This window comes from Panthera pardus, unplaced genomic scaffold (genome assembly GCF_024362965.1).
Source record: "Panthera pardus isolate Hobbes unplaced genomic scaffold, ASM2436296v1 HiC_scaffold_24, whole genome shotgun sequence".
Taxonomy (NCBI): Eukaryota; Metazoa; Chordata; class Mammalia; order Carnivora; family Felidae; genus Panthera; species Panthera pardus.
The window spans coordinates 96,286,516-96,358,604 of record NW_026526810.1 but is presented as its reverse complement, the minus strand read 5'-3'; positions in this window follow the sequence as shown (position 1 = coordinate 96,358,604).

Here is a 72,089-nt window from a genome sequence, read left to right as displayed (position 1 = left end):
CCTAAACCATCGAGATGGGGAGGGCCCTAGATAAAGCAGGTTTGGGGAGGAAGATCCTGGTGTAGATTTTGGACATGTGGACTCTTAGAAGTCTCTCAACACCCAGGTGAAGAAGTTGAGTAGGCAGAGGGATCTGAGTCTACCTTTGGGAGAGAAGTCTAGACTGGCAAGATACATTTCAGACGTGTTGGTGTACAGATAATATTTAAAGCCTTCCAACGGGATGTAAGGATCTTTGTACCAGTCCCTACGACCAATGAAAATAGCGTCCATTTTTGAGCTAATCGCCCGAAGGGGTCTGGGAGTGGGTTATACTTGTGAAGACTCAGCCCTGGAGCCAAAGTGGGGATAATCCTTATAATCCCACCCAAAGGAAAAATTAAATATTTGGAAGCAGGCAATAAAGTGAGTCTATGACCTTTCTACACATCCTCTAGGAGGAATTGATCATTTGCTCTCACATACTCTGGGAGCCTTTTCCATAGTGATAATTTTATAGTTATTATGTTGCGACACAGTTGGGTATCTTATTTACTGATTTCTTCTCAGATTGTTAGGTCCTTGAAGAGGAACCATGTGGTATTCATGTTTGAACCCCAGGGCCTAGCCCAAGCGATCACATGTTGAAGTGAGTTAACTATGAACGTGTGAAAGTATGTAGATTTTTGGTCTTTCTATGAAGCCTCCAGGGTGATCAAAAGCCTTAAAAGGGAAAAATTTTAAACTTAGAAGAGCCTGACCCATCTGTTACATAAGCACAGGGACCCTCACCTGGTTAAATTGCTTTTATGAAGCTATTTCTTAGTGAGTATGGCTGCCAGCACCATTCATTCTTTAGATAGCTCTGAGACAGAGAAATCTGAAAGAGATTTTTGGTAATTGAATACACACACATAGCTAATGGCTGAGAGTTCATGAAAAGTACCTAGTATCTAAAGGACCTATAATCATTGGAGAGAGAGAGAGAGAGAGAGAGAGAGAGAGAGAGAGAGATTGCTCGTGAGTACTGATTAAAACTTAAATGATAGGGGCACGTGGGTGGTTCAGTCGGTTGAGCATCTGACTTCGGCTCAGGTCATGATCTCACAGTTTGTGAGTTCGAGCCCCGTGTCGGGCTCTGTGCTGAGAGCTCAGAGCCTGGAGCCTGCTTCAAGTTCTGTGTCTCCCTCTCTCCCTGCCCCTCCCCGCCCCTACTCATACTCTGCTTTCTCTCTCTCTCAAAAATAAATAAATATTACAAAAAAAATTTTTTTTAAAAGAAAAAACTTAAATGATAATGTAGTTGGCCAAAGACAGTGCACAAAGAAAGTAAACTCTTTAGAAGGAAATCAAATAGATAGGCATATGCTCATATAAGCTTTTTCTCTTTTTGCAGCTCTGATTTTTTTGTTGGTTATGATTTGTGCCACGGAATATCTGAATCTATACAGTGAATTGTATGATTATGGAATTCTAGTTAACTCTGTGCTTGGTCACATGTAAAGCAACTTAGACTTTCTTAGAATAAATGAGCCAAAATATTTTTCTGTCCAGTATTTAAGTGGGAAAAAAAATGACAAAATGTAAACATCCAAAATATTATAAAGTATATTATATCCATTCAATCTATCACTGACTTCACACTTTTTGGAAAGGGTTTCCATTGTTATCTCCTCCCGCAGACATATTAGGATATGTTTGTCTACATGGGCATTTTCAGAAATTTAAGCGCTGCTATAACTTCTTTAAATTACAAAAGACCCCAAAGGTTTACTTGTTTGCTTGTTTGTTTTTAGAAGATAATGGGAGGACACTGAAGCGGTCCCTTTGAATACGGAAGGCATTTGATGCAACGAAATATTTGATCCTTATCGAATAAATTGTCAGTATTTAAAATTTCTCTTTGAAGGCAAATTCTTTGGTCCTTATAAAAAGCATTGATCATAAGGACTAAGACAAATGCCAGTCACCGCTATGGAATCTGTCAGCTCAACCTGTACACAGTGCTTCACAGTTCTTGCATTACTAAGCAAGTTACCAATTTTGTCAGGCTAGACTCTCTTCACAGTGAAATAAAAAGGAGGGCGCATCTGAAAGGTCAGATAGTGTAATGAGTAAGACATTTGGTAAATGAGAGCAATTAAAAATCAAAAACAGCTCACATCTGAAAAAAACAGATAATAGAGCAGGTAAGACACTCAGTAAATAGAACCCAATAATGATGTTGTAAACCTCACCCTGAGGCTACCCAGGGTGCAACTCTACTCAAATGATTCTTTTTCCCCCTTTACTAGGTCTATTCCAGATTTTTGAAAAATCGAAGTAAACTCCAAAGGTCACAAAGATGTTGCCTTGTAGTGTTCTCCTGACTGGGGTACAACTGGAAGTGCAGTGAGATGGGCACTTTGGGGTTCGTGTTAGAGGGAAGGGGACCTTCCCTTAGCAGCTTTGAGGCGGGGACCCGGGAAAGTGGAACTGTGCCGGCCAGGAGTTTAGACGGAGAGAGTGCAAGGGAGGTGCAATGGGAGGGCTCATGTTCTCCCACGCAGTGCTCTTTCTCGCTGTTTGGTGGTGGCGATGGGGGTTCCCTCATTCTCTGTTCACTGGCCGTGCTAGCACATCTCCTTCCTTTTGCCCTTGAAACTGGCATTAAATGATTCCAGGCGTGTGCGTTTGAGAAAGCCAGCGCAATATCCTAGTAATCCCCTGAGCCACTTCAACAACTTGAAACTGATCAGAGCATGGCTGATGACCGCGTTGGTCAGTTGGCGAGAGCTTTACGCGAAGGCCGTGGGAGTCAATCCATTTAAGGGATCTTCCCTTCTGTGGTCACCCAGACCACCTCTGCCCAACAGCTCGGCGGCCTCCGCGTGGCCCATTGTCGCCATCCTTCCGGGACGCGGGGGCAGTTTGGGGGCGAGGGAGATCGTTGTCTTCTTCTCCCTCCAGGGAGCAACGTCCCTTCATAAGGATTCTTTTTCCCAGCAAGCAAAGATGACCTGGAAATTTGATAGTGAGAGAGTTACAAACTATACTTTCTCAAGGGAGAAATATTACCTTATAGAAACCAGCTTTTATCCTGCTGAGAACCTGTACTGTGCTGCGGGGATTGTCTCTTATTACAGCTGTGAGAGCCGGGGGAAGCACGTACAGCTCTCTTCCGCACACCGAAAAGACTGCTGGAATCGCAGATGACTCTGAAAAGAAACTGCGGTGTCACTTACGGGGGGGAGGTGGGGAAAGACAAAAATGCCAACGTAAGCCAGTACATTCCGCGTGCAGATTGAGCCTGAATACTCTTAGGCACACCAGGAGGAAACTTCTCAAGGTTTCGAAACTTCTAGGTGACGGTGGAGTTCTTGCATTATTTGGTATTATAAATGTCCTTCGAGTCCATGCAGTCCCGTAAGAACAACAAATGGTTACGGGGATTTTCGTATGTAATCTGCAGAGGAGCTAAAGCCCTTTGTATGCCATTTCTCAATGAAAACAATCTCTTATCGTATAAAATTCATTAGAGAAGATTGAGAAATAATTTTATAACAAAAGGGTATTCAATCAGTCTGTTAAATAATACTCAGCGAGCACTTACCATGCTCGGGCACTGTAGAAGGGATGGGATTATGTACTGTAGACATGGTCCCTGCCCTCATGACGCTTACACTTTAGTGGGCAGGATGGGTACAGAGCAAGTGACCTGAGTGAGCCATACCTAACAAATGTCTGGTTAGACTTTACTTTTTTAAAGCTTTATTTATTCATTGAGAGAGAGAGAGACAGCACGAATAGGGGAGGGGCAGAGAGACAGGGAGAGAGGGAGAAACCCAAGCAGGCTCCACCATTCACTGCAGAGCCAGGCATGGGACTCCAACCCACGAACCATGAGATCATGACCTGAGCCGAAACCAAGAGTCAGATGCTCAACCCCCTGAGCCACCCTGGTGCTCCCGTCCGGTTAGACTTTACAGTCTCCTAGCTCAGAGGTAACTAAGGACATCTCTTTGTAAGATTTAGACATGGAGTATACTAGAAAGAATGCAATCTTAAAAATACTCATGTTACCTCCTTTCCTACTAAGCTGCCCTTTGCTCGGGTAGGAAGTTGGATGATATTTATTTCTTCGTAGGGAATCTCAAGTTCTCATTCTTACACAACACAATACAGTGAACTTGTCCTGTGTCTTCAGAGGCTGTTGCTTTCTTTTTTGGCTTTTCAGACATATTTATTCCCACATCTTCCCCAAATCTGGTTTTTTTTTCCAAAAGTTTTATTTATTTATTAAAGTAATCTCTATCACCCAACATGGGGCTTGAACCCATGACCCTGAGATTAAGAGTTGCATGCTCCACTAGCTGAGCCAGCCAGGTGCCCCTCCACATCCATTTTTACTGTATGATTTTCTTTCTCATTTTTGAAAACTATGTATAACTAACTATACAGGTTAAACTAGGAACCCCCAAGTATCTGTCTGTCTCAGTCAGAGATACAAGACCTAACTTCCTAAATAATGATAAATGTTCACATTGGCAAACTTGGGCAATATCTATTTGTACCAAAACTGTGAGTAGGAACATTTTTTCTTGAATTTTAGAATTTTATTGTTTAAGTTTAATTACAGATCTTTTCAAATATGCACGGAAGTGGCGAGGACAGTCTACGAACTCCTGTGCCCTCATCATTGAGCTTCAATCACTTTGTCAGTTTTATTTCATCAATGTAACTTCCTCCACCACACATAGACGCTTTTTAAAATTTATTTCTGGAGTATTTATTTATTCATTTATTTATTTTTAGGTAATCTCTACACCCAAGGTGGGGCTAGAACTCATGACTCTGAGATCAAGAGTCACATGTTCTACCAGCTGCCAGGCACCCTGCGCTCTGAAGTCTTTAAAATCAAATTTCAGACAGAATGTCACAAATACTTCACTATTCACATCTAATAGGTAAGGAGACTTTAAATATAACAGGCCATTTCTACAACTAACAAAATTAACAAAAATTCTTTGGTATTGGATAACACGACCCCTAACCAAGTTCCCCTGACTAATCTAAAAAATGACTTTTTATTGGTTATTCAAATCAGAAACCAAAAATGGAACGTACAGCATACTTCGCTGTTATATTTCTCAATTTTCTTTTAATCTGTAGTGCATCCCTTCCCCTTTTATTCTTACCATTTAGATTTTTGAAAGGACCAGGTCACTGACCCTGTTGATTTCCCCAAATTCTGGACTTGGCTCTTAGCTTCTTCCTGGCACTGTTCAGCTTATTCTTCTATCCCCCCCTATCTTCTGTAAACGAGTACATCTGTAAGCTCAATTAAATTTACATTTGTCCTTCCCTCCCTCCCTCCCTTTTTCCCTCCCTTTCCTTCCTTCCTCCCTTGGCAAGAATATTTATGGGTGGTGCTAGGTACCTCCTACTGCACTACCTCAAGAGACACTTGGTATGTAGTTTCCCCCTTTTTGTGATGCTGAGGTTAATCTGAGGGCCCAAGTTTTCTCAGACAGATACTTCCATCTCGGTCAGGTTTTAGAATTACATTGTTATGTAATATAATAGCATCATGAAACACATTGGGGGGATTTTTATCTTTTATTATCTAAAATAGTGAAAATGATATCGTTTCAAAGATTAGGTTGAACTCAGCTATAAAATCATATGAATATATTTTTTAAATGATAGAGCTTCAGCTGTAAAGTCACCTGACAGTTTTTTTAAAAAACCAGTAGATCTTCTGGCCACCTGGGTGGCTAAGTCAGTTAAGCGTCTGACTCTTGATTTTGGCTCAGGTCATGATCTCACAGTTCATGAGTTTGAGCCCCAAGTCGGGCTCTGTGCCGACAGCATGGAGCCTGCTTGGGATTCTGTCTCTCCCTCTTTCTGCCCTCCACCCCAAAATAAAGAAATAAACTTAAAAAAATAAAAACAAAAACTAATAAATCTTCAATCACCTTTGTAATCTTTTTTTTTAATTTTTTTTAATGTTTATTTTATTATTTTTGAGACAGAGAGAGACAGAGCATGAACGGGGGAGGGGCAGAGAGAGAGGGAGACACAGAATCGGAAGCAGGCTCCAGGCTCTGAGCCATCAGCCCAGAGCCCGACACGGGGCTCGAACTCAGGGACCGAGAGATTGTGACCTGAGCCGAAGTTGGACGCTTAACCGACTGAGCCACCCAGGCACCCCACCTTTGTAATCTTTTATATGGTGATTATTCTTTTCAAGTTTTTCATTATGTCTTGGGTCAATTTTGTAATTTATTTTGTTATTAAATCATCTGTTTCTTCCAGATTATCAAACTGTTGCCACAGCGTTTCCCAATGTACATCCCTTTAATTATTTTCATCTCTTTTATATTTGTGATTGTGAACTTATTCTTAATCTTGCATATTTCCTATTTTTCTTACTCCAGTAATAATTTACTGATTTTATTGCTCTTGTCATAACATCATTTTTTCTTCTTCTTCTAGTTTTCTGTTTTCTATTTTATCAATTTTATGTTTTGTCTTTTTAAATCCCTACTGCATACTTTCTTTGATTTATTTTATTTCTTTTTACTAATTATTTAGATGAATATATTAATTTGCTAGGGCCTCTATAACAAAATAGAGTGGGTGGCTGAAACAGCAGAAATGTATGCTCTTACTTTCTCAGTTCTGGAGGCCAGGAGTCCAAGATCAAGATGTTGGCAGGTTTGATTTCTTCCAGGACCTCTCTCCTTGGCTTCTCATCATGGCCTCACAAGGTCTTTTGCAGCGTGTATGGCTCCCTTGTGTCTCTTTGTATGTCCAAATTTCTTCTTCTTATAGGGACTCCAGTCATATTGGATTAGAGCCCACCCTTTTGACCTCACTGTACCCCAATGACCTCTTTCTTTTTTAAATAATTTATTGTCATGTTAGCTAACATACAGTGTATAGAGTGTAGTCTTGGCTTCGAGAGTAGATTCCTGTGATTCATCCCCTACATACAACACCCATTGTAAAGTCCCTATCTCCAATACAGTATGGGGGTTAGGACTTCAACATATGAATTTTGGGTGGATGCAATTCAGGCCATAACAGTGAGTTTAAATTATTTTCAATTTTCTTCAAATATGAAAGAATTTGAGGCTGTGTGTTTTTCTCTGAATATAATTAAGCTGTTTTAATATAAAGTATGTAATGTGAATTATGCTTTCCATGCTTTCTAGATAGCACGCAATGTCAGTTTTAAATTTCTTTGATTTGGAGGCTATTTAGGTAAATATTTCTTAACTTCCAAACTTTAAGATGATTTTAGTCATTAGTTTGTTATTTCTTTGTAATTTTCTTGTGGTCTGTGAATACTCTTACCTAAGTTTTAAGGATTTTTTCTTTTGTAGTCAAATGTATCATCATTTTTACACATTTTATAATCATAAAAAATACATACTCTGTATTGGCAGGATACAAATTGTATGCAATTTTAGTAAGTCAACTTTATTGCTTTTATTATTTAATTTCTCTGTGTCTTTACTTATCCTTTTGTGTATCTTTCCCCTTCTAAAAGTGACATTTTTTTAATTGCAACTCTAACAATGAAATATTATTCAACCTTGAAAGAAAGGAAATTCTGACATATGTTACAACGTGGATTAACTTTAAAGACATTATGCTGAGTGAAATAAGCAAGGAGAAAGAGGGGAAAGAGGGGAAAAAGGGGAGAGAGGGAGAGGAAGAGGAAGGCTTATTACTAAGTTTATTATTCCCACAATGGTAAGCTTTTTATTAAAGGGACCATGCCCAAATTTCAGAATTAGTTTATGCTCTGAATAACATTGGTGGTTATTTGCCTTCTTGTTCATTTATGTGTCTGGCTGTGACTTTAGATAAAGAAATGGATCACCCACATGATGAAGTACAATAAAAAGAATGTTATTAAAAAGTCCAAGAGAGCAGTCTAGATTTTGTTTTCTCTTTAAGAGTCACAGATTTTGCCTAAGACCATAAAAGTATACACATTAGCTTTCTACATGGGAACCTAAACAAAATATTGAATTTTTAAAAAATCTTAGAGCTTTAAAATTTCTGTAAAGATCCTGGTTTTCCCATTTCTGGAAAAATTATATTGTTAAAAATTATTTGGAAAGACTGAGACTTTGTGCAATTTTACTGTAATGAATGGAAAATTAAATACAATTTTGCACTGCAATTGACTTTGACAATGAATAAGATATATTTTACCCCATAATATCTGTATTGAGCTTTTTATTTCTATTTCTTATACTGATTGACTACTTTTTCTATTTTGAGGGAGTTTATTATTTAAAGAAATATATGGATATACTCTACTCTTAAGTTTAGATCATATTCCATGAAAAAATATGTACAGTAGAATTTAGAAATCCAGAGGAGATAATGCCAGTAGCCAGGATATTTTTAATTCATATGCTTGCAGATATTATGCAGTTCCTAAGATTTGGGGAAAGCTTAAAGCAAGCCAACATTAAGAAACAAGTGTTGGGGTACCCAGAGTAAGGATTGATTGGATTGTGCTCTACACAGACATATATTGTCTGGCATATTAGGAAATTCTTTGCTACTAGATCATGTTTAAACAAACATTTATTTTAGCAAAAGTTTACATCGGGGTTGTGCAAACTTTTCTATAAAGAGCAAAATGGTATCTATTTTAGGCTTTGTAGGGCCATATGACCTTTGTTGCGACTAATGAACTCTATCATTGTGGTGGAAAAGCAGCCATAGACAATACATAAATAAGTGAACATGGCTGTGTTCCAATAAAACTTTTATTTATAAAAACAGGTAGGAAAAAAAAAAAAAAACAGGTAGCAGACCAGATTTGATCCCCATCCCATAGTCTGCTAATCCCTGACTGAGGTGATCATTTGTCAATTACTAAAACTGAACAAGGCAACTTTGGGGAGTATCTCTTCCTCCTATGAAAATTTCAAGAACCTTTTCAGTCCATCTCTTCATCAGCTTAATGCTTTTAATTTTATACCTATGAATAGTTTAGACTTATTTCAGCTGCCATGTAAAAATGTATTAGCCCTGGCAGTAGAATGTTTGGAAATGCATATAACAGTTTTACTGGGGCTAATTAGAAATCCTCCGAATGCTGGCACAATGGCAGGCAAGCAGTGCTTCTTTCTTTAGAGAAAGTTTTAGGCTGACTTTTATCTCCTGGGGCCCCACTTTTAAGTTTCTGAGTTTTATTAATTCCAGTCCTTTCCTTTTATTTCCGCAGCCCTAGCCGTGGTCACTGCTTCCTGCAGTTGCTATGTCAGTGAGAGCATACAGTTCTCTCAACTCTCTCTTTTTTAGCCTGTTTAGTTACCAAATTGATAATTTTGTATAGCCAACAATTCTTTGGATTAATTTCTCTGCGTTCAAATACTGATGTGGTTTGTCTCCTAAGTGGACCATGGATGACACATCTGAAATGAAACTCAATTCAGTTATTAGAAAATGATTAACTATTTTTGGAACAAATTGGGTATATAAAAAAATCATAAAAATATAATTTATAACATATAAAAATACATAAATCAAATATAAATTTTGTGAAAGCGAAATACAGATCAAATATTTCCAATTAGTGTCCAAGTTTAGATGTACTATAAATGTAAAAAGAATATAAACTATGTCCTCAATAATTTTTATAGTGATAACATGTTAAAATGATAACATTTTGAATATATTAGGTTAAATAAAATATACTGTTAAAATTGCTTTCATCTTTCCTTTTTACTTTTTTAATGTGGCTACTAGAAAATTTTAAATTACGTATTTGGCTCTCTTTTATTTTAACTGGACAGTGCTGTTCTAGGTTTTTTTTTTCCTACATTATTATCATGTTTTACATGAGGATTAGAATCCAAGGGAGGGCAAAAGGACTGCCAGAAGATTGAGAGAGGAAGAAAGGGAAATTTTTTTATCTTCATTTTTAAATACACCTTCAGGTCAAAATGCTTGAGCCTGGTTTTCAAGAATAAATTACATTTCAACATATTACAGGGGGCCATCCAAATTTTCCTTTTGTACAATAATTTAATTCCATTTGATATTGTTTGCAATATCTGAGCCATTGGCTAGAGTTCCCTTAAATATTTTTCAATTAAATAGATTAATTCTGCAACAGGATTAGACTATATAGGCCTTTGGCAAAAGAAAAAAATTTTTTTTTCTGCTCAACATTTTTTAAAAGTATATCCTGGTTTGTAAGAAAAAAAATTCATACTTTCAATGTAACAAACCCAAATATATACATGACATAAGTACTGTGATCAAGCCGGATTCATTACTAATCATTCCACTAAAGAAATGAATTTAAATTTTGAGTAGAATTTCAATAGCTTTTTTGTTAGTTTATTTATTTAGAGAAAGTGGGAGAGGGGCAGAGAGAGAGAGAGAGACAGAGAGAAAACCTCCCAGCAGGCTCTGCACTATCAGCGCAGAGCCCCAAGTTAGGCTCCAGCTCATGCTTGGTGAGATCATGACCTGAGCCAAAACCAAGAGTCAGACACTTATTCAACTGAACCATCCAGGCGCCCCTGAAGAGCTTTCAACACAGAAGTCAGTGGTGTCAAACATAATCAGTTTAGAGCCTCAAGTAGTATGTTACCTCACAAGTCAGGGTGTGACCCTGAAAATGGAGTTTTAACTGGAACTCAGCATTTTCTCCTGGAATTTGGGACTGAGACCTAGCCTTTCCAAACCAGGTGTGAACCAGTAAGACTGAGCTGAATGCTGTCTTCGTCAAGTGTCGTTCTTGTTGGTCCACAATCTTTCTTTCTATTGGGAACTGCTCTTGCTCTTTCCCTTGGTTCTGGAGGTAGAGTTATCAGATAAAATACAGAATGCCTAGATAAATTTGAATTGCAGATAAGCGAAGAATAATAAATAAATGGAGCAATCTTATCTGCCAATCAGAATGTCCACCTGGCTTCATATAGGTGGGTACATGACCCAGAACTGACCAATCACAGCATCCCTAATCCCCCTGTTCACACTGATTGGTCTAATGCATAAGCTTTGTCCCAGGTAGGGCCAATCAGAACCTCTCCATGTGATTTGATACAAAGAGGCTGGGGAAGTGATGGTCTCTTTTCCATGTTGGTTGCATGCTGCAAGGATGTGAGCCTTGTGGGCAACCGCTGTGATTCCTACCATTTGAACACAGCCCGCCTGTAGTAAGAGAATAGAAGGGTAACTAAGAAGAATCAAGAGATAAAGACAGATGGGCGTACTCTGACAACTGTTTGGAGGTATTCTTGGTGTTTTCTGCCAAGGTTTGATAGTGATTAAGTGCTCATTCCCTACCTATATTAAACTAACCCAATTGCAAGTTCTTACCGTATACTATGTGTTAAATTAAGCCGGCAGCTGGGCCACAATGCCATGGTAAACATTTGTCTTCTTATGTGTTTGGCATTCTTTCTCTAGAGTTCATTGGGCAGGATGGTGGCGTCCAGCTGTGATACAGATCAGAGCACCTCTTCTCTGATAGCAAATATACGGCACTGTTGCCACGAACACTTTGAAAGCACGGACCCGGGTTTCTTTTCCTTTTAAAGAGTACTTACAAGAAGGCAGGGTGTTTTTTATTTCCAACTCCAACTCCAGCACCATTCCATTCATTTTCTGAGATGGCTCTGTCCTTAATTAGGCAGCGCTTGCCAACATTAATTTTGTGGGCATCTGTTTCTAGGATCGTCAAGGCACAAGGCTTCTAGTATTGCCTTCAGAGAATAAAGTGGCCCCCTCACTCTGTCCATGGAAGTGCAGTGTGGTGGGAAAAGGTTTGAAGGCAGGACTGGCTGCTTAATCTGTGGGACCCAATACAAATATATATATGTAGTCCCTTCAAAGATGCTTAAGAATTTCAAGATGGCAACAGCAGGGCACTAAACAAGCACTGAGTCCTTCTAAGCACAGGGTTGAAGACCTATGTGGCCAGCCCAACCTGAGGGTCATATTTTTTTTTTTAATTTCTTTTTTAACGTTTATTTATTTTTGACACAGAGAGAGACAGAGCATGAACGGGGGAGGGTCAGAAAGAGAGGGAGACACAGAATCCGAAACAGGCTCCAGGCTCTGAGCTGTCAGCACAGAGCCCAACGCGGGGCTCGAACTCACGAACTGTGAGATCATGACCTGAGCCGAGGTTGGCGCTTAACCGACTGAGCCACCCAGGCGCCCCCTGAGGGTCATATTTAATCTCTTGATGCCTTAATGTCCCCATCTGTAAAATGGAAGGCAAAATTGGCTGTGTGCTATAACAAATATTAAATGAGTTATTTGTTAAACTTGTGAAGCTCCAGGCACACAGTGGTTCTCAGTAAACTAAGTAACTACTGTCCTGACTCCATTGTATGTGGAAGCCAAGAGTGAGGTCTCTGGAGTCAGTCCGACATAGACTCAAAACCTGGCTAGACGGATTCCTGTGGCCAATTACCTAGTGACTCGAAAGCTGGGATTCCTTACTTACAAAGAGGAGATAATACATTCAAGTACTTGTAAACGGTTATTTTGAGGATTAGGTGAAATAATGCATTTAAAGCATTTAGCACAGTTCCTGGCACACAGGGCTCACTAAAATGCTAGCTATTATGGCTCTGTGCCCTGCCCCATGCTGGATATTTTGCATATACTATCTCATTTCATCCTTACAACACCTGGAAACTGACATATTGTTACCTTCAGTAGATTTAGACTGGGGAGGTGGAGTGCATTTCAACTGTTACCATGTGGGAGTCTAGAGTTGAGATTCCGGGTCTCTCTCATTCTGAAAACTAGGCAAACTGCCTTTGGCTCTGTAGTCCTTCTTGCCATTCATTCTCAAATCCTCAATGTGGGTCTGCCTTCCTGGAGCTGCCAGTGATGAGGGACATAGCACACATGAGGGAGTTTTTAAAGATTCATATATTTGAGGGGCGCCTGGGTGGCTCGGTCGGTTAAGCATCTGACTTCGGCTCAGGTCATGATCTCCTGGTTTGTGAGTTTGAGCCCCATGTCGGGTTCTGTGCTGCCAGCTCAGAGCCTGGAACCTTCTTCCGATTCTGTGTCTCCCTCTCTCTCCCTGACCCTCCCCCACTCACACTCTGTCTCTCAAAAATGAATACACGTTAAAAAAAATTAATATATTTGAAAGGCCCTTGTAAGATGCTTCTGTATGCATCTGTCTATCTTAGTCTCCACCTATCTATCTTATGAAAAGCCAAGAAGGGCTGGCCACAAAAGCACTGACAGATGTAACCAGACATGAATACTTGGGGACGGGTTTGAGACTTCGAGATACTCATCAAACTTCAGCCAGAGCTGGGTTTGTTTACTCCCAATTATACGTTCTTCATTTGGGTGTTTCTGAAACAATACTATGAAGGGCCTTTTATGTTGTTTTTCTCCACTGAGCAATTATCGTTTTCCTTTTGAATGCATGCTGCTATTTCCTCTGCAGGGCCGAGGTGGTGCCGGCCACATCCCAGCATACAGCCCCGGCAGAAAAGCAGTTAAAATTGCACTTGAACCTCTGCTTGTTCACTCTGTTTTCTAACTAGCAGGGGTGTTGCAGTTTGATTTTGCTTTCATCCTGGCGTTAGAATTTGACCCTAAATTCAGAGCCTAAAGAAAGTGGGCGGGTGCGGAGATGCATTTGCCTTGGCTTAGCCGGCCCTGCAGCCCCAGAAGTATTTTTGTAGCCCTGAAAACTAACTCGAGGCCTGCTTTGGAATGTCCAGATGATCAATACTTCCAGGGACTTTTAATAGATTGGGGTTTTTCTCTTGCTCTGAAATGGGTTAAAATATAAGGTGGGGGGCAGAAGAGTTCAAATAAATTTGCCATTTGCATTTTTAGTTAATTAAATGGCAAGCTTTTTTGTTAAATGCCTGCTGTAAACCTGGCACTGTACTAGGATTGGAGAAGAGGCTGGACCTAAATGTCTCGTCGCTAAATTACAGAATTATAGAATAAGCAAAGTTACCTTTTGTTTATTTCTCTTTCTCCTTTCAGTGCCTCTTGCTTCCTGCCTCTCAAACAGCTTTTCTTCCTCCTAATTTCCTCCACAGTAGATATTCTGAGAGGTTAGTAAATGACTTGTGTTTAAAAGCACAGTTCAGTGAGTTTAGAAAAAGCTACATAATAATAAAAACAGTTTTTATCAGGGCGCCTGGCTGACTCAGCCAGTAGAGCATGCAACTCTTGATTTTAGGGCTGTAAGTTTGAGCCCCGTGTCGGATATAGAGACTGCCTAAAATAAAATCTTTAAAAAAACACAATCTTTGTGGACTGCTTCTGTGTTGCTGAGGTGCTAGGTGCTTTATATTCATTACTTCATTTAATTCTCCCGCTAAACCTATGAGTTAGGGGCTCCTGTGATCCTCATTTTGTCTAAGTTACACAACCGGTGGGTGACAGAGAGTCATTCCTCTTCACCGGACAGTTTCCTGTTTATTTTTTTTTAATGTTTACTTATTTTTGAGAGAGAGAGAGTGCAACAAGGGAAGGGCAGAGAGAGAGGGGGACAGAGGATCTGAAGCAGGCACCTCGCTCACAGCAGAGAGACCGATGCCAGGCTAGAACTCTCAGACCACAAGATCATGACCTGAACTGAAGTCGGGCACTTAACTGACTGAGCCACCCAGTTGCTCCCCTGCCCCCCAGGCAGTTTCCTTAATGAGTCAGCCATTCTCACCTCCACCAAACCCAACCTAAATAGGTTTCTTCACTGCAGGAGTTCTCAGAGCCTTTAGTATGCTATAGTGCCCGTGAGTCTCCAACATGAGAAGGTAATAGACTGTAGCTCTCTTACTTATTTGTCTCCCTCTCTTATTTTTTTTTTCAGGGAGGATCTTGAGAGATTGGAGTTTGGCAAAACACATTTTGGGAAATATTGGCCAAGATATTTGTATTTTAGTTAACAACTTGGAAGAAGAGAACAACTTCAGGAGTGATTCTAATAGTGTTTCAGAGACCCACAAAATAAAAAAAAAGGGGGGGGAAGAGTAAATATGAGGGCTTGCGGTTGCCTCTAAATCACACTGTGTACCTTCTCAACAGTTCTTCTTGCTTATAAGACAGGTGGGCTTTTTGAACTTTGCTTTTCTGTTATTAAAGAAACTAGACACAACAGTGGTCTTCTAAGGATGAGTTAAGTTGTATGGTAGAACACATTTAAAAGGTTTGAAAGTGAAAAATGGTTAGTCACAGTCATAAAGTTCAACCAAGTTGCTGAGTCCTTACTGTGTCAAACACTGCGTTCTGCTGGGCTACCAATAGAGGCAAATGAAGATACCCAGCCTGTTCTCCAGCACGGGAAGATATGCCGTTCCCAAGGCACTTTTGTTTGCGGGTGACAGACTTAAACTAGTACAAATAAAGAGCAGTTTATTGTAAAGATCTGGTGCTTGCAGAATCCAAGGATAGGATTTAAAGCTGAGTTGGCATTTTGGCTCCTGGTAGGTCCTCAGGAATGACGTCTATGCTGTGTTTCTGGGGCTGCAGGATCTTTGGCCTCTATTCATCTCACATGTCACAAAACATGGCCACCACTCCCACATCCACACATGGCCTTCCAGTGCTGGCAAATACTCTTCATCTCTTGATTCAAATTCACAAGATAAAAAATTTGACCGGCTCTCCTTGGTTAGATGTCTAGCTCTAGTCATTAGCTGTGGCCATGAGGTAGGCTCATGCAATTTATGGCCCCTCCAAGCAAAGACCGTGCCAAAAGAGGCAAAGATAGCTATGTCTGCTATAAGTACTTAAAGAAACAAGGCAGTAAGATTGAGAATTAGCGAAAAATAAGTCTATTTTTTTCTCGTTTGATTCTGTGTTTACGAGTCTTCATAGGAGATAGCATTTCAGTTCATCTAGAAGTATATCATGAATATGGTTAGTCTGTTAAATGAAAGATAAGGCTTCATATCATTTACAATTATTAATCACTCTGGGACCTTTAAGGCATATCCTACACCTGGGATTCAGAGTTTATTTAGTTTTAGGGAGTTTTAAATGATAAATATCTACACTGGTATTGAGTATAATCCCTAACTAGATCGTGGGAGAGTTTCTTTGGATTCTTCCACTAAAGTGCAGAAATCTAGAGTATTGGAAGGAATTTAAGATATCCAAACTAAATTGGTCTTTAAGAATGATCTTGTGGGGTGCCTGGGTGGCTCAGTCGGTTAAGCGTTCAACTTCGGCTCAGGTCATGATCTCGCGGTCTGTGGGTTCAAGCCCCACGTCGGGCTCTGGGCTGACAGCTCAGAGCCTGGAGCCTGCTTCAGATTCTGTGTCTCCCTCTCTCTCTGACCCTCCCCCATTCATGCTCTGTCTCTCTCTGTCTCAAAAATAAATAAACGTTAAAAAAATAAAAAATAAATAAAAAAAAAGAATGATCTTGTGACCAGGTGTTTTCCAGGAGTTGTTGGTCAATGTTCAGAGAAGTCAGGAAGACCAATGGCCCAATATTATCTAAGCCTCCCAGAATGGGAGGTGTGATAGCAGCATCCTCAGCCTAGTTGTAACCAACTGGTCTACCCTATATTCCCATGTGATATGATGGGAGCATTCCACTAATGTAATACAAATCTTTATTAAGAAAAGTCAGTAGAGAAGTAGATACTATTTTACTGCTGGATGACATCTTTGATTCTAGTTCTTTTGTTGTATCCAAGCAGGTCACTCCAAAGTGGAACAGGGAAAAACCACAATAAGGATCTGTTTTAGCTTTCTAGGGAAGAGAGTATTCTAATTAATAGCTCTATTTGAAATAGACTTCAGCGGCTTCCTGTTCAACCTTGGGTGGAGTTGATAAGCTAAGCGAAAGAAGTCTAGCATTGTATGGAATGTGTATATGTATATGGTAAAACAGCGGAAGCAGAAAGAGCAGCAGTAACAGAGGACTTTTTTTTTTTTTTTGATGTTAGGGCAACAAACTTCTTATACTATAACTGGTCATCCAGCAATTCACAGAAGTCAGTAAAGCCCTGTGACTTCTGGACAACTACAGACAGTGCCCCGGCAAAAGATGTTAACTGCTTGCCTGGGACAGCAAGGGACTAAGCAGAGGACAATGCAGGTCAGGACAGAAAAGGACAAAGCAGATGAGAATAGGAGAAACAGCGGGGTGGGACTCAGTTGTATGTGGCTATAGATCCACCTTTTAGAGAAGGAGAATTCGTATTGAAACAAGACCGTTGTCCATCTAACTGAGTAATTCTGTGTATAAATTCCTCTATGGTGTTATTCAGGTATTTTCCAATAGTTTATTTGTAAAGGAACCTCATTCAGATTTCATTACAGCAGCACACGTGTGCTGCGGTGACCTTACTTGTGCAACTCAGGCACAACTTAAATAGGGCATCCTATTAGAAATGAAATTATAGTACAAACCGCTATCCGGTTTAATGGAGGGACTACAGCTCTAGAGCTGAGGCACTGATAGGGAGAATCATCAAACTGACAGCAAAGAAGGTAAGATTGGCCATGTGTGCAACAAAAGAATTCACAGGAGGGGCCACCGGCTGGCTCAGTCGGTAGAGCATGAAAGTCTTGATCTCGGGGTTGTGAGTTTCAGCCCACGTTGGGCATAGAGTTTATTTTTTAAAAATGCATGGCATAAGCGCATTATAATAATTACATCTGATTCTGAGGGTATGCATATAACTTACTTTATAAACATTTAGAGATCATTTATAACATGTCAGGACCTTTTTGTAATGTTTCACATGTATCAGTTTACTTAATTCTTACTACAACCCTATGAACTAGGTGCTACTATTATTCTATTATTTTTTTATATAAATGCTATTTTTTAAAGAATTTTTTCATTTATTTATTTTGACAGAGAGAGAGAGATGGGGTGCATGCAGGGAGGGGCAGAGAGAGAGGGGAAAAGGGAGAGAGAGAGACAGAGAGACAGAGAGAGAGAATCCCAAGCAGGCTGTGCCCTGTCTGCGAGGAGCCCTATGTAGGGCTAAAACTCATAAACCATGAGATCATGAAGTGAGCCGAAATCAAGAGGCAGATGCTTAACTGACTGAGCCACCCAGGCCCCCTATCTTCTTTTCAATTGGACTAAAAAACAGAAACAAGAATGGCTCAGTAATTTGCCTAAGTTTGTACAGCTAGTAAATGGTGGAACCAGGATTCAAGTCTAAGCAGTCTGACTCCAGAGCACAATCTTCTGTGTCTCATTTCAATTGGAAAGTCAGTCTTTATTTTTCTGGAGGTCTTTCTCTAGCTTCTAGGTGTTTGAGGCAATCTACCAGAGCTCATCCTAGACAAGGAAGAAGAGTCATGATGAGGAAAGAAGGTGAGAACCCTTTTCTCATGGAGTTTACATACTAGTGGAGAAATTAGACTGTAAACAAATAAACAAGTACATATATAGTAGGTTGAGTAGTGATAAGTGCTATGAAGAAAAATAAAATATGGCAAGAAACTAAGACTAATGGACAGATGGTACTGCCTTAGACAGAGTGGTTAGGAAAGGCCTGTCAACATTTGAGCAGAACCTTTAATGACACATCCTCTTACCTAATGAATAGTTCCTATAACAGAACTTATCTTTTGTATTCTGGAACAGATGTAAGCACTTGTCAGGTTCATGAAAAATACGTAGAGCTAGTAAGGCACATGATATGATATCTGCTATACAGATATCATATCCTTCTACCAAAAGATAACAAGAACACTACCAAAAAAAGGGGCGGAGGGAATAATGGATCACCATCCTTCATAAACATAAAGCAAATATTCTTAACAAAGTATTCGTAAATAATACTCAAATACATATTTAAAATTTTTAGAGAATGAGTGAGTGCAAGTGGGGGAGAGGGGCAGAGGGAGAGACAGAGAGAGAGAGAGAAAGAGATTGAGAGAGAGAGAATCTTAAGCAGGCTCCACACTCAGCATGCAGGGCTGATCCCACGACCCTGGGATCATGACCTGAGCTGAAATCAAGAGTCAGACACTCAACCAATGAGCCACCCATGTGCCCCAACATGCCCCAACAATATATTTAAAAATTATTACTTTATGACCAAGAGGGGTTTTATCCCAGAACTAACTGCAAGGTATTTTTAAATATAAAATCAAGACTATAAGCAGAATCACCTTATTAATACAATAAAGGAGAAAACCCATATAATAATTTATATAGATTCATAAAAAGCTTTTGACATGATTCAATATCAATTTATGTTTTAAAAAAACTCAGGAAAATAAGAAAAGGGAAATTCTTCAATCTGACAAAGGGTATCCATGGAAAACCTATAGCTAATACACTTAATGGTGAGGAATTGAGTGCTTTCCCCCTAAGACTGGGAACATTACAGAGATGCTTGTTCTCACCACTTCTATTCAACAGTGAACAGGGAATGGCCTTATTAGCCATTGCAATAAGGCAAGACAAATAAATTAAAGTCATAAATATTGAAGAGGAAAAAAAGAAAACTTTCACTTGCTGAAAACATGACTATTTATATAGAAAATCCTAAGGAATCCAAAACACAACTATGAGAACTAATAAGTAAATTTAGTAAGATCATAAGATAAATTGTTAATATAATAAAATCAATTGTATATTTATATACTGGCCACAAGCAATTGGAAAATTAAATTTTAAAAATCAATTCAATTTACAATTGTGTCCAAAACCAAAAACTATTTACAAATAAACTCATCAGTGCTAAAAAGACCTCTGCATTAAAAATTACAGAACATTACTAAGGGAAAAATTTTAAATCCCAAATAAATGAAAACATATACCATGGTCATGAATTGAAAGACTTAGTATTCTTGGGACATCAATTATCCCCAAAGTGATTAATAGACCAAAAATAATACCAATCAAAACCCCAGTAGGCAATCTTATAGAAATCGGCAAACTGATTTTAAAGCATAAAAAAAAAATGCCAGTGTTTTGGAATAGCCTAAGCAACTTTTTAAAAGACCAAAATTAGTATCTGATTTCAACTTACGATAAAATTATAAAAATCAATACCATCAGTGCGGTATTAATGCAAGTATACACATATGGATCTGCAGAATAAAGAGTCAGAAATAGACCCATATATGTTCGGTTAATGTTTCAGCAAAGTTGCCAAGAAAATTTGACAGGGGAAGTCTTTTTCAACACATGACACTAGAATAATTGGATATACGTATGGGGGGGGGGGGGGGGAAACAGACTTTTATCTTACATCATACACTAAGATTAACCCAAAATGGAACACAGACCTAAAGGGTAAAACTACAAAACTTATAAAACACTATGCAGGAGAAAAAAATTTTGCAAACTTGTAATAGGCAAATATTTCTTAGATAGCCACAAAAAGGCACACAACCATAAAACAGAGAATTAATCAATTAGACTTTATCAAAATTAAAAACTTTTGTTCTGCAAAATACAATAAATAAAAAAGCAAGCCACAGAATGGGAGAAAATAATGCAATAGATAGATAGATTAATCTGACAAAAAACTTGTATCCAGGATGCATAAAGAACTCTTACAAGTCAATATAACCAAAAAGAATTTTTTTTAATGGGCAAAAAATTTGAACACTTCACACAACAATATAGAAGAATGGTGGGGCACCTGGCTGGCTCAGTTGGTAAAGCATACTACTCTTGATCTCTGGGCTGTGAGTTCCAGTCCTATATTGGGCATAGCATTCATTTAAAAATAAAATAATATAGGGTCACCTCGGTAGCCCAGTCAGCTAAACATCTGACTCTTGATCTTGGTTCAGGTCATGATCTCGTGGTTTATAGGTTCGAGCCCCACATCGGGCTCTGTGCTGACAACTCAGAGCCTGGAGTCTGCTTCGGATTCCGTGTCTCCCTCTCTCTCTGCCCCTCCCCTACTCATTCTCTGTCTCTCTGTCTCTGTCTCTCACTCAAAAATAAACATTTAAAAAAAGTTTTTTAAAAAGCCACAATGAGTACTTATTATAATGGTTAACGTTACAAAGACTGACCATGTCATGTCTTGCAAAGGATGGAGTGTAACTGGAACTCTCATACACTACTGGTGAGAAGAGAAAATGGTACAATCACTTTAGAAACTTTTTTGGCAGTTTTTTAAAAGTTAAGCATACACCTATCACATGACCCAACCATTTCACTACGAGGTGTTTACCCAAAAGCAATGAAACCATATATCCGCACAAAGACTTTTATGTGGCTGTTCATTGCATCTTTAATCACAGTGGCCAAACACTGGAAACAACCCAAATGTCCGTAAATTGGAGAACGGATCAACAAAATGTGGTATCCAAACAGTGGTAACAGAAAGAAATGACCTATTGATATGCACAAGAAAACGAGCACATCTCAAAATCATTATGCTGAGTCAAAGAAGCCGGAGCCGGAAATGTTTATAATGTATGATTTCATTTATATAAAATTCTAGAAGATGTAAAGTAGTTCTAGCAACACAAACCAAATCAGTGGTCGCCTGGGGCCAGGGGTGGAGGGAGGGATAAATTGCAAAGGGGCATGAGGAAACATTTGAGGCTGATGGAATGTTCTGTCTTGCTTGTGGAGATAGTTTCACTAACGCTTTTTGAGAACTCACTGATTTGTACACTTTAAATGCGTATAATGTATTGTCAGTAAACGATTCCTCAATAAATTAAAAAAAGTATAAGTACTATTTGGTTCTCTTCCAACTTGTCTTATCTTTTTTTTTTTTTTTTTTTTTTTTGAGAGAGAGAGAGAAAGAGAGAGAGAGAGCAAGGAAGGGGCAGAAGAGAGGGAGAGAGAAAATCTTCAGCAGAATCCACACTGGGCATGGAGATCGATGTGGGTCTCAGGCTCACGACCATGAGATCATGACCTGAGCCGAAATCAGGAGTCACTTGCTTGACCGACTGGGCCACCAGCCACCCCCATTTTTGATCATCTCTTAATATTGACTCATTTTAGCAATTTCAACTTTAATTAAAAAAAAATATTTTACACCTGTTTATTTTGTATTCTGTATCTGATACATTCTGATCATTTAGTCCTAGAAGTTTCTAACGCTGTTGACTATTTCCACTGACCCTCACTTATAGAGGATTGTTTTCTTGTGTCATTGGTGATCTTTGATTAGAAGTTTACATTTCATTAATCTTAATTCCTTGAAAACCTGGGGGTCTAACCTGATGACGCTTTACTGCAGACATGATTTGGGTTTGTTTTTTTTACAGGGAGCCAGAGGTACTGCTGAGCTGAGAGCACACCAGCTTCCGGGTTTTCCAACTTAATGGTGGGACTCAGGTCCGGCTACCAACCAACCTTGTCTCCAGCCCAAAGCTAAGCCCATCTCAGCCTTGACCTCAGAGAAAACTCATATGCTCTTTCTCCTCAAAGGCTCCAGCTCCAGCTCATGGATTTCTCCCCTCCCTGACACCCAGAGGTTTCTCTTACTCCCTGCAAACTCAGCTACATGATAGAAAGGATGCCACACAGCGGATCAGTTGTTTTACAGCAAAAGGAAACCTCAGTGAATCTGTTACAAGGCTGGCAGGGTATGGCATGTTTACACTCATGTTTTTGAGCCTCAGAGAAAAGGGGGCTCAGCCCTAAACAGTAAAATGATAGCCTTGCCTTTTAAGGGTTTTGAACTAAAAATAGGTGTGATAATATGCATCATATCCCCGAACCCAGGATCTTTCTCCAAATCTGATTATGGGCAGCAAAGCTAAGTGCTACTTATATATAACTATCCGTATTGCGCTCAGGTGGAGGTGAGGAATGTTCAGGGCAGAGATAACAAAACAACTCGACAAAGAACATCACAGAGAACAACCGATCATGTAAAAATGCAAAGCATCATATTTAACCTAACTAAAATCACGTAGAAAGAGGGCGCCTCCGGCTTTTTACCATTGTCAACATTTCTTTCTTTTTCCCTCTGAATTTTTACCCAGACTATATTTTATTTATCCTCAGGAATTAAATTATAGTAATTTTAATTATTTGGATATTGAATATTCACTCTATTTTGAATGTAATAGACTACTTAAAATGACTAGCTCACCCCCCGGGGTTTTGTGAGGTTGATAGTGGGGGAGAGCTGTGTCTAATTCAAGATTCCAGTTCCCGTCTCTCTTTACATAAGAAATGGTGTAAAAAGTTCATTGAATGTTTTAATTAGCATGCAAGCTGAGTCTTAAATCCAAAAGGAGACCCTAATACTACTTTTAATTGCATCTAACACAAGGCGATGCAAGAATACAATTTGGGGCTAGCGCCGGGTAAAACATTATTATTATTATTATTATTGCTACTTGCAACGATAGTATAATCATTTATTAAGCACCCATCGTGTGCTAGGGGCTGAAGGAACACTGTCTTTTCTTCTGATTAGCACACTGCCACAGTGGAGGATTGCAGCAGTTTATTGTTCTGGTTTATGATCTTGGTCTGAATTCAGAATAAAGCGGCAGTGTGCCAGCTTCAGCCCCTTCGTATACTTCCCTCCTAACCTGGGCGCTTCACAGGGATGTAGGGCCATATATTTTTTTCTTAGTTTGAAGTGGGCAACTAACCTGCTCAAAAACATTGCTTTGGTTAGCCAATCAGGAAACAGAAATTAAGGGAATGCCTCGTCCCGCTCTATTTTACTGAATGAACTTGACTGAAATCACTTGGAGACCAAATTCTTCCTCGTGACAGTCTGCATCACATCCAAATATTAGCTGGTGGGTTTCCTTGGCTGGGGAACCGGGGGTGGCTAATGGCGAGAGGCATATCCAAATCCCAGCAAGCCTCCTCGGGCTTTGAGCTAAACTTTGGGATGTGACAGGACCTGGCAAAAATGGAAATACCTTCCCTGACATTTTTGCTCATGTTTTTCTAAATTCACTTTCCGATAAGGGCAGTGAGTTTGCTCGAGTGGGAAGTGCTGACAGACAAAGTGTAGTCTCCTACAAAATTCTTCCTAGCACTCTAATTATCCTTTCCTTCTCTACTTCAGTATCACATGTAGCCATGTGTAGAATCATAAAATAATTATGCAGTGTACAAGCTTTCTGGGAGCATGTACCACTGTTTTCCTAATTCTTTATCTCTCCCATTGATCGTGGCGTGTGTGCATTGATCCAAGTCGGCCATCTGGTTAGGCAAGATAAGCGTGCTAGTGTCTTTGCATTGCACTGTCACTAGGGGAGGGGGCACATTTTGGCTGTAGGGAATTACGGGGGCAGGATTAGCCCTCTTCCTATGAGGAAACTGAATTTTAAATGCAATGTTGCAGCTGCATGGACCATGTTGCTAACTTCTGTTTTTGCCATGAACTGGGTAGATTTTTCTTCTTGTTCATATTGTCTCCAAAGGTATAGCGATGCCTTGTATTAAATGGGGAGGGGCGGGGGTGGGAGTGGAGAGAAGATTCATTTTTAGCACATGTTAGACTTGTAAGTGACTGATACATTACAGGATTTCTAAATGGTAAAACTGCTTTCAAATGACTACAAAAGGCTGCTGGATAAAAAGCATTTTAAACCGAGACGCGTTGCCTCCCACCACCCCCCCCCCCCAAACAAAATGATTTTAGAGAGGGAAGAAATATTTGTAGTAGTCTTCACAAAAGAAAAATAAAAAGGAAACTGAAAAAAAATTATGTGTGTATCATAGCAGAAGGAATTACTGCATGAAGCTCAGAGCAGGCTGTGGGGTACTCTCTCCGTTTGTCTCTCTCTCTCTCTCTCTTTTTCACGTATTGAAATTAATGTTTGCCCCAAGTTTATGACCACTGGGACTGCCTGAATGTGCTGTTTAATTCAAAGAGACTTTTTTTTCGCAGCCCTGTTGGCCACTGTTGTTTTTAAAATTTGATCGCAGCCATTGTTGTCTCATATTCTGCAAATGTGTGGAAGACTCAAAAGCTTTTCCTCCAAAATTGAACAATTCTGTCAAAAAAGATTAGTTCTATTTTGTCTGCTGGGTGCTGACTATTCATGAATGTAAAGAGAGAGGGCTTGGGTGTCATACTAAGTTGCTAAGGTGGCTGGATTTCAGCTATTGACTTGAAGATACCAAACTGCAGTTTACAAAAGAGCAGCCAGAAGGAGAGGGGAGAGCCGGCCTGCCATGTGTTTGAGCTATACCTTCTTTAGCTGCCCATTTATTTCTTTTGTTGCCAGAACTTTTATTGTCATACAGTTGAAAAAAATGTTAGACACAAGCTTCAGGCAGCACCAAGCAGAAAAAAGGATTAGCATATCACTAGGATCATCTTACACTGAACCAAATTCTTTTCAGGATGTATAATTAGCGAGAATACAGTCTTTTTTTTTTTTTTTTTTTTTTTTTTTTGGAGCCTATGGACAGAAAAAAAAAAAATGAGCTCAGATCTTTGGCTAGAATATTAGAGGAAATAAAAGACAGTTGCCAATTTCAGAGAGACGTATACATATTAACTGTTTCTTTGCAGAGCCTTTTCAATTCCCTCAAGAAATGTCTGGTTGAATGGGAAAACTTACTATGAATTCCTGTCATTGTCTCAGGTTTTCTAAGAGGGAAATACTGTGTCGTTGAACACGTTCAAAATTTTAGACCGATGAAATCAGATTTGGGATTAAATGAATGTAGAAGGACTCTTCTGAACGGGGTGGGGCGTGGGGGCAGTAAAAGGAGATGTGTGGTGTTCACACCCTGACATTTTACTCTGTGGAAGGCACTTGGTAATTAAAAATGTAATTGGGCAATTGGAGGCAGTTAAAATGTGCATTTGGGGTCTATTAGTGAATAATTCTGTGGGGCTTCCTCAAAGCTGTCTAAAACTTCCCTTGTAATTCGTAGATGTTGAATATGTTTATCTGCAAGTAAGAAAATGGAAGTCTTGGATCCCTTCTCTTTATCTGCTTTTCTCTCTCCCTTCTCTTCTCTTCTCTTCTCTTCTCTTAGAGTTGTACATTTAAGCAGTTTTAGATTCAGCATGGAGGTAAAACTGGATTTGTCTGATTAACTCATATTTCACTGGATGGATATCTACTTATGTTTCCAGATATGTAGGCTTTTAGAGATGCCCATATAGAGTGGAGGGGGAAAAAAGAATGTTTTTCCCAAGAGGGTATTTTTAAGAATTAACAGAATATTCACTAAAAGTAAAAGTGCTTTATCTGAATGTATCTCAGTTTAAATTTCTGGTGTTTTTGTTTAACGGGTGAGGTGGTGTTATGTCCATTCGTGCTCTTCTGGATTCTTGGCTTGGAATCGTGAAGACTGACCTTCATTTTTTCCCCCTCTCCCGTGGATAGCCTCTCCCCGTCCCACTGCCTTTCCCCTACAAATATTCTCCCATGCCCAGCCTTGATTCTGGCTCAACTTCATTTCATGTTTTCTGAGGACATTTTTGGCTTATTTTCGTGGCAATAATTTTGAAAACTAGCTTACTTTATTAACAAGAGGCAGTGGACACTTAGGTCCACAGGAAGTAGTTATTTCAAGTTCCACAGCCCTTAAGATACTGGAGGAAATGTTCACTGAGCTTTTCCTTGGAATTAGAGAACTCAGCTCTGTCTCTTTATTTTCCTATTTCTTCTGGTTTGAAATTTTTCGTCAAATGTCTCCCTTTGGCTAGAAATCAACCGTGGGCCTAGGTGGTACATAGAATTCAATCGTGTTGTCTTCATTTAGGGAAAATCACCTTGGTTTGCATGGGTTAGGTCTCCATGGAAGATCATGTGTGCAGTTAGCAACATGGCAAGGAAGAAAAAATAAAAATAAAATTACTGTAAAAAACATGAATTAGAGATAGCATTCTTTAACTTTCCTCCATTACCAAGGCGCTAATTTTTAAAAATTACTCTTTGCTACCTAGCTTTTTGCAACTTTTATAATTTGTAACATCTATAGCTTTCTCTGCCATTTACTTGTGGACAGAAATGTCAGTGCCTACAAGAAACTAGCTATATATACAGATGCTCGTGTTTTAAGACAGTCTTACCTCACTAACACTTCTGCTAATTTTCTAGAGGCGTAGTTTAATCAAACTTGTGTCTTGTTGTCCCCAAATCATTGGCTATTTAATTATTCACAGAAGTTTTATGGTCTTCCACCTGCGCAAGGCATACCGCACACTCTTAACACCCACACAGATCAGGGATTTGGACGTCCTTTCAGGCGACCAGCCTCGGAAACATGGCTCGCAGTGGTCTACGCAGGGAGAGCATGACGCTCAAATCTAGAATTCAAATTGTCGAATTTAGAGCAAGGGAATGTCAAGCAAACACAGAATATCCACTGCTGCGTAACATGAAAGCGGGTTCGGAAGTCTTGTTTAGAGACTGGAGCTCGGTGGCCCTGAGATGCAGGCGGCATCCTGGAGAGCGGTGCTGAGGTTACTCTGACCCTGGAGAGGCATGACGTCAGCAGGGGGGGTGGGGAATGAAAGGGCGTGGCCCAGAGAGAAGACCCTGCTAGGCTCGGGAGTGACACAGGTAATGAGGTGCAGGGGAGCAGGAGCGAGCGGGTGATGACAAACTTTCTATTTTAGATGTGATGATCAAACAGAGAAACTGCGAATATCGTTCTAAATATCAGATTCGAGCTTTAAAGAAAAGTCACTCATTATCAATCAAACTACGTCAATTGCTAATCTTAACAGGATCTTTAATATTTGTAGCTCCTCGGTTGTCACCAGCAATGCGCTATTTTTGTACAGAATTGCATGTGCGTTTTACATCGCGTACACAATGTGTGTTACTCAGATTAACCTACCTGATCTTTCTAGGACATTAACAATGTCCCTTCTAAAGTTTAACCAGCTAATGGCAGGAGCTGTTTAATATAACATGTCATCAAGCCAGTGCCACACATTCATTAAATACCACTAGCAAAAGAATTTTCGATTACTATCATTAGGTAGGCCTTCAAAGACAAAAATAAGATCCTCCAAAATATGGGTCTTTAAATATGATTCTAGCCTAACAAACCTTGTATATCCTATTAGGGAAAATAACAAAGAGGCTTAGCATTGTAAACTTAAAATTATGGCATAGTTCCTTTTTTTTTTTTTAAGCATTTGTTCATTTTAATGTGTACAAGTGGGATGTTTTAAACTACTTTTTGTAAATAGACCCAGTATAACTTTTTTTTCCTAAATGGATCATGACTAAATCAAGCTGTATGACTAAATCAACTGGCTTTTGACACTGTTCATGTACTCCACTATTAAGAAAGAGGAGACTCTGTGCTCTTACAAGTAGAAATTGTTATGATTAAGATAAGATAAGCACGTATAAATTTTTTATGATGTGATAAAAGCATACCTCCCTATCAGGGATAGCTCTAAAGGCAAGTGTTCTAGCTAATGTGCAAAAAATTTAAAAAGGATAATATTATGAGCCATTTGTGTCTAACATGTTCTGGTATGTTTTACCGATTAATCTATAATGTGAAAAGAAGAGCTATTTCATTTTATTATTTAAAAAAATTGGGGGGGGGGGGGCGCCTGGGTGGCTCAGTCGGTTGAACATCTGACTTCGGCTCAGATCATGACCTCGATGTTCTTGGGTTCAAGCCCCATGTCAGGCTCTGTGCTGACAGCTCACAGCCTGGAGCCTATTTTGGATTTTGTGTCTCCCTCTCTCTCTCTGCCCCTCCCCCACTCATGCTCTGCCTCTGTCTCTCAAAAATGAATAAATGTTAATTTTTTTTTTTTTTTTTTTTTTTTACGGGCGCCTGGGTGGCTCAGTTAGTTAAGCACCCTTGACTTCAGCTCAGGTCATGATCTTGCAATTCACAACTTCTAGCCCCACATCAGGCTCTGGGTTGACAGCTCAGAGCCTGAACCCTTCTATGGATTCTGTGTCTCCCTCTCTCTCTGCCCTTCCCCCTTGTACTCTCTCTCCCTCTCAAAAATAAATAATATTTTTAAAAATTTATTTAATAGGGGCGCCTGGGTGGCTCAGTCGGTTAAGCGGCCGACTTCGGCTCAGGTCATGATCTCACAGTCCGTGAGTTCGAGCCCTGCGTCGGGCTCTGTGCTGACAGCTCAGAGCCTGGAGCCTGCTTCAGATTCTGTGTCTCCCTCTCTCTCTGACCCTCCCCCGTTCATGCTCTGTCTCTGTCTCAAAAATAAATAAACGTTAAAAAATTTTATTTAATAAAAAAATTTAAAAAAAATTTTTAAGGAAAACTCTATGCCCCATGTAGGGCCCAACTACAGCCCCAAGATCAAGAGTTGCATGCTGTACCGACTGAGCCAGCCAGACACCCTTGACGAGTTATTTCATTTTAATGACTGGTATTTTTCGAGTCCTAACCAAGGTCTAGGCACTATTCTAAGAGCTTTACAACAATGATCACATTTAGTCCTGGTAACCTTATGAAATGCCTTATTCAATGAGGCAACTGAGATTCAGGGAGGTCAGGTAACATGCTCAAGGTCATGCAGCTGGTAAGTGATGAAGCTGGATTCAAAACCAGGTAATCCGGCCGGAGTTCCTTTTAACCACGTGACACTAGCCTCTCACACATTCGATAGGATTGAAAACATCAAGTCACATCTAAGCCTGCAGGGTTCTTACAGTGGAAAGCATACGCCCACGGAAACAGAGGAAGATTTAGATGGGGTCAGTAGGACCCACGATAGACAGCAGTTGTCCTAAAACCCTAACACCCTTGCTGGGAGCTTTAATCCAGACCTCTACGTAGGATGAGAGAGCTGGGAAGGAATTAATAGTTCATTAAGTCTAACCGTTTTATTTTACAAATGAGGGAACTGAGGTGCAGACAGATGAAATGACTTTCGCTGTCAGAGGCAAAACTGGGATGAGAATTCCTAGTTTTCTTGTTTTCTTAAGTCTCAAGCTAGGCCTTTTCCAATATTCAAAATCGGTAAGCTACTTCAGGATTCCTTGGGAGAAAGGAAAGCAGGCAAAAAAACATGTGTGAAGATGCTGCCTGCTCCCGCCAGTAGGCACAGGAACTGCTGAAATGGCCTGAAGTTGCTAAAGGAAGCGTTTATAGGGTTGAACTGGTAACAGAGTGGACGTGAACAATGAAGGAAAAGAACGCTTCAAATTCGGTCTCAAGGTATTGGTGAAACTGGGAGGAGGGACAAGGACAGAAAATAAGTTGTTGAGTATCAGCATACTTGCTTTTATGTGGACGCCGGATCTCCAAGTTCAGATGCCATGTTGCCATTAAGAAGCTTGGAAATGCAAAAGGGAGGAGCGTTCCAGGCCCTGGATGTAGATCAGAGAGTCAATGCCACACAAGAATTGGTATCAAGAGGTCCAACAGATCTTTTCACACGCACGCGCACTCACACGTCTTCACCTTCTTTTCTTATCCTGGTTCTTGCTTCCAGATATCTTTGAGGGACGGAAAATATCACCTTTGTCCTAAATGAGGTTCCAACTCACACTCGCTGAAGTAAAATTTGGTCTGGAAAAATCTCCACAGCCTCTCAGCTAGAACAGTTAAGTAAAGGTCCACAGAATAACAACACAGAAGGTAGAGCACTGGAGAAGACTCCCGGGTTTTCTTTCACCATTTTGTAAGTTCTCATTACCACTGTTCAAGATCGTAGTTTTTGGTTAGGGAGTGTTGTAGGATATTTACTTCAACGATGTTTTGGACTGGCGTTCATAGAACCTGTAGTTCTAAACCTGCTGCCACTGAATTAGACTTTGTTCAAATAAAGAAAGTTAATTGCACATTTTCCCTTCATGTTGTCTATTTTAATTATTACAAAGCTTTTCAAGGCAAACAACTGGGTGGCATTTTTTTGCAGAAGATACACGTGAATTTTTAAATGGCTGGATCAGGCCGTCATCTGTGCATGTGTATGGCTTCCAACAGCAAGCGTTCTCATGTTAGTTTACAGACCCAAGTCAGCGTTTGGGAGGGCAGGAAAGTGGGATGGTCACCAAAGACTGAAGTGCTGTTTTTACTACAGGGAGAATGTAGTCTTAATTAGGTAAACAAAGAGGTTTTTCATTACATTGTAAACACATTTCACAAAAAGGCCCATTTAAGTTTCTTTTTAAAGAAACTGGAAAATATTAAGAAAGTTAATTGGAGGGCACTCAAATGACAATGAACAAACAGGCACAATTATCTTCTGACTAGTGTGTGGCTTAGGGATGTTTTTTATCTTTTATTTATGGCACTATTTTAAAATGTGGGAACGCCAACCTAAGTAGAGGCAGGCACAGTATTTAACGACACATTTCTCTATTTATATTTAAATAACCATCTGCATGAAATTATGCACAAATCATGGAATAATTCCTAGCAGAAATTACTGTTTAGAAAATTAAAAAAAAAAATCTGAGATATGGTGCGCTTTTCATATTAAATTGCCCATTTCCAGAACATCACATACACTTGCACAATGTAAAGATGTCACACTGCGGGCCAATACAAATTGCTCACAATGTTAATGAAGATGGATGGGGAAGGCTGAAAAACATTCATTTACAAGCAAAGGAGGAAAAGTGAGCCGCGGTGTTCACAATCTCTACCTTAATTTTTTTGCCTTGATAATATCCAACTGAATGATGGTAACTTTAATAATACAGCTCTTGGGAAGGTTTTATGATGAATTTTCCTTTTCAGTTTTGAATATGGCCTATTTTTGTCCCCCCATTTGGGGTGTAAATTGTGCATGTGAAGTTTGGAGGCTTACTGCTGAGCCAGGAAAAGGAATCTCACTCTTTGAAGACTGAGGAACAGAGTAGACGGACTACAAAATTTAAATAATCTTTAAAATTGAAAAGAAAAGGGGACGCCTGGGTGGCTCACTTGGTTAAGCACCCGACTTCGGCTCAGGTCATGATCTCACGGTTGATGGGTTCGAGCCCCACATCAGACTCTGTGCTGACAGCTCAGAGCCTGGAGCCTGCTTCAGATTCTGTGTCTCCCTCTCTCTCTGCCCTCCCCCACTCATGCTCTGTCTCTTAAAAATGAATAAATGTTAAAAAAAATGTATAAACATATAAAATTGAAAAGAAAAAAAAAAATTCCTCATCCTGAAGTGACTCTCTTTCCAGCTGAGCATGGGCCTTGCCCCCCAGCCCAGATAAATCTTCCACTCTTCCCAAAGCTTCCTGGCTAAAGGGTAGCTGTGGTTGAGTCTGCAAAGAGTAGGACTTGCTCTATAGACAGGGAAATCTATTCTAGGACTACAGTATGAGGACCTCCCTCAGTTCATCACAACCCATCACAACCCATCACCCTAAACTGTAAGAGATTAGGAACGGGCATACACGGAGTATCAGGAGGGGAGAGAGTGCTCTTTACCAATCGGTAAAGGAAGATGATGCTGGGGATTTGAGGATAACCATGGCCTCATCTCCACCAATTCCTCACCAACTTGTTCCCACCATCCCACATCCAGTATCACTCTTCAGTCAGCCAGGACTCCTTGATAGCACTGGCCAGCCATGGGACATTCCTTTGCTTTGAAGGTAGAATCGACATTTTGCAACATACCTCAGAGAGTGAAATAAAGGCACAAAGCCAATCAAATATATTAAAGGGCAGCCGTTCCTCAAGCCCCAGGATAATTCATTCTTCTTGAGTTCTCCATATTCGATACCCCATATTTGCTTTGTTATTCATTTCTTCAACAAGTGTTTCTTGAGGTCAGTCCTATGCTTGATACTGGGAATATCAACTTTGGACAAGAGAAGGGCAATCCCTGCCATCCAAGGCAGACATGGCAGTGAGTGACACAGGATGCTAAAGGTGAACATACGAAGGGGACATGACCCAGATTAAGGGCGGGGGGCTCTCTGGAGGAATGAATATCTAAGCCTGAATTGGTTGAGTACCTACTTCATGTAAGAAATTGTACTAGACTCTGAGGGTGAAAACAACTATGAGTTAGTCTCACCAGCTGATAGAAAGGATGTAAATAATAACAAGCAGATATAATTAATGCTTAGTAGAAACAGAAGGCTCTTAAGGGGAGGGGCCAATTCCAATGTGAAGTGTAGAGAAAACTTTGCAAACAAAATGGCATTTGGGTTTAAGTCTTAAAGAATGATTGGATATGAATTCACAAGTAGAATCGAAAGCCAGGCAGTCCAAGCAAAGGGATATGAGCAAAACCACAGAGGTGAGAAATCCTGAGGAACCGAGTGGTAGTACTTGGCTGGGCTGGGGGAGGAGCAGGAGGACACCCAATGAAGGACTTTGCAGAAATGGACCATGCCCCTTGGAGGATTGGCTGAGGGAGACAATGACAGGCACTGCCCTCTGAGTGGTGTTCCACTATTCCTCCCTCTCTGATGTCCCTGAAAGGGAAATGAGGCATGTGTGCCCAGGGAATCCATGGCACTTAGGCCCCACAATCCCTGCAACTGAGGAGCAGCTAGGGACTGGGTCACTTGGGTCACTCACAAGATCTCTGTCTAGGAACAAAAGGTACTCATTAAGCCCCGAGGTACATAGTAAGATCTCATTGCAGAAAAGCCTGAATGATGCATTGGGCACCCATTGTGTTCCAGCCTCTGTATGGAGATGAACAGACACACACATAGACCCCATCTTCACAGAGTTAATGTTCAGTGAGGGGAGGGCTCTGACCTGTAAGAAATGATTTACAACACATCACAGAAATTGCTTAGAGGACACCTGAGTGGCTCCATTGATTGAGTGTCCAACTCTTGATTTTGGCTCAGGTCATGACCCTAGGGTGGTGGAATCAAGACCCGTATTGGGCTCCATGCTGAGTGTGTAGACTGCCTGGGGTCCCTCTCTCTCTCTCTCTCTCTCTCTCTCTCTCTCTCTCTCTCTCCCCCCGTCCCTCTCCACCACTCTTGCTTTCTCTCTTTCAATCAATCAATCAAATTACTTGAAGGAGGTTTTTACAAGGTACAAAGGGAACATGAAAGGTTATATCTTGTGAGTAGAATCATTGGGGCAAGGGTTGAGGGGAATCAAAAACAGGGAATAACGTAAGTGCTGAGACTCGAAGGTTGAAGAAAAGTGTTTTGAACCTATTAGGGTATTCTTGACAGAGAAACAACATATCATGGAGTTTTGCCAGAATATAGTATGCTCATGAAATATATCCACATATCCATACATACATAGCACTCTCTTCAGATTGGCTCTTGTAGAGAGTGTGTGGAAAGGTGATATTCAACAGAATGTCAGGAGCCAATCTTAAAGCTCCTTATATGTTAGGACATTGGGATTTTACACAAGGAGAGCCATTGAAAATTCCTGAGCAGACAGTAATGCGATAGAAGATGTGGGAGAAGATGGAGGGAGAGAGAGCTGCAATTATGATAACCCACCACCTAGTCTATTTCCTCACAGGGCTATCAACTTGATAAACAACAGACAGTAGCCATTCAATAAACAGCTGAGGAACTGAATTGAACTTAATTGCTCTAGTGTCGTGGTAAATCAAGATGGAGAGAAGGAGAAAGATGAGAAAGCTATTCAGAGATAGAATGGCCAAAACTTTGGATTCAGATGCATGAGTGAGGAAGGGAAAGAGGAAATTCTAAGATTATCACCAGGTGTCCAGCTTTACACGGATGGTGGTAGCACCACAATATAGCAATAGGAAGACGAGAAACAGTTTGGCACGGGGAAGAGTCCAATCTTGACCATGTTGCATTTGAGGTGAGCAAGTGGAATAAGGATTGGGATCTCAGGAGAAGACCTGGATTGAGGTGCTGATTTGGAAGTTACTACTTTATAGTGTTGGTAGAAGCCATGGATGTGGCTGAAATTGCCCAGAGAAAGTGAGTAAAGTCCAAACACTGCTGAGACAGAACCCTGCAACAACAACAGTGTGTAGTAGGTGGTTTCTGAGAAGGAGCAGCCTAGTTTTGGAGTTGGGGGACTCTGCACGGACTGTAGATAACTGTAACTATGAAGGTAACTGAAGGTCCTAGCTGTAAGACTCATAGTTGACATTTATAAGACTTTTAGACACGGCAGTAGTGTTATCTGGGTAAGACCACAGACCTCAGATACTTACAAAAAAAAAATTTTTTTTTTTTTTTTACATTTATTTGTTTTTGAGAGACTGAGTGAGACAGAGCGTGAGCGGGGCAGAGGCAGAGACAGAAGGAGACACAGAATCTAGAGCAGGCTCCAGGCTCTGAGCAAGAGTTCAGCCCAGAGCTTGGCATGGGGCTCCAACCTACAAACCATGAGATCATGACCTGAGCTGAAGTCAGAGGTTCAACCGACCAAGTCACCCAGGCACCCCCCAGACCTTAGAATATTAAATATTTCCCGAAAATTGAAATAGGTGAAACACGGGAATACATTATAGCCACGTTTCATAGACTTCTAGGCTTCTCTAATTTGAGTTAGGACTCTGCTTGCTCTCGGCCCCGCTAATCTCCAGCCATACCAAGAAGCATACAGTATCCGAACACACTGTATCTTTGGGCTTTGGCATCAGAGTTTTTTTGTTATCCTGGGTCTCCCCTCTCCTCATCGTACAATGCATCCTTGCAACCCCCACCCCCATTTGCCTAGTGGTTGCTTTTTACCTTTCAGTGCCCATCTAAAGCACCCTCTCTTTGAGCAGCCTTCATCCCTAACTCCCAGCACACCCCACTGTCGGATAACCTAGGTGCCTCTCCTGTAGGGTTGGGTTCCCAACACACCTTAACACTCTAGCTAGTAGCAACTGATTTTTCTGGTCTGCTTCCCCTCCCAGACTGTAGGTAGGTAAATACATCTTGCTATACCATATCCCCAGCCCTTAGTACATATAGAATACAATGTCTGACATAGAGTGGGCACTTGCTAAATGGTGTTGGAAGGTGAAAGAAAAACATCACTCCCTCACTTTCCTTGCTTTTTTTCTTCCTCTTACTTTGTATGCTTTTTAATTTGATAAAAGATTGAGAAAGGAGTTTCAAAATTCCCTACGAGCTATGTCAACTTCTCCATTTACAGGCTTTCTCCTCACCTCCTTTGTTTACAAGTCCAACCTCAGCCTGCCAGAATACCACACTCCTAATGTAACCCCTTTGTATTCAGCAATCCTGGACAGCACGCATGAGAGATTTTGAATATCACGTGTTGTAGGTTCAGGAAAAGAACTGGTGTTTTTCATTGGCCAAGTAGGAGATGCGAGCTCGCATTAAAAAGATCACTAGGCAAAAAAAGCCCCCAAAGTGGAGCCTGGATCCCTTGGGGAATCTCCTTAATCCTGGAATCATATGAAGATCCGGAGGCAAAGAATACTCTCTTTTGTTATTGTTTGTAAGTTCTGGGTGGGCAATGGGTCTGATGGGAAGAGAGCAAAAGGATGGGGAGTGGGAAAAAGAAGTCACAGATACAAAGCTGTTGACTGTTGCTTATGGCGTTATGTGATGAATATGGAATACGAGCTAGGAGGTAATAGAACAGATCTGATGAAAACACCGAAAAGAACCTTCAATATGAAGTTAGATATTTATTTACTTATTTAAGATTTTATTTTTAAGTAATCTCCACACCCAACGTGGGGCTCAAACTCAAGACCCTGAGATCAAGATTGCCATGCTCCACCAACTAAGCCAGCCAGGTGCCCCAAAGTTAGATATTTAAAGAGAAGAATGAATCACTTCCGGTGAGTATTATACTCTGACACCCCTAGTGGGATCATTTCTGTCAGCGAGGAGGTCTATTCATGCACATTTATTGTGTTCTGTCCTCCCTGTTCTCTGCTCTCCAGAAGACTAGAATAAAGGGTCAAGAAATCCCTGCTCCCACCCAAAGAACATGTCCCACAGGAGACTGAATGGTGTTCTCTGGAAAGAAATCCAGTGTGGGCAAACTCACCCATTTTCTCCTTTTTGCCAAAGACTGTTCTTAAAAAATAATAGTGTCTTATCTTCATGATCACGGGGGTCCTCAGGGGCCAATCAGAGGAGAGTGAAGTTAGGAAAATAAAATCTAATCAGCACATGCAAGACAGTGGGAGGGAGATGCATTTTAAATAAAAGTGGGGCTGCAGCAAGGAGGCAACTCTGGCGTGGACCAGTTTCACAGCATCTGAAGACAAAATGGCTCGGGGCTTAGTCATTGTTTAAAAGCCATTCCTCAAATTCCTTGTTTACTGTCAGCACAGTGAGTTGTGGACTCTGTGACTTTAGCTGTTAATGGGTCTAAACACTTATGCCAACAGATTAAGCCTTGCTGAAACATTAAGAAAATTGGCCCAAACAGAGTTTGGGTGGATTGCTGGTGAGTGGCTGCTGCTTTTTTGTGGGGGAGGGTGATTGTCCCAAGACAATGGCTTCTTGATACCTGTGAAACAGTGGCACTTGGTGAGAGCCACTGGGCAGATTTTCTGTTAAAGGAGAGAGATTGTTACAAAAGCAAACATTTAATTTCAATCGTTTGGGCTGACTACACAGAATATTAATGAGATTTTCTAAAAACAAAACTGACAAATACTTTGAGGACCACCAAAAGTCTTGGAAAGATGTGTTTTTTTTAAGTTATAATACATTTTGGGGAGAAATGCAAAATCACTGTTCTTTTCATTGTGAAAGACTCCAGGCAACTGGATAATACTGAAGGCAAGAAAACTTTTCTTTGTGACACCTTTGCCTTTTAAGGTTTGTCAAACCTATTTCTCGTCCTTGAGAAGAGGAACAGAGCTTGCACGGTAAATGTATTAAACCTCAGAAACAGGTTTTTTTCTTTTTTAAGTCTTTCAGACATCATAACCCCCTTCTTGTAAATTTTATCTGTAACGTGACATGTCTTCTTAAGCATGGAACATTTAAGGCGGCTTTTATAAATCTTCAAAAACGAATCAAGAACAATTAAGTGTTCCATTTTGCTTCCAAGTCTTAAACGAACGGTTTAGAAAGAATTTTACATTCAGAATTAGACATCGTTCTATTCGTGCTGTCATCAGGAAAAATATATATGTATAATATATATAATATATAGCTATATATATTGTAATATGTTATAATATATAATCTATATATAACATCTATGTGTTTAATATATACATATATATTAAAATATTCCAGATTAAGACTTCCCAAATGAGTCAAAATTGAATGGAAAGTTGATTTGGAGTTTGGAAATTAAAAGTTCGTACTCTGTTAACTTTTACTCTCTGTGTACATATGTCATGAAAACTACACTCTCCACATTTGTTGGCTAGAAAAAAGTAGACCGAATGATGAACATCTCTCTAAACTTCCTTACATTTTCTGCCATGGCCAAGCTGTTTATTCCATTCACAAATCACAAATTTCCTTTTTGCTACTAACTTTTTGAATAGTCCTTTAAAGAGAGAAAAGAAGAAAGGAAGACCCAGGGTGCCTGGGTGGCTCAGGTCATGATCTCGCGGTTTGTGAGTTCAAACCCCACGTGGGGCTCTGTGCTGACAACTCAGAGCCTGGAGCCTGCTTTGGATTCTATGTCTCCCTCTCTCTGACCCTCCTCCACTTGCACTCTGTCTCTCAAAAATAGAAATGTTAAAAGGAAGACAGGGAGGAGGGTAAGAGTGGGAAAGAGAAGGGAAGGGGAAAAAAAGAAAGAAAAGAAATCTTCGGGGCTTTTTCTAAATGCTAACATTCCGAGAGGTGCCGAGATCTCTGTGATTCCAATGTCTTTGGCAACTTCAAACTTGACTTTGATTAACCATGCTAATAACCAGGGAGTTTCTTTTTAGTTTTACTCTTCGTGTCACTTACCAGAGCTGTAAAGACATGCTCATAATATTTGCTTTTCATCTGAATCAAGAAGGCAACGCTAAGCAAAAAAAGTATTTAGCAGTGCACATAGGATTGAAGCGATGATAATCAGGGACCCTGGTAATTGAAGCTTTTGGGGAGGTGGAGAGAGCCTTTCTTCTGGATCCTTCAGTCTGTTTAATAGGATAAAATTAGCTTGAGTGGTTTGGTGTTTGAAGAGGATATGATGTAATTGGAAGTGCCTCCTGGGTTTGCTGCTGGACAAAGCAATCAGGTGGAGACGCGGGAGGGCAGGGGAAGCTCTGAAGTATGACTCTCCTCCACCATCCTAATTAGCCTAAATTAGCTATGCCAGTGTTCTGCTTGCTTTTGAATTTCCCCGCTAATGCTTCTCTCGGAACTGAAAGAAAAGAAATAGGACATGCCCACCAAGTTCCCATCTCATAGATGAGCGGCGGCTTCTAAAACCAGAGGGTCAAGTTTTACGGTGAAGGTCTCAAAAAAAGCGAGCCACTCGCAGGAGATACAGCATGGGTGTTGGGCACAGATCCTGGGTATGGGAGGGACGACGCCTCAGCTGGTTCGGTGTGATGAGGAATTTCTCAAAGCATCTGTAAGGTTGGTTATTTCAAGAATTTTCCACGCAATCACTTAGAAGCCTCACCTGACAGCACTCACGTTAACTAACTTGATGTGAACTAGCTAGGCCTTCTCACAGAGATTCTTCTCAGACTGGGTTTCAAACTCCAGGAGGGTCCGGAAGAAACATATCTTGTGTGCACGGGAGTTACTGCCATTTGAAATGTTTCACTTCTGAAAGCAATTAGTCAACTTTAACTGTGCAAAGGGATTTTCGATACATTCCAAGATAGTTAAATGCATCTATTTTTTTAAGTTTATTTTTTTACATTTTTAGCAGTAATCTTCACACCCGACGTGGGGCTCAAACTCACAATGTCAAGATTAAAAGCCTCATGCTCTTCCAACTGAGACAGCCAGCTACCCCTGGACAAATCAATTTTTTCCTTTTTCTTTTTATTGTTTATTTATTTATTTTGAGAGAGAGAGAGTGAGCGAGCTTGCAAGTGCCCTGTGAGCATGCATGAGTAGGGGAGGGGCAGAGAGAGGGGGGGAGCAAATCCCAAGCAGGCTCTGCACTGTCAGCGTAGAGCCTGATGCAGGGCTCGATCCCATGAACCGTGAGATCATGACCCGAGCTGAAATCGAGAGCGGGATGCTTAACAGACTGAACCAACCAGACACCCCTCTTTTTTTTTTAAAGTAGGCTGCACGCCCAACGTGGGGCTTGAACTCAGAACCGTGAGGTCAAGGGTCGCATGCTACTGACTGAACCAGCCAGGGGCCCCCTGAACAAATCTATGTTAATTGATTGGGTAGAAACAAATAATATGTCAATCTAAAAGTCACAGATTTTTTTTGTTCCCAATGAATAAAAAAATATATAATGGTATATATGCCCCCAAAAAGTTACATAATTGTTTCATGAGTCATTGTGTACTCTGTCCCCTCCTCCCTCTGCCCTCGGGAGGCACCCGCGCAGGTTGGCTGCTGGAAAGCTCCATCTTCAACGGGCGTCAGCGCAAATCTGCTTCTGGCTAGGACAGCTGTTTTCAGGCGGGTCTTCTGTCCTCCTTCCATACTCAGGAGCCCTCTGATTCCTTCCCTGACAGCAGTTATGCTGACCACTTAATAAAACACTCTGCGAGCCCTTCAGAGACATACACTTCGTGATTTCAAAATATTAACATTATGCAACTTGGTTCAGTGACTCAGCCACCGGGAACAATTGTGGACTCCACAATGGGCGTGATTTGGTTCGTGTTTGCAGCATTAGCAAACAGATCGTGTGAAACTGGGTGGTGCTCAGTGGGGCAGGTATGATACTGAACGGCAGTGTGCTTTGCAATTCGCCACGGTGCAACACTATACACAGTTCCTGTTTGCTCTGGCCCCTCGGGCCGTTTCTGGGATCTCCCCGTCCGGGGACTGGCTCTTAGCAATAGGGAATGGAATTGTTGAAAGCTTTCAGTTGTGAAATTGTGTGTTTAAAGAACGCACAGAAGCCATGTGTTGAGTTAAGATCACGTATTGTTCTGAAGGATTCAGTAATTTTCAGCCTTCAGTTTAAGAAATGAAATTTTGTTCTCCCTGCAGTTATAAATGGAAAGGCAGGCAGCGCTGTGACTTTCTTATCAACCCAACTTGACACAGCAGTCAGCCATTTAGGACCTGGGTTTCCGTGACATAGCTCCTTCCCATACCCCAGTGCAATATTTTTGTTCCATTTACACTTGGTCCAAAGCAACATTAGCGCCGGGCAGCTTGAAAAGGTAGCAGGATGCCGTTATCCATGCAAGCTTCATGAAAATTATTAATCGACTCACCTTGAATTCCAATTCTTATGACACATCTTTTCATTTCAATTGTGTTTGGTCTTCACTGTTTGAGGACCTAAGATAACGGTGCTCTGCTGGCTCAAGGCTACCAGGATTTTTCTGATGCCTAATACAAACGACTGTGCACTTGTTATCTAATGCATGTGTTATTGTTGAAGCATTGATCTCAGCACAAGCATGTAACAAACAAATGGGACCATTTCATATAATGTAAAAGGCTATGAAAATAATAATCAGGTGAATCACAGTGATATACCTCTTCACACCCATTAGGATGGTTATAATTTCAAAAAATGGAAAATAACAGTGTTGGCAAGGATATGGAGAAATTGGAACCCTCATACCTTGCTGGTAAAAATAAAAAATGGTGCTCGGGTGCCTGGGTGACTCATTCAGTTAAACATCCGACTTCGGCTCAGGTCATGATCTCATGGCTCAAGAGTTCAAGCCCTGCACTGGGCTCTGTGCTGACAGCTCAGAGCCTGGAGCCCGCTTTTGATTCTGTCTCTCTTTGCCCCTCCCCTTTTTGTGCTCTGTCTCTGTCTCTCTCTCTCAAGGATAAATGAACAGTAGGTGTGTGTGTGTGTGTGTGTGTGTGTGTGTGTGTAATGGTGCAGCTGCTATGGAAAACAGTTTAGTAGTTTCCAAAGATAAAACACAGAACTACCAAATGACAGAGCAATTCCACATCTAGGGATGTACTGAAAAGAACTGAAAGTAGAAACTCAAACAGATACTTTACATACAATGTTCCCAGCAACATTTATGTACAATATCCAAAAGGTGGAAACAGCCCAAGTCAGATGAAGGGATAAACAAAATTGTGGTGTATGCATGTAATAGGAATACTGGCCAGTCATAAAAAGGAATAGACTTTTGATATGTACTACGACACGAACGCACCTTGGAAACATTGGGCTTAGTATTGTTTGAAATAAAAAAAAAAAAAAAAAAAAAAAAAAAAAAAAAATAAGGTACCTAGAACAGACAAATTCTTGGAGACAGAATGTAGAATAGAAGTTACCAGCAGCTAGGGGGAAGAAGGAGAAGAGAGTTATTGATTCATGTGTACAGAGTTTAGGTTAGGGATGATTTAAAAAAAAAAGGTTTTGGGTATAGATAGTGGGGACGATTGCAGAACATTGTGAATGTATTTAAACTGTACACTTATGAATGGATAAGATGATCAATATGTGTATTTTACCATGATTTAAAAACTAAAGCTCAGGGAGCTGTGGTAGAGAATGGAGGAGCACTTTCTAAGGCACTGAGGTAGGAGTAAACTTTTCAGGAAGAGAGAAGGCAGATGTGCCTGGAGTGGAGGGCCAAAGGGGGCCTGTGGCCAGAAATGGGTTGGAAGCCAGTAGGGTATACACCTTGGTGCTCCCCGTTTACACAGGCTCCTGCAAGGGCGCTGTACTTAATTGTATATTTGAAATGTTTAATTTTTCTTAAAGAGGAGCCCTTGAATTGTATTAACTTTGGGTTCATCAAAACCTGGATCTGCTCCCAGGGATAAATGATATAAAAATGAGACCTGAATGTGAATTTAGAAGAAGCTGGTGTCATTACGTATATACTGCTTCTTTGGGAAGTTAGATTTATGTGTTTATTCATGTATTCACTCATTGTCACTTATGTAACAGATGTTTATGGGGCCCCTAATATGTGTGAAATCTTGGAGGAGGTACAAAGAATATGCCCACGGCCCTTAGGTTCAAGACTAAGGGGAAAAAAAAACACACCAAAGCAATTACAAGATAAAGTTTAGAAACATTTCCAAATACTTCAGTTTATTTGATTGTCACACTGGATTGTAAGTTCTGGGAAGATAAGACCTATGGAGTCATCATAATTTACAGCTACAAGGATCTTAAGCAATCACTACATCAAACCTTTTGTTTTAGATCCAATAAACTTAGGCCCAAAGAAACGAGATAATTTGTCTAAGGTCAAAGAAATAATTTGTAAGACCCGAGCCTAGAAGATAGGTGTATCTGTCCACGAGGGTTGGTCTTGTCCTACCATTCCATGCTGCCATCCCGCTTTGGATGCCCCCCATGTCTTCTGCGTCCCCTTCACTGGGCAAGTGTCTGAATCTAGTGTTCCAAACACAATGAGCATTGAAGAAACGGGAATTTGATGGTAACAGTCACGTGGATATAGAGTGACAGCTCCAGAACATCTTCCTGGGACAGCCTTCAGGATTGCGATCTGCCTTTCCTTAGCAACCACACTGCCCTTACTCAGATAAAATGTTTATTCTGGGTGGCTTAGAGGAAGCAGTTCTGATCAAGATTATGAGAAATTAAACACTCTCCAATGCACCCCCTGAAACCTGACCTCATTGCCAACACAGGACATATAACAAGAGTCGCTGGTTACTTGGGGTGCCTGGGTGGCTCAGTCAGTTGAGCTTCCGACTTCGGCTCAGGTCATGATCTCATGGTTCGTGAGTTCGAGCCCTGCATCAGGCTCTGTGCTGACAGCTCAGAGCCTGGAGCCTGCTTCAGATTCTGTGTCTCCCTCTCTCTCTGCCCCTTGCCTGCTCACACTCTGTCTCTCCCTCTCTCAAAAATAAATAAACATTAAAAAAAAAAAAAAAAAAAAAAAGAGTCGCTGGCTACTCTACTTCCCTTACCCTTAGTTTCCTCCATCACTTGTCATGAGAATTAGATGAGGTAATATATGGTAAGCTCTCAGCACAGTTAATATCAGTTTCGTCATTAGTATTGTTGTTATAAATGCTGGCAATGAATTTCAGTGAAGGATGTTTGTATGATGGTCAATTTTCTAAACCTAAAAAACTCAGTTGGGAAATTTTTTTCTCTAAAATTTAAGAGATATGTAAAAATTGAAATAGCATCCCAACTAAGAAAGCTTATAAATAAATATTGACCATCCCCTATCACCATTACCATTTAAAATCCGTTCAAAATCGCATTATCCCAGCTAAGGAGTCACCCAAATAGTAGGGTAACTGAAAACCACATTCTCTGGCCGTCCTTGCTATTTGCCCCAGGCTGTTTTGAAGGCTGTGAATAGATCTTAAAGATGAAACATTGGCAGAAGTGCGTAGACAAGAGGCAGGAAAATCAAGAAGGCTTGAAAATGATTAAGTCTTTACTGTCAAGATCAGACCTTGGAACAGTTTGCATTTCTCTCTCTCCAACTGCTTTATCTCCTTTTATGTGGACGATTATAACAACATTACTCACTTCACTCATTGGAACTTTTACTCAGTGAAAAGAAAATATCTCTTGTCATACATTGACTCTTCTCCTAGTCAGTAATCGATTTAGGTATAGAACGTATAGGACGGTGAACTTTATGGGAACACAGGACATGCTTTGCTGTATTTTCTGTCGAGAGAAGGGAAGTTGTGTGAATCACACTTCCTTCCTCCTGGGTTCACACAACTGCACGCTCTGCAAATCAGTGTTGTGTCCCGAGTAGAGGCGATACTTGGCAAACATACGACAGAGGAGAAGTTGGTGGAAATATTAACCCACATGGCACCCGATCTTGACTGGGCTCGAGAAGACAATGACAGGTGTTATGCAAAGCTGTCTGACATATCCATAGTTTTTCTTCTCTATTTTTTCAGATTTGTTCTTTATTCATTGAAAACCCAGGGTTCAATTTGCAACAAGCACCAATCTGGATGAATTTCTTTTGCAAAAGTTATAGGTATCTTCTTTTTTGAATATAAAGATAAGGTGTGAATTACCTGAGCGATTACCAGATTTATATCCCCCAAGCTCCCAAGCTTATTAAAAGTAAATAATGGAGTAGAACCAGCCAATATGACAGTCAGAGGCAGGAAAAGCAAAGGTAGTAGAAGGTGAACTTCTTTTTGGTGAATGTCATATTTCATTGTTTTTAGATGATTTATAGCTAATTTGGAATTGGCTTGTGAATAGGACATTTAACGTCCGGTCAGTGAAGTGTTCCAACACATCACCCTGTTTTATATTCTTTGCAGTATTTACGACCATCTGATACCTTGGATCTGTCTGTGGACTTGCTAACTGGTTGATTGTCTGTCTCCCCACACCAGAAAGGAAGCGCCATGAAAAACAAGAGCCTTGCCTGTCTTCCTTACCTTTATATTCCCATCACCAGCACAGCGCCTGGCTCCGGGAGGCTCCACACAAATGTTTGCTGGTGAATCAATGTCTGTGCTCAATAGAGCTGTGTGTCTCAAATTATGTTCCAGAGGATCAGAGCCTTGGGGAACTATGAGTGGAATGAGGTGTGATTCATTGTTATGGTTGAAGAATGGGGTTCCTCCTGCTTCTCCATTTCCAGGGGGAAAAAAAAGATAGTTAACGTATAAAGTTTCACAATTCAGAATTTTCTCCTTTAAGGTTTCTCAACCCTGAGGTTTTTGCTACCTCTATGTTTGCAATCCATATGAGGAGAAGCAAGTAGCAAGCCAATATTTTCAGAGAAATTTGGGAACAGACAACAGTACTAAATTCAACAGGCTCTTAATATGTTCATGTATTTGTTTTGCCACAATAAAAATGGCTCACATAAAAAATAGAGAAAATTTTTTGAAGTTCTGGAGATGGATGCACAGCGATAGTTGTGCATTGCACAGCAATGCAAACGTACTTATACATTGAACTGTACATTTAAAAATAGTAAATTTTGTTATGCAAATTTTACCACAATTAAGAATGGTTTAAAAAATATACAGGCAGTGACTGCTGAGTACTGAAATGTGTGGCTAGTGCAACCGAGGGACTCAATTTTTAATTTAATGCCTTTTTAATGGATTTCTATTTAAATTTAAATAGACTCATTTGCGTAATGGCCACTGTATAGGACAGTATAGAGCTAGATAACCTCACTTAAATAATGGCAGATTTTTAAAGTTATCATTTGTATGGATTTTTCCCTGGTCTTCTGACATTTTATTATGAAATTGTCAAACTTACACAAAAGTAGGGAAAATAGTATAATGAACGTTCATCTGCTCAACACCCAGATTCAACAACTTAATATTTTACTGTATTTGCTACATTAATACTTGAGACTCAACTACGTGAATGAGTTGAAACCAAAGGTATGAAACTGAGAATGGCTAAGTCACACACACATCTTTCTAGAGTCAAAACCAATTTCATTAGCAGCGCCCTTTCCTATTGTTAACTAGTTACATTTTTTCCCGGTAGTTTCTAGAGTGAATTGTGCCAGAAATGCCAATAATGTAATGACAATTACTGGGGAATACAACATTTATAACTTCTGAAATCTTCTCAGATCTGAGCAGGGATTGCTTTGCTATTAGACTGTGACTTCTTTTGGCACTCAGGTATTAACAGGAAGAAGGCACCTACCACTGAGTATGGGACACTTCAAATGAGACAGATGGGGTGCCTGTGTGGCTCAGCCAGCTGAGCGTCCAGCTCTTCATGTCGGCTCAGGTCATGATCTCTCGGTTTGTGAGGTTGAGCCCCACATTGGACTCTGCACTGATAGTGGAGAGCCTGCTGGGGATTCTCTCTCTCTCTGCTCCACTCCCGCTCGTGCACACACACACACTCTCTCTGTCTCTGTCTCTCTCTCTCTCAAAATAGAAAAAATAAAAAAAAAAAAGAGAGAGACATAGATGTCACCCAGAAAATATGGCCAAGATGATAGGTTAATTAGTATCCCAAATTTATATTCACTTCTAATTTGGCCGGGAGGTACTTCTGCATAATAGTTATATCTATAAACCTTTCTGTCCAGTGCTTTACATCATGATGTAGTTGCGGTCATGAATGTTAGCGTGATCATAGAAAGCAATAGGCTTTTAGCTTTACCCTTCTCTTTTGGGGGTTGTTAGAAAGCTGGTTAATTGCAAATTAAAACTTGCCAAACTAAAATGAAGGAGGAAAAAAAAGCACAGTATCTCAACAAGGCCTCTAAAGAATGCAATCCCAGAACCATAGGGAAACGTGAAACTTGACCAATGAGTCTCCAACACATTTTTTATATGGCAAGTATGGTCTCGCTGAGAGAGACTTCTTAGTTTCAAATCCTAGCTCTGCCACTCACTGAATATGGACGTTGGCTAAGTTAGATAAACTTTCTATTCTTCAGTTTTTTCATCCGTTAAATGGAACTGATCACAGAATTAAATGAGATACTTAGTATAGTGTGTTGTACATGGTGTGCATTCAATATTAAGTGATGCAGCAAAACAAAAAGATTCACATTTAAAGTTAATAGCACTTTGAGGAAAAGAATAAATAAGGGCAATTTATATTGTCTTTAAAACCACGGTCCTCATGGTCTAAGGAAGCTTCACTTTCCAGAAGGCAGAATGTAGGAAGAAACAAGGGAGAGTCGAAGGATATTTGTGAGCTGTCTCTACAGGTTTCTAGAAGCTGCCACATGATACATAATTCTGAGATCCAAAAAGCTCTAAAAACCAAAATTCCTTTCATAGTTTTCAACAACAGTTCATTTGAGGACAAAACCTGACCTGGATTGCCATTGAAGAGACTCCATTTTAGAAAGGCTCCATCTCTGCTGTTTTTCTGGTAGGCCCCATTAACTCGTGATCCACATTTTGCCCCTGTATAAGCCAAAGAAGCTATGTTCCCATTTCAGGGAAGAAGCAAGAAAGTTAATCATTGGCTGAGTTTTGTCCTAGGTCCCAAACACCTGATAACACCTACGAAGAGCCAGATCTCAAACGTGTTCCAGGACATGAGCTTCAAACAAACCTCAGCTCATGCTGGCCTCAGTGCCCCTACCTTCAGTAATTTATGGAAAAGCACCTATTGTTCATCTGACAGTTGCCTCTACCCTGGGTTCCTGGAGGAGAACGTACCCTAGACCCTTTCTTAATATAAACCCGTAGCCCCAAGCACTGACGAGACTCATTCTCTGTTCCTTTCTGAGTCTCCCAGGCACTCTTCTGTCACTTACACTGTTCAAGAAACTCTGCTTTCACTTTCTCTGGTTCCTGTTTGATTTCTATGCTACATAAAGCCAAGGACCCTGTTAGCCGGTCCTATGGGACCCTCCCCTGGGTCTTGGGCTCAGCCAGCCTGCATCGCCATGAGATCATTGTCTTTATCCCATTTAGAGTGAATATTACTATGCTTTGCTGCAGTTGATAGTGAGATGCTGTCCCTGCCTCCAATAGAGATATTTGATAATAATAAGCAGAATATGCATCGTATCACCTTCAAAATCTGAAAAAAAAAAAAAAAAAAAAAAGAAATCTGAATTCCATACCATATATGACCTCTATTCGGGATAAGGAATTTTGGACCAATACTCTTACATTCTATTGGCCAGAATTTAATCATGGATCATTACCAGCTATGAGGACTATGCAAAGGGCTATGGGAAAGGGCCACATTGGAAAATGCAGTCTTGCTCTGGGCAGCCATGACCCAGCAAAAATTCTAATTCTATGGGATAGGGAAGGTTAGATAATGGGGTCCAGCCAGGGCCTCTGATCCAATCTCGTTTCTCCCTCGAAGCTTTATCATAAAGCCCCCATACAACTCCTTGGATGGAATCAGAATAGATAGGAATCATCTCTTTGGTCCTCTGTAAGTAGTCTACACTGACTTCAAATGACTTGGTTCTGGCTTTGAAAGACCCAGACATGGCTGGCTACTCTTATTTCTGTAGAATGTGGCAATGCCTTCTTAGGCAGATCATGATTGTTCCTCCTATAAAACCACCTCAACTTCAAAGACGTTTCCTAGTCTTCCAGTAAATTCAGGACTAGACCTTTGGTTTCAACTGGCCAAGGTCTCTACAAGTTGAGACCCTCATATGAACTGCCAATGTCTCTCTATCTTTCCTGGCAGAAAAGATGGAATGTCTCTTTTAGAACATTCAAGAAACTTCCAAAAGGAATATCCAGATTCAAACATTATATGTTTGAATTCATCAAACTCAATCAAATGCAAATTCTACTTCCCTTAAAAAAAAAAAAAACTATTCAAATTCAAGAGATTCAGCTCTAGCGTAGAGAAAGCATTGTGTTCTAGGAACCATGGAGAAAAAAGATGAGTGTCTTTGTCTGCTCATTGCAATTGGACACAAAAGGAGGAATTTTTGGTGAACGTTTAAAGAAGGAAAACAATTAAAATTAGATTTTATTTTCATCTCAGAGGGTAAAGAAATTTAGGGTATAGAAAGGGTAAGGGTAAGGGTAAGGGTAAGAAAATGGATGTGGATAGTACCTGGTAATAACCGAAACTTAGTGACTGGCAACATCTAATTTTTTGAGTATAAATGAAATGCAAGATGAACAAGAAAGAGAGTCACAGATAATAACAAAACCAGATTCAGCCTCTGGTTTGGGTGCAGTAAGCAGTAAATAGATCAATGTTTACAGTTGTAGGAGAGTTACCTAGCTGGCTTCTGGAATCCTACTTCATTTTATTCATTCCTAGTTGATTCCTGTAAGAATGAGCTTTTGAATGTCCAATAGTTAAATCATCAAATGGCGATGCCAAACTTTATGTATTCCATGGGTTCTTTTTGAACTTTTTAAATGGTGGTTTGTACAAGTGTTCCAAGTAAGTTTAAATAGATAAATATGCTGGAGAGTGTCGGTATTATCCAGCGTAAAAGCTAAGTGTAACGTAAATAGACTGTACTTTGTGCATTTCATACATTTTAATGGCCAGTCACTATTGATTGCTGTGCTTTTTTCTTTTTTTTTGCAAGTAAGGGAAATTTACACATCACATTGTATACTTCTTTGAAATGGAAAGTTATTTTGGTCACACCTTACAAATGATCCATACTGATATTAAGTTTACAGTGTTGGGAGGAGGAGGAGAGAGTGAACTTAATTTGAATTTAGAAAGTCTCTAAATGATAATTGAATCACAAGTCTGGATTATAATTCTAGGAGCAACACTTGACTTGGTCAAAATCACTGTTATGAAGAGATGCAATTTTTACACAGTACTTCACATTGATTAAGTAATGTGTGAAAATGGAAAAAAAAAGTATTTGAATCTTAATCACAGTCATTTGCATGAAATAAAAGTCTGTGTCAGGGGAATGCACATTATAATAACTCCTTGGTGTTTTGGTTGCATCAGTGAGCAAAGAAGTTGTATGCATTTTTTTTCCCTTGCTGATATACAAGAATTCCTTTTATATTTATTGTATCTTTGATTGTACAAAAATTCAGCAATATAGGATTTTGGCTGGTGAGAGACGACAACTGATTAACTACCTCAACAATGGCTGTAATTAAAACAGATGTTTGATAATGCATGCGCCCGAATTAAACTGGGAACATTCAAAGAGAGAAAAGAGAAATAGGAATTTGATATGAACCTCATTCTCAGTCAGGCTCTCCATTAGATGGCAAGGTAATAAATGGGGAATGCATTTCAGAAAATTCTGCCAGTCTCTCTTCCACATATGTCCCCTCTGCTGCTTTGGGCAGTAGAAAACTGGGGTTCTTGCTCATAAGCTTTCCCCCCCACCCCGCCCAGCCCTCAATCATACCTGGGACCTGGCTGCAAATCTACGGATCTTATTCTTCTGCACCTATGCATATAAATACGTGCAACTTTACCACCCTGCTGAGAGTCTGCAGAACCCTCACATTCACACTGCCCTCTTTGCCTTCTTCAGACTTCCACATAATGGCAATCACCTTTTAAGACCATGAAATCTCCTACTTGGGTTGATACGCATTTCCTATAATGTTTGTTGAGTTAGTTGTTTTGTTTTGTTTTGTTTTTTTCTTATTTTGATTATCTCCCTCTAGTCAGAGGCCAACATTATTTGGGAGTAGAAGAGATTTCCGTGTCTAAAGCTTTTCACCTTCCCTGTTTCATGGAGGAAGAAAGAACCCAAAATAAAACAAGAGCTTTGATCCCCAAAGATATGGAAACTCCTAAAAGACAGTAATAACTATTTTCAAAATGTATGATTTTAATTGCTGAACCCAGGTCAGGAGAAGAAAGTTTGCTAGAGAACTCTGCCAGATACGAGCCGTGGTAAAGAATAAAAGTGGATCCGAGATAGGAGAGTGATGGATGTGGTAGTGTAATCAGAACTGAATAATAGTAAAAGCAGTAAAAATAACAACAGAATAATGATAAATACATGTATATGCTCACTAACTAAAACCAAGTAAAAAAATACAAAAACGGTAAAAAAAAAAAAAAAGAATACATTTCAGTGATAACAGAATAATCGTGAGCTCAATCTCACCTTTAAGGGAGAAACAAACACTCCGAGCAGAATATGGAGTCCATACAGTTTCAAAATAAATGTGCTGAGACTAGCTCCTGAAATTATTAGAGACTCAAAAAGTTAACCGTCTTCCAAAATGCAAGCTTTCCTTCTCAGCAACAGCACACTTTCAACCTCAGAATCTAGGAGTTTGCTCTGATTCCCTGCACTTTATCTTCTAGTAAGTTGTGGGCACTCCACAACATCTAATGAAAGAAACAACCCCTCCTTGCAATCTCACAAGACCCACTTCTTCCTTTAAAAACACATTTTTAAAAAAGCACTGCTTCCTTTGGATACTCTCTACCACCAGACTAGTCAGGCCCTCGCACTTCCCAAAATAATCTCTCTCTCCTCCTCTTCATCTCCAGAATCCCTCCCTCCTCCAAGGCTTATTCAGTTTCCATCAGAGAAAGTTTCTCTGACGGCTCCAGGCCTGGAGGTTCATTCCCTCTCTGCTCTGCTTAGGCATCAATGGACAATACTCCCTTGTTCAGCACATAATTTTTCTTTATATTATTTTGGTTTCCCCCTCTCTAATTATAAGCTCCCTGAAGACGGGAATGATATCTTACCTTCCCTCCTTTCTTCCCACTTTCTTTCCTCCCTCTCTCCTTCCCTCCCTCCCTTTCTTCCTTCCTTCTTTCCTTCTTGCCTGCCCCCTTCCTTCCTTCCTTCCTTCCTTCCTTCCTTCCTTCCTTCCACAAATATGTATTTAGGAGCTACTTTGTGCCAAGCAGAACATTCCCTGGGTTTCTCCTACAGCACCTGGCAGCATGACACCATGCAGTAGAGCAGATGTGAAATACACATGCAGATTGCTTGCAGAAGTTTATCGAGCAGCTCCTATCATTCTAGATGAATCAACTTCACTCATCTGCTCCTTCCTCCCAGCATATATTTAACCCCTCCCTTTGGATGAAAGATCAGACCTTCAGTATCACCACTAAGGCCGCTTGGCTCTTTCTGATAAAGGAAGCGGAGAGATTTATGCCACAGCAGCAAAAGCCTGTTTATGAGACCTGTTTCTGTCCCCAGTTCCACCCAACTTCACATGTGCTATTGCTCAAATTCTTTGACTTCCTTGTGCCATCATGTCCCTTCCATAAAATAAAGATAATAACATATTCCACGCACCCCCAACACTCCCTAGGGTGAGGGTTAATAGGATAATGGCTGTAAAACACTTTAAGCTCATCCAAAGAAAGGTGTCACACTGCATGAAAATGTAAAGAGTTATTATGCAACTAATCAGATTCAAAGTACAGGTTGCAAATGGACCTGTGGAGTGTTGAAATGAAGCCTCAAGGAGAGATGCTAATGCTTAACTTGCCCTGCAGGCCTACGCAGCATTTCCAGAACTTTCTTTTGCATGAATTAACTTCAGAAAATACATTTTAAATCCATTTTTTTTTTTTTAAGAGAGGGGACTTTGGAGTGCCTGGCTGGCTCAGTCGGTAGAGCATGTTACTCTTGATCTCAGGGTTGTGAATTCGAGCCCCACATTGGGTGTAAATAAATAAATTAATTAATTTTTAATGTTTATTTATATCTGAGAGAGAGAGAGAGCATGCACACACACATGCATGCCAGTGGGGGAGGGGCAGAGGGAGAGGGAGACAGGATTCCAAGTGGGCTCTGTGCTGAGAGCAGAGATCCTGACGCGGGGCTCAAACTCACGGACCATGAGATCATGACCTGAGCCTAAGTCAGATGCTTCACCCCTGAGCCATCCCAAATTAATTAAGTTTTTAAAAAGTAAAGGAAGGGGAATTTATGCCTGCAAAACAAAGACAAACTCAGACAGCAAGTATTCAGATTCCTGCTATTTTTCCCATTTGAGGAGGTGCCATCTTTGAATTTATACACAAACCACAAGAAGGCAAACTCTCCGCATGGATGGCAAGATGAGAAACAATTCCATCCTTTAGTCTGAAAGCTCTGTGAGGGCAGGAACTTATTTCTTGTCCACAATTATATGACAAGAACCTCAAATAACTCCTAGCACATAGCAGAGTAGAGCTTAATAAACATTGTATGTTCTCCTTATTGCATGAATAAGTCTGGATTTCTAGACCTTGAAAGAAGGAAGCTCAAATAACAGGGTACCAGCAGGTCCAACACTTTTATTTGAAGAAGGGGTTGAGAAAGTATATCACCTACTCTGCTGGCTGTGTAACAGCCACATTATGTGGGCATTACCACCAGCTGCTCAAGTCTACAGGGCTAGATGGGTCCAGAAGCAAAGATCATTTGAATACCACATTCTCCTGGAATGTGGAACTTGCAATATGTCTGGTATAAATAGGAAACATGCAAGGATCTTGAGCATAGAGTTAATGTATTATTGATCTTCCAACATTATGAGAACCTGGAAGGAAGGTGGTTAGCCTAAATTCATATAGAGTCAGAAGAGCCCCATAGGAGAAAAAGAATAGGAGGGTAGCTAAATTTTCCTCCCCACCAGAGGTCCAAAGATATTATGATACATCTGCTAAGCCAGAGTGTCTGACTAAGGACATGTTGTAAGAACAGAGACTCCTAAGAAGAAACTCGCCACATGGGATAACTTAGCGTGCGCTGCTGGCCAGAGTCAGCCCCAGAATCATCAGAACTGTGCTGGTTTCAGGAACAGTGCACAATGGATGTTAGAAACTCATGCCAACACAGCACCATACATGGACTTTGGGGGAAAAATTTGATGCTTATGAATTCAAAGAACTGCAACACTAAGCAATGATTTGGAATCTAGGAAGCTGTTCTGTTGAAAGCTTTAATGGAGGGTAAAAAGGAGGAAAGAATATCTTCCCTTTCAAGGCATGAAACTGGTTGGCCTCTATGATTCATGGGGCGGCCTGTGTGGGAGCCAGCAGTTGTGGAAAGAGTAAGTGTGGAGGCAAGCAGGGTCGAAAAGATAATCTCAGCCAGAATTATACACGTGGCAGATGAAGCCCATTTGGAGATTTTTTTTTATTAAAGTAAGGAAGAAAGAAAGGAGAGACGGAGGGAAGAAAGGAGGGAGGGAGGGAGGGAGACATAAAGAAGAGACATATAAAGACATACAAGAAGAAACACATTTGAAAGAGAAATGAGGGGTGCCTGGGTGGCTCAGTCAGTTAAGTGCCTGACTTCGACTTAGGTCCTGATCTCATAGTTTGTGAGTGTGAGCTCCACATGGGCTGGCTGCTGTCAGTGTGGGGCCCACTTTGGATCCTCTGTCCCCCTTTCTCTCTGCTCTTCCCCTGCTCTCTCTCTATCTCTCAAAAATAAATGAACATTAAAAAAAAAAAAAAAAGCATTGAGAAGCAGGAGAAAATTTGATAAAATAAATGCTCTATACTTAGATATAATTAAAGACAGCCAGACTCTATGAGAGATGATTATCAAAGATAAAAGGATAAGAAAACATGAAATTTAAAGGAAGCTGGCAAAGATGAAGGAAAAAAATTTCATTGCAGATATAATGAATGAATTTAGAAACACCAAGAAGCAAAACTGGTTGTGCAAAATAATAAGTCTCACCGGTAGACTGGAGAAAAACCATACAGGATGAAAAGGAAAGGAATAAAAATAAAAATTATTACGCAGAAGTTAGTAGATATGGAAGACAGCCAACCTAGTTACAAAATATACATAACTATTCTCTCCAAAGTACAAAAAAGAACAGATATTTAAAGATATAATAGAAGAAAAATTTCTGAAATTACAAGAGCTAAATCTTCAGATTAACATAATTAATATACTATAATTAATCCAAGACATTTCCCACTGAAATTACTGCACTTTGTGGATAGAAAAAGAATCTTTCTAACATCTAGGCAGATGAAGTAAATCAAAAGAGGAAAATACCAGACTAGGCTCCAACTGGCCCATGGCAGCATATAAGGCCAGTGGACAGCAATAATTGAACATTTTTGAGAGGAAAGTCATGTGACCTAGTCAAATTATTTTCAACAAGTAAAGATAACAATATTCTCAAATATGAAAAGACTCAAGAGATTCTATCCACGGTTCCCCCCTGAAAAATGTATTTGATAGTATAATCTATTTAATCAAAATATAAGTTGGGAGCGCCTGGGTGGCTCAGTCAGTTAAGCGTCTGACTTCGGCTCAGATCATGATCTCACAGCTTCTGGGGTCAAGCCCTGCTTTGGCCTCTGTGCTAACAGCTCAGAGCCTGGATCCTGCTTCAGATTTTGTGTCACCCTCTCTCTCTGCCCCTCCCCTGTTCATGCTCTCTCTCTCTCTCAAAAATAAATAAACATCAAAAAAAAATGGTAGCACACCTATATAGCTGCTACAAAGTGGTTAAGAAAGTACTATTCAGGGGTGCCTGGCTGGCTCAGTCGGTTAAGCCTGTGACTTCGGCTCAGGTCATGATCTCACGGTTCCTGAGTTCGAGCCCCCGTTGGGCTCTATGCTGACAGCTCAGAGCCTGGAGCCTGCTTTGGATTCTGTGTCCTCCTCTCTCTCTGCCCCACCCCTGCTTGTGCTCTGTCTCTCTCTCTCTCTGTCTTTCAAAAATGAATAAACATTAAAACAAAAATTTTTTAAAAAGTACTATTCAAAGGCCAGAACCAGATGGCTTTCCATGCATTGATAGAATATTTGTCATTAAATTGTGTCAATTTAAGGGAAGAATTTTTCCACAAAGCCAACACAACAATGATACCAAAGGATGGCAAAAATGGCAAAGAAAAGATTTACTTATATTTTAAGTTTTATTTATTTTTTTAGTAATCTACACCCAACATGGGGCTTGAACTCACGACCCCAAGAGCAAAAGTCACTTGCTCAACTGACTGAGCCAGCCAGGCAACCCCTGACTAATCTCATTCATGAATAACATACAAAATGCCAAATAAAATATTAATATATTCTATTATATAAATAGCAGAGTAAAGTAAGAACATACCACAATCAAGTGGGTATAATTTCAGATTTCTAAAGATAGTTCATTAATGCAAATTCTTTTAAAAGACCTTATCGTATAAATAGGTTAGAGAATTAAAACCACATGATTATTTCAATATTGGCTTTCCTTGCCCCCCAAACACTTGACTTTTTTAAAGATCTGAATACTGTAGTAATAGAACAAAACTTATAAGCCATATGTTTAAAAAGATATCTAATACATACCTACGCGTCACAAACTAACAGCCAGCATAACACTTACTGGTGAAACCCTAGAAGTAGTCTCATTAAAGTCAGGAACAAGACAAGGGTACTTGTTATCACCACAATTATTTAATGATTGTTCTTGAAGTGCTTGCCAATGTAATTAGATGAGAGAATAAGATAAGAAGCATAAATATTGGGTAAGGAAGAGGCAGAAGGTATCATTATTTGCAGATTCTAAAGATTATAGTCTTAAAAACCCAAGTGAATCAACTGAAAAACTATTAGAAACAGGAGCGAATTCAGTAGATTATCTGGTTAAAATATAAATCTATAAAAGTAATAACTTTCTTACTTGCCTGCAATAACAAGTTAGAAAGTATAACAGATACAGTAGATTCCCATTCACAAAAGAACAAACAACAAGAAATGTGTATGCTTTATATTAAGGAAATTATAAACCTACAGAAGGCCATCGTGAATATGGAAGGACAAACAATATTTTAAAATGCTATTACAGGGGCACCTGGGTGGCTCAGTCGGTTGAGCGGCCGACTTCGGCTCAGGTCACGATCTCGCAGTCCGTGAGTTCGAGCCCCGCGTCGGGCTCTGTGCTGACAGCTCAGAGCCTGGAGCCTGTTTCGGATTCAGTGTCTCCCTCTCTCTGACCCTCCCCCGTTCATGCTCTGTCTCTCTCTGTCTCAAAAATAAATAAATGTTAAAAAAAAAAATTTTTTTAAAAATGCTATTACAGACGAGGAACGCCTGGCTGGCTCAGTGGGAACAGCGTATGACTCTTGATCTTGGGTCAATTCAAACCCCACATTGGGTGTAGAGGTTACTTACATAATAAAACTTTTTTAAAAATAAAAATAAAAAATACATTAAAAACAAAATGTTATAACAGAGGCACCTGGGTGGCTCAGTCAGTTAAACATCCAACTCTTGATTTCGGCTCTGGTCATGATCTCACAGTTCTTGAGTTCGAGCCCCATGTTGGGCTCTGAGCTGCCAGTGGGGAGCCTGCTTGGGATTCTCTCCCTCTCTCTCTGCCCCTCCCTTGTTCATGAGCTCTCTCTCGCTTTCTCTCTCTCTCTCAAAAATAAATGAGTAAGTATTTTAAAAAATAAAAAATACAACGTTATTATAAACTAGGGCACCTGGGTGGCTCAGTCATTTGAGCATCCAGCTCTTGATTTCGACTCAGGTCATGATCTTGAGTTTCATGAGATCGAGCCCTGCATTGGGCTGTGCGCTAACAGCACGGGGCCTGCTTGAGCTTCTCTCTACTCTCTCCCTCTGCCTTTCTCCCCTGCTCATGCTTCCTCTCTCCCTCATAATAAATACATAAACATTTAAAACCAACAAACAAATAAGGGGGCCTGTGTGGATCAGTTGGTTAAGCGTCTGACTTTGGATGAAGTCATGATCTCACAGTTAGTTCCTCAGTTCAAGCCCTGTGTCAGGCTCTGTGCTGACAACTCAGAGGCTGGAGCCTGAGGATTTTGTGTCTCCCTCTCTCTCTTCCCCTCCCCCACTCACAATCTGTCTGTTTCTCTCTCAAAAATAAATAAACATTAAAATTTTTTTTAAACAAACAAAACATTATTATAGACAAAACTATAAATACAATACAAAACAATCAAACTCCTAGCAGGTTTTTTTTTTTTAACTTGATAAAAGTGATTCTAAAATGTATTTGTAGAATTAGCATGTGAGAAAAACTGAAACAGATCTGAAAAAGTAAGAATGATTAGAAAATTAATTTTATTGTATTTTATTTATAACCTATTGTATACTGCATAAATTGATAATACGTTAATAATTTTAATTTATTTTTTTAAGTTTATTTATTTTGAGAGAGAGAGTGTGCACCGAGCAGGGAAGGGGCAGAGAGAGAGGGAGAGAGAGAGAGAATCACAAGTAGGCTCTGTGCTGTCAGCACAGAGCCTGCTGTGGGGCTCAAACTCACAAACTGTGAGATCATGACCTGAGTCAAAATCAAGAGTTGGATGCTTAACTGACTGAACCACCCAGGTGCCCCTTTAATTAGGTTTAAAAAAATTTTTTTTTAATGTTTATTAATTTTTGAGAGCGGGGGGGACAGGGGAGGAGCAGAGAGATGGGGAGACAGAATCAGAAGCAGGCTCCAGGCTCTGAACTGCCAGCACAGAGCCCCACGGGGGCTCGAACTCACAAGCCACCTGAGCTGAAGTTGGACGCTTAACCGACTGAGCCACCCAGGCGCCCCACCTTTAATTAGTTTTTAACTAGGAATTAGAAGAGTGTGGTCAGGAATAGGTAGAACAGAAAAATCCAGAAATAGATCCAGCCTTATAATACATAAGAAAGGTGATTTTTTCCTGATTGGCAAAAAGATGAATCATTTAATAAATTATATTGAGGCATCTGGCTCAGGCTAAATACCCAGGTGCCATGCTGATGGCTTTCTTTCCCTCACAACCATCCCCTCCATCCACCTATGAGTCCTCCCGGCTTTACCTTCAAACCGCACTGAATCTGGTAACTTCCTTCTGCCTCCGCAGCTACCAGCATCTTCACCTTTTGCTTGGGTTTCTCTAGGGTCCCAGTCGATCTTCTGGTTTCTCTTGCCTTCCAACAATCTTCTCCACACTGCAGTAGAGTGAGGTCTCAAAAATGTAAATCAAGCGATGTCACTCCCTTCCTCAAGACCTCGCAATAGCCTCCTGTCAAGGAAAAAAAAATCTCACCTCCTTGCAAAAATGTAGACCTCCTCCCGCGTGCCTGGCCTCTGCCCATTGCTTAACCGCCTCTGCTGCTCACTTGCTCCACTCCAGACACCCCAGCCTTCTAGAACACACTGAACTTTCTCTCACTTTGGATCACTGCGTTGTCTTTTCTCTCTGCCAGAACACTATTCCCCTGGATCTTCAGATGGCTCACCCTTCACATCCTTTGAGTTTTCCTCAAATTGTCTGCTCCACAAAAAGGCCAAGCTCTACCCTCCTGTCTAACACACTCCCTTCCCATAACCCTCTGTTTTATCTCCTTGCCCTTATCAATCTCTGAAACTGTTACTTAAAATAGTCTTGTCAATCATCTGTCTCTCCTACTGGATGATCAGCTCCCTGAGGACAGGGACTTCATCTGGTTTGTTCACCACTGTAACCCCAGTGCCTGGAACATGATAGGTGCTTCATCAATGTTTGTTCATCACTGATGAATTGCAGTAAGAATAGAGAAAAGGGAATGGAATCGAGTCATTTAAGAGGTAGAATTATTAGGACTTTGAGACTTATTCAACGGAGGAATTCAGTGAAGGAAGCCTGAGGGCCTGAGGATTATTCCAAATTTCTGAACCAGAGAACTGAAGAGATATTGCACATTCTTATGCTAAGAAATTGAAGATGAGAAGCTGGATTCGTGAGGAATAAGTGGGGTTCAGTTTGGGGTCTGAGGCGACTATGACACATTCCTATGGGGATCTCTAGGGGGTAACTGGTCTAAAATAACTTAGGGCTCACATTTTTTTTTTTTTAATTTTTTTTCAACGTTTTTTATTTATTTTTGGGACAGAGAGAGACAGAGCATGAACGGGGGAGGGGCAGAGAGAGAGGGAGACACAGAATCGAAACAGGCTCCGAGCCATTAGCCCAGAGCCTGACGCGGGGCTCGAACCCACGGACTGCGAGATCGTGACCTGGCTGAAGCCGGACGCTCAACCGACTGCGCCACCCAGGCGCCCCAGGGCTCACATTTTTTAAAAAAACATGTACTGAACTTTTTAAGAGAGAAAAAGGAAGGAAAGACTTGCAAAACAAACAGACAAAAAAAAAAAAAAAAAAAAAAAAAAAAAACCAAAACCAAACTGGGTAAAGATAGCCCCAAGAATGTAATTCTCAAGCTACGTTCCCTATTTTGCCATAGTGGAAAATTTTCACCTAGTGTCAAATTTTCTTTTGCCATGGGTGACTGAAATGACTTACCAAATGTAAGGAAGATTTATTCTCTTAACTATAAATAGACTTCACTGTCTTAACGATAGAATTGAAACGCATCTATCCCGATAAAGAGATGAGCCTATGCCAGAGGTTTGAACTCGCAATATAATGATAAAGGATACACTTCAGTTGAGTGTTCAAAGAACATCTGTTGAATAACTAATGAATGCTAGTTTCTTCTCTTTCAGTGGCAAATATAAGGCACACACTGAGGGTGGATCACCTCTGTAAGTCCTTCCAGTAGTTGTAAACTAGCCATCAGGAGCCCTCCCCTTCGTGGAGCTGACCATCCAGGGGGAGAGACGAGTGAACATATTATTCTATGTTGCCTGTTTACTCATTAGACATATATATTTTTTAAGATTTTATTTTTAAGTAATCTCTACGCCCATTGTGGGGCTTGAACTTACAACCTCGAGAACAAGCGACCCAAGCTCTACCAATTGAGCCAGCCAGGTGCCCCGCCCCATAGATGTATTTTAAATGACTAAATCTTTACCAGTGTGATGACAAGCAGGACGCATGAAGAACAGGCTCTTTATAGTAAAAGAGCCTACCCACTCTTTGTAAATGGTGACTGGCTTAGGTAGCGTGTGTGTACTCTCCTCTAGGTTTGAAACCGGAAGAGCTGCCCCCTCAGTCCTATATCTGCCTCTCAATGGGAGCCCAGGCATTCCGCCTCAGCTGCTTATCAGACCATCTGTTTCTGTGTTTGCTTTTTGTTTTTTACTTTTATCACAATTTTAATGCCCTGTAGATAATTTTTAAAATACAGAGCAATATTTTTTAAATGTATCTGAACATATCCAGAGATCATCATTTATTAACATTTTGGCAAATCCTCTCCCAGGTAATTATATCCACACATATAATCCATTTGTTTACAGCAGGATCAAAATTTACATATTGTTTTATTCCCTGACGGTAGAGCACAAACATCTCCCTGTGTCAATAAATATACATTTACAGTATTGTTTAAAATGGCCATAGCATTCAACTGACAGATGTCCCAAAATATATTGAGCCAATCTTCTATTATGGGATATTTAAGTTATTTCATCTGATCAGCTATTAGGTTTGCAGTAGTGTGATGCGCCGTGGTAAATTGCCTTTCACGTTTGAGTTTTGCCCACTTATCCAAATATATTTACAGAAAGAATTCTTAGGTGTGAAAGTGAGGGTTAACGAAGACGCACATTCTAAGGCTTCTGCTTGGTGTGGCCCCAGTGCCATCGGGCTAGCCTCTTGACTGTGCTTTTTAGTTTGGGCTCATCAGGCACATGTGTGGACCCCGCTCTCATTTCTCTGCCAATAGTATAATTCACCTAAAAGCATTAGGTACAGATGCATCTTCAGAGCAACCAATGAATGCCTAGAAGTTAATCAGCAAAGTTTCCTTTTTAAAAATCTTTTATGAAAGGGAGGGATGTCAGTATCAACCTTCCACATTGCTCATTTTTTTTTCCTCTTAGCGACCTGAAGATCACTCTCCTTTCTTCTCCAGTGTCCCATCTCTTGCTGGAAGAACTAAACATCGCATAACCAAAGTCCTACACTTCTCCACCTAACTCTAAGTTCCAGGGCCTGCGTCCTGGTCTAATATTTTCCTTTTCGTACTACCATTGCTACTCCCCATGCTTATGCAGTGAATCCTTATCTGCTTAGCACAGGTTCAGAAATCAGTTATGGGTGGTTCTGCTCAAAGAAAACTGGCCCCCTACACCACAACATCCACAAGAGCAAAAACTTCAGCAAATCTCCCAAAGTCTCTGAAAACCAAAGGTAATGGTTAAGATAGAAGGATCTCAAAGGGTGACAGCTCGTAAGACAAAACTATAAGACCTCTTTCCCACACCTTGCAGTTTTAAAAATATACTATCTCCAAAGTGCCTATATCATTCATGATTGTTCTATCAATAATGATGATGATGATAACAGCTTATATTTATTGAGTGCCCTCTGAGTTAGACATTATTCTAAACATTTTAAAAACTTGTATTTTTTTTTTTTTTAATTTTTTTTTAACGTTTTATTTATTTCTGAGACAGAGAGAGACAGAGCATGAACGGGGGAGGGGCAGAGAGAGAGGGAGACACAGAATCGGAAGCAGGCTCCAGGCTCTGAGCCATCAGCCCAGAGCCCAACTCGGGGCTCGAACTCACAGACCGCGAGATCGTGACCTGAGCTGGTCGGCCGCTTAACCGACTGAGCCACCCAGGCGCCCCATAACATTTTAAAAACTTTTAAACTTCACCAAAAAAAGAAAGAAAGAAAGAAAGAAAGAAAGAAAGAAAGAAAGAAAGAAAAAGGAAGAAATCCTACTCCTATTATCCCTGGTAGGAAACAAGTCACGGAGAGTTTAAATAATTTGCCCTAGAAACCACAGCTAGTAAGTAACAGAGCTGGGCTGAAAGGAAGGTCCCAATACAGCCATTGCAGCCCCTTGCCAAAAATAAAAATAAAAAGGTTATGAAGTCTCAAAGTTCATATTTGTATGATTTGGGTGAAGTATTTAGAAAGGAGGCAAGATGAATATTTTAGCTATTTGAAGTAATTAAATATTTTTTTTCATGTATCCAAAAGTATTTAAGGGCCACATATTAAGCTGGAGCTCTCATGCCTACCACTACAAACAGGAACTCATTTAATTCATTCAACAGACATCTATAGGGCAGTTTCTATTTCTATCTTCCCTGTGCTCTGCTGGGCTCAGGGGATACATCAGTGACATCCCTTGAGGAGGTTACAAAGAAGTCCAAGGACAAGTAAATATTGCAGGTTGTGTAGTGCTCCCACAGGGGAACAGTTTATAATTCCACATTAAGAAATGGGATTATTGAGTGGATTATAATAACTATCATGGCGGGGGGGTGGGGTGGGAAATGAGTGCTATTATCCAAAGAAGACTGAGTTGACTTCCATAGACTTCTATGTAAATGGTTCATACCAGGTCAGATTTGGGCTCTAACCTGGAGCTCTTGATAAGTATCCTATTCTTCAAGGGAGAGCCATATTTTAGGAGCTGACAGAACATCTGAGAACAATCTCGGATCTGGAAAGGCACATTTTAAATCAAGTTTTAGGAAGGCTGGTCTTGAAGGGTGCAGAATGGACTCAGTGGAAGCCTAGGGGTGGAGAGGGTCTATGGTGACAGGCCAGACATGAGCCTAAGACAGGGAATGTGGCAGCGTGAAGGGAAAAGAAGGGAGAGAGAAAGAACACTGAGGAGGGAAACATAATAATTCTTGGAGAAATGCAGAAGTAAAGCAGAGGCTTTGGACTCAACCAGAATTGGATGTGCCACTTACTAGTTCTTACCTTGGGCAAGTCCCTCTGCTTTTCATCTAGAAAATGGGTAAACACCACAGGTATTCTTTTCATAAAGATTCAATGAGGCAATAGTAGTTATGATTACTATTGATGACTGTCTTCAAACTTCCTCCATTGCCCTCTATTTCCTTAGTCCATCTCTTGTCAGAGTTCAAGGTGCCATTGGAAAAAAACCATAAATAAGGACATCTATAAGGATTAAGGAAGGGGTGCCTGGGTGGCTCAGTAAGTTAAGCAGCTGACTCTTGATCTCAACTCAGGCTTTGATCTCAGGGTCATGAGTTCAAGTCCCATATTGGGCTCCACACTGGGCGTGAAGCCTACTTAATTTTTTTACATGTTTTTTTTTAATTTATTTTTGAGAAACAGAGAGAGCACAAGGGTAGGAGGGACAGAGAGAAGGAGACAGGGCATCTGAAGGAGGCTCTGCACTGACAGAAGTGAGCCAGATGTGGGGCTCAAACTCACGAACCCCGAGATCATGATCTGAGCTGAGGTTGGATGCTCAACCAACTGAGCCACCCAGGGTTCCCATGGAGCCTACGTTAGAATTTTTTTTTAATTAAAAAACATTTAAAAAAAATTTTTTTAATGTTTTATTTATTTTTGAGACAGAGAGAGACAGAGCATGAACAGGGGAGGGGCAGAGAGAGAGGGAGACACAGAATCCGAAGCAGGCTCCAGGCTCTGAGCTGTCAGCACAGAGCCAGATGCGGGGCTCAAACTCACAAACCGTGAGATCATGACCTGAGCCGAAGTCGGATGCTAAAACCGACTAAGCCACCCAGGCGTCCCTAAAAATTTTTTTAATTAAACATTTTTTAAATTTTTTTTAAAAAAGGGTGGTCTCTGATTTCCCATGAATTGGGTTTGATGAGAACCCCAAAAATATCACTTCTTCTCACTAATTCTGAACCAACTAGAAATCGATAAAATAGTAAAGCAAATAAAGACCAAAATGTCACCTTCATCACTGGCAAAGCTGATATTGGAGAATGTGGCTTTTACGTGCAGACGATACTTTCTAATACTGAACACAACGACAAACAGGCCTCTGTCCTACTGCCCCACAGGCAGAGGCCGCACGGGAGGCCATGGGACGGGCCTCTGGTTACTTACGCTGCAGACAGAAGGATGGAAGGGCTCTGTGTTGGGCAGCTGGCTCCTGAGAAGAAAGGCCTGGGTTTCACAGATTTACTATAACTAGCTATCACTCTGGTTCCACGAGTGAGGGCACAGGAGACCGGGGTGTTATATCAGGGCAGTGCGTTCTGAGTAGAAGGAAACAGCAGCTTTACTTTAGGAAACAGTGACCCCTACTCAGCACCCACTTCCCTCCGGCTCTCCATCACTTCCTTATACCTTACTGCTCCCCTTCTCCCTGGGCTCCCAGTGCCTTACTCACAGGGAGGCACAGCTACCTCCTTTCCCAGGGGGTTGGACCCTGAACAGGAATTCAAAAAACTTCAATGAGAGGAATAAATGTCCTGTGGTAGAATTCGGAGTGGTAATTTGTGCGGTCAATGAATCCTTTGTAGGGCTCCTGAAAAAAATACTACTTTAGGTAGCAATCTACTGGCCAGTACTCCCAAGATATTTCACTTTGTCTACCCAGAGCCTGGTATGGAGTATTTGTCTTCCCTAAAGGTACTTTTCTTTTCCTTTTTTTTTTTAATTAAAAAAACCACTTTTTTTATATTTAGAGAGAGAGAGAGAGGGAGCGCATGTGTGCATGAGTGGGGAAGAGGGGCAAAGAGAGAGAAAGAGAATCCCAAGCAGGCTCCACGCTTAGTGAGGAGATTAATGCAGGGCTCGATCCCATGACCATGAGATCATGACCTGAGATGAAATCAAGAGTCGGACCTTCAACTGACTGAGCCACCCAGGCACCCCTAAAGTACTTTCCTGGCTCATACGCAAAGCTCTTACTTTGGGGGAGATACAGGAGTCTACTGGGGCTAGTTCTTACAGAAGCATAAATTTTGCACAATGAAAATACAGCTAGACAACTTAAAAAGAAAAATGAGACACCTGGCTTGATTGAGTGCCTCAGTTTACAATATGACCCAATGCCAACCTGGTTTTGTTTTTTTTTTGTTTTGTTTTTTGGGGTTTTTTTTCATAATTCTCCTCAGGCAGCTATCATGCAGTGGGAAAGCCCTGGCCATAGAGCAGGAAGTCCAGCTCTGCCACTTTCTGGCTGTGGAAACATTGATAACTTCCTGAGTCTCCATTTCCACCTTCGAAAAATGGGTGAACAGAGAAACTGTCATATACTCACCCAATAGAATATGATTCCGTGACAAAAATAAATAAGCTCTCAAGCCTTGGAAAGACATGGAGGAATCTGAGACCCAGATTGCCAAGTGAAAGAAGCCACTCTGCCAAGGCGACACGTGATACGATTCCAACTGTATGACGTTCTGGAAAAGGCAAAACTACAGACAGAGTACGTAAATCAACTGACAGAGGGAAGGGCAGTGAACTATTCTGTATGATGCTGCAATAGGAGATACAGGACGTTATGCATTGGTCCAGAGCTGCGGAACTGGTCAACGCAAAGACTGAACCCTAATGTAAACTATGGGGTTTAGTTAGCAATAATATATCAGTATTGGTTCATTAGTTTTAACAAGTGTACCGCACTAATGCAGGATGTTAACAATAAGGGAAACCGGCAATCGGGATGTGGGAAGTCCACAGTTTCCACACAATTTTCCTGTAAAGCCCAAACTTCTCTAAAAAACAAAGTCTGTTAAATTTTTTAAATAGATTTGAACACCTACCTGCCAGTGTCATCAAGAGGACCAAAGAAAGTGTTGTGCATGAGTATGCCTGGCACCTAGAATGTACCCTCTAGCATTCTGCCTGTCAAGTGCCCTTGGTTCCTGCGGGCCCCCTTTCTTTTTCCTAGTCACTGAAGGGGGTTTACTTCCCTGATAGTGATCACACCTAGAACTCTTCACTTTCAATATATGCACATCACAATCACCTATACATCTCCATACAAAACCAACCATGCATCTAGCTGATTTTCAAAATGCGTATGTTCTAGTTGTTTCCCACTACCTACCAAGGGACTGGGTGACGGTGGGCATGTTGTCTGACCTTTCTCTGCCTCTGTTTTCTCATCTGTTAATCAGAGGTGATAAAAAAATAATACCTCCTTCATGTGTGTTGGGTTTTTTTTGAGACAATTAAATGAGATGACCTATATAAAGCACGTAGAACAGTGACCAACAGCACTCAGTAAAAAAGTAATTTTCCTAAATGAACGTTCACATATTGAAGTTTTTTTCGAGGTCCATTGGTTTTCTCCATATGGCTTTGCCCACAGTCACTCCTGTGCCACTCCATCCACATTCTGGGTAAACTCTAGGATTTTATCAAGCAGACACTGAAGAAGAAGTCCATGTGTGAGTTCTTCTGCCTGAGTCCATCAGATCCACGTTAGATGGGCCCAATAACCAGATCCACTTTTAGGATAATATCTGGATCCTCGCCATCCCTTAAACAGTTCTGCACTTTCAGCATCTTATTAGGTAATGCGACACACTTCTGCATTTTGGAAGTGTGCGGTTTTCTCTTTTTCAGGAAGGAAATAAAGATCTTTCAGGCGAAGAGCCCGAGTTCTTTTGAATTGAATGGAACTACCATCCTCAAGAAGGGAGCTACACGAAAAGATGTATGCTTGTTATGTTTACATTCAGCACGTCTAGATCATCTGGGACTTAGACCCACAATGTTGGTGATAGAGAGAGCCAGATATTCAGTCACATCAAAGCAATTTGCTAATTGCAGATGCTTCCTTTCTGTTTAATGTTTCATGTGCAAGATTAGGTGGTTGATTTAACTGGTTCATAGTGCCTGTTTTATCTCATTAGCTATCTTTAAAGGAAATCAAATCATGTTAAATATAGACAGAGGACATTAATTATCTGGCATATGTAATAGTATAACCTGTATATGAATGTGAGTGTGAGAGAGATCATTTAAATCACTGTTAATGTCCTAGCATTTTAAGTAAATGAGAACTCGTATATATGTGCATGTTAATCTATAGGAGTATCCCATATATGAATTATATATCTGGGTATCTTAATGATAACATGCACGCAACATAATAATTATCTGCGCTTTATTATAGCACAGATAATCACTTAAACGTTAAACTAGGAGTTCTAGAAATCCAGGTCATTCCCGTTTTCCTCATCTCTTTTATCTTCAATACATTTTCAATCTTAATTCTAGCAAAATGTGCAGATAGCTTTAACATAGCTCTTAACTGTCATTTGCTCCAACTATGTTCCTGGTCCAAGCTCTATTTTCATGGACTCTAACTAACCTTTAATTCAGTATGTATATGCAATTTAAACATCTAATCCTGAGACAAAGTAGCGTTATCATATTTGAGAGGAAAAAAAAATTAGCCATCCAGCTTCCAGAGGAAAAAGAATGCCACAAAATCCATACTTTAGAAATTCTTCTGGTGATGTTGACAGTGGTGAAGGCTGTGCATGTGTGAAGGCAGGGGGTGTTTAAGAACTGTCTGTACTTTCTGCTTAATTTTGCCCTGAGCCTAAAACTGTTGTTCAAAAATTAAGTCTATTTAAAAGGGGGGAAGAAAAAGAAAACTTCCCTGTAACATTAGCATAAAACAGATGTGTTCCGTGTACTAGACCAGGGCCTTGCACGTTTCTCCCGCAATAAGGACCAATGTTTATAGTGTTTGTACCACTGCACCACCACCATACAGATGTCACAGGAGCCAGTAACGACTCCTTAGGGGAAGTTCATCATGGCACTGAGCTTTGAATTCACAGAGCTTCACCAAGCACATCAGCCAGAGGATTATCGAGAAAGGAATTCTTCATGTAAATGCTCCCCACTACTCTTCACATCATACTGATCCTGATTTTTTTTTTTTTTTTTTTAGTCTCTGAAAACAAATGAGGACAAATGCAGAGAAGAGCACGATGAGACTTCTTTCTTCTTCTATGTCTTCCACTCCTACCACCAAAGAAGTGAGTTCTTTCTACGAACTCTTGGGACCTGGTGCTCTCACCCAGGCCTTGTAAGTGGATGCAAAGGGATCATTCATGCTTCCCAGCCTTTATCTTAGCAATGGGCTCAGCACTATATGGGCATTAGTGATGCCCAATCCAATGGGATAGACCTTGTCTACTTTGATACATGCTCTTGACACAAGGATTAAAGCAGATGGTGCAGATATTGATATTTTAAATCAGTTCCTTTTTAAGTAAGAACGACTAAGCATTCGAAGTACTTATATCTTACAACAAATTTTTTCACGCAACTAATCATAGTTCCCTTCCAGAGTTCAACGTATCCTCGGAAGCCACTCTTTGATGAGACCAGATCTTTAGATGCAGATCCTTAGACAGTATGAAGCGGTGTAAGGTAGGTGATGCACCAACCCATTTAATTACAGAACATATTGAAGTAAAAATGATAATAACTACTAATCTTTTTTTTTTTCAATCCGAAAAAATCTACTGCCCAGTGTACAAAGGTAATGGCTAAACTATAAAGGTGGCTTTCTTCACAGTGTCACTTTCCACTCAAGGGACAGGGCATTAGTTCCCAGGAACATCCTCCAAGGACTCACAGCATCGGGCCCCATATAATGTAGACATTCTGGCTGCACCATACCTGGCAGGGCAGATTTTGAAGATCCTAGCCTCTTTTAAGAGGAAAATAATTTCTTAAATGCACTGTCACTACCTAAGTCTCCCAGCCATTTCCTGCACTGCAATTTTTCTCATGTTGCTTCCTTTGTGTTCCATTCAAGGTTTTCCTGCACTGAGACAATCTTTTCCATTTTTTTTCTTCTTCTGCCTGCATCAAAGTTAGGACTTTGTTAGGGATGCTTTGCTATCGGCATCTGTTACCTCTTTTTCTTAGGGGCTAAGGAGGAGGCTGCTGTGTGGCTGAAAAAGACTCTCATTCAGTTTGGAATTGCCTCCCTTTGCTTTCCTGTCACACTGTCAAGCTCAATCAGAACGCAATGAAAGTGATACAGAGGCAAGGCTTTGCTGGCGAGACTTAGAACAAAGACAGCTCCATAGCCTAGTACAGATTTCACATCCAATTTAACTCTTTGGAAAAGGATTTCAGGAAATACATAGTCAAGAGTTGAAAAAATGGAGTTGGGTCTACTATAAAGGCTAAAAGTATTATCCTGGCTTAGATAAGCTACAAAGATAGGTTGATACTATTTTCTAGCATAAACCACATTAGCCGGCATTACACATTGAGCTTTCTTTACTCGTTAAGTTGCAAGGAGATTTGAGAGGAATTTAGCAGCTACATAAAATGACTCTTTCATGATGCTAGCTTTACCAGTCATTTTAGTTGTACGAGGTGCATGAATAGCAAGGACCTAAATCATGTTGTTTAACAAATCTGGTATTAGAGGGTTAGTCTCAGTTTACTTATTAAGAATTTAGTTGAGTAAAGGATTTTAGGACTCAGTTCTTTGTGTAGATGACAATGAACAGGCCAATAGTTGTATTTTTGGGGGGAAACATACGTCAGTGACACATGTTTGGAACTGTGCTTTTAGGCCCATAACTAATGTTTTGCATTGAATATATTTTTCCACGGGCAACTAACTGTACAGAAGAAAATTCATTGAGAAGGACATAGGTCGATGGTGACTTCAGTGGCCTCTATCATGACTTCCTTTCTGAAGCCTTGTTTCCACGTGTTCTTTATCTTACAAGAGACTTGGTTTATTTCTCTACATTTTTCAAATTTAGGTCCTGACAAGAAAGAAGTTATTAGATTAGTGATTTGATTTTAAAGAATGATGGCCTACAATTTCTCTTGATGGATTCGGAGCATACTGAAAACGGGTTCGCACAACACACACCAATGGCGTATCTTAGACATTCTACAGAGCGGCAGTAACACTAACGCAGTGGTGAGGAGAACTTCCTACGGTTTAAATTCACTATTTTTAAAACTATTCTTTAAAAACCGCCACGATCACAGATACTGTCAAAATACCGATGTTTGTTGTTTAGGCAACGACAGGTTTTTGTGGTTTGTTTTTTCATGTTTATGCACTTTTATCTCATTGAAAGTAGAAAACATTTAAATAACTTTATATTTATAAATATTTATACATATACACATGCATATACACGCATAGAGACAGAAAGATTGAAATTAGTTTAGGGACACAATTGCATTTAAGAGGAACACATTTCAAATGACTGGTACCACATCATCATATTAAAGAAGATATCTCTTTGGAAAATTTTCCACGAACACGAGATGATTAGAAGCAAGCATATGATAGACACCAACATTTCATCTCTGCATGCAATTATGATACAAATTAGAAATGCTATTATGTCGGTGCTCCATAATTAAGTAAGCAATTAAAAACAAAACTAGTTCATTAACAAATTGTCATAGCTAGGCCGACGAGTGCCCAATGAGGTCACGGTCATGGCAAATGCAGAAGATGATGACTAAGAGAGTTTTCCCGAGAGCAAAACTCCCAACCAACAGCAATCGTTCCATTTCTAATTCATGTGTTATGTAAAAAGCAATTTGGGATGGAAAAACTGAAATAAATGTTGCAGGCGAGTGTAGGGAGGAGGAGGGCTCTCTGTGGTAAGTTACGTATGCCATTTTGTTAAGAGTATGGTTGGCTGCTAAAAGGAAATGTTAGTTTTATTCAAAACATGAAAATAAAATCTCCTTTGATACTTGATATAGCCGTGGTAATTTTCTCATAAGTCTTTGGCCAGTTGGCTCATTCATTCTCTTTGCCTTTGGGGAATCTATGCTTCAATCTTGACGATGGTGACTCGAAATTAGCAGTTACTGGTGGAAGCTGCGAGATCCAAATATTTGTGTGGATTTTTCTTTTAATGGCCATCAGTTCATAAGTATTTTCATTTAAAAAAAAATGTTTCCCATTATTTCCAGTGAAACCAGATAGCGTCACAGGAAAAAATTATATCAACAATGAACACATTTGATAAATAAGAATGAAAAAAAAAAAGTAAAATGGTTAATCCCTGTACTAATTATTTGTCCCATTTTTGTTAATACAAATTAAATGTTTCACTTGGTTAATGACAAGTTTGATCAAACAGTTCATAAACTGATGGATTGACTTTGAAATGAATTCAGGGGAAAAAAAATGACACGATGTGGAGCTGGCAAAGGGCCGCCTCTAGCGGGAACAGATGCCCAACAAATTTGGCGAGTAGTTTTGTTCTCTTCTATCTGTTGCAGTTCACAATCCTAATGAATGTTATGTTTAAATAACATGAATAAAGATAAAGTGAAAATGAATTCAACTCCAGTTTGAGCAGCAGAATAAAAATGAGCAAACTGTATTATCTTCTGCCACCTAATC